The sequence below is a fragment of the Ornithodoros turicata genome, unplaced genomic scaffold (assembly GCF_037126465.1).
Source record: "Ornithodoros turicata isolate Travis unplaced genomic scaffold, ASM3712646v1 ctg00001006.1, whole genome shotgun sequence".
Classification (NCBI taxonomy): domain Eukaryota; kingdom Metazoa; phylum Arthropoda; class Arachnida; order Ixodida; family Argasidae; genus Ornithodoros; species Ornithodoros turicata.
Genome location: NW_026999437.1, coordinates 27,757 through 99,845, shown reverse-complemented (window position 1 = coordinate 99,845; position 72,089 = coordinate 27,757). Strand labels below are relative to the sequence as shown.

General features: G+C 44.9%; 1 protein-coding gene across 1 annotated transcript; it reads right to left on the bottom strand.

Moving 5' to 3' along the window:
• Positions 1 to 48,719: 48,719 nt before the first annotated feature.
• On the bottom strand, positions 48,720 to 56,708 carry LOC135376054 (uncharacterized). The gene is made up of 2 exons (XM_064608654.1): positions 56,448 to 56,708; positions 48,720 to 55,140 (listed from the first exon to the last, which is right to left on the bottom strand). The coding sequence occupies exon 2, from the start codon at positions 55,112 to 55,114 to the stop codon at positions 48,974 to 48,976; it is 6,141 nt and encodes a 2,046-aa protein (XP_064464724.1). The 5' UTR covers positions 55,115 to 55,140; positions 56,448 to 56,708; the 3' UTR covers positions 48,720 to 48,973.
• Between the last annotated feature and the right edge of the window lie 15,381 nt (positions 56,709 to 72,089).

The window sequence follows — 72,089 nt, the reverse complement described above, 5'->3', positions numbered from 1 at the left end:
TGGTACAGCCGTAACTGCAACAAGCCGGCCGTGCCCAGTGTTTGGCATACAGTAAGATGGCGGCAAGCGTAGACTTGCAGCGTAAGTGGGCCTGCGCTCGCGATCCTTATCCGCGATCCATCCTTTTACAGTCGAGCCTCGGAGGCGCGTTCAAGTTAACTCTGCCTTGAGATGTACTGCTTGCGACATGCTTGTTTGATATCTCCAGCCCCCGTAAAAGCGGGTCACCGAATCACGTTGCTGCGCTACCGTCGCCTTCGCCTCACTTCCGTTCCCCTGGTGACGGCGGGGCTGCGCAGTGCCACCAGACGGGAGAGATGGCGATCCGATAATCGCGCGTCGTCTGCTAGCTCCAAATGCGTCGCCGGGGCAGCGCTTTCCTCGGAATGCGGACTGCGAATGCATGGACGGATGAATGGTCAATACACCACAGGAATAACATATGGGGAACAATCGAGAAAGTGTTGATAAGCTTATCAACACTTTCTCGGTTGTTCCTAAGGTATTGTTCCCCCCTCTACGCTTCCCTGCCCAGGCGAATGAGCGCAGTGATTTAGAGTTGCGGGGCACCAACGCGTTACTGAGGCCCAGTGCTCCACAGCGTTTCTTTTCCTCATTTCGTGTAAATTTATTATTTATTTTTTATCCTAGCCAGCAAGCGAGCCTTGCTTGCTTGCTTCACATAACACCAGTAAATAAAATGGGGTAATCCATCGCTTGTGCCAGATTCACGGAGCAGCCGTGGTCCCTTGCATTACTGTGACACCTTTCACAAAAAGTCCTGACGACCCCAGGAACTGTTCAAATGTGGCCTAATCTTGGTGTACTTATATTTCAAAAAGAATAAACGGGAACAAAAAGAAACAGGTTACAATTTCCATTCCACTCCGCATTCCGAGGAAAGCGCTGCCCCGTCGACGCATTTGGAGCTAGCAGACGACGCGCGGTTATCGGATCGCCATCTCTCCCGTCTGGTGGCGCTGCGCAGCCCCGTCGCCACCAGGGGAACAGAAGTGAGGTGAAGGCGACGGTATCACAGCAACTTGGTTCGGTAACCCGCTTTTACGGGGGCTGGAGATATCAAACAAGTATGTCGCAAGCAGTACAAATGTGTGTATATAGTGTGCGGGTAAGCACGCTTATAACAGCATGCATACATGAAATTTAATGAATGAATGGAAATCCGCCCTCCATTAGGCTCAACTGGGCTTCTCTGCATGACAAACAACCTTGCCAAGTGATACTCTTGCTGGACCAGCAGACCCTCTTGCTGTACCGGCAGACCCTACATCTGGGCCAGCGGGCCATTGCACTGAACCAGCAGACTCTCGTGCTAGACCAGCAGGCCCTTTTGCTGGACGAGTAGAAGAACAAATAGACCAGCAGAACAGTGCTGGATTTTTCAATACTGCGCGATCGGGTTTGAAAATAAACGTTGCTGGAAAGCACTACTTCGAGAAGTTAGCATATTCCCTGTTGTCTACCCCAACAGAAGGTATAACAGTGTGGAACCACAATGAACACCCAATCACAGTCGTCCTTGGCATCATTGGATATAATAATATATAATAATTGGTCTTTAATATCTTTCTTGTTTTGCGATATGCCTATTCAACTGCCTGAACGTTTTGTCATTCCCTTATATTGGATCATATAAGGAGACGTGGACGTTTCTTGAAACGCTGTTGGCTCTTCTGGTGAATAACTTTCATGAGCAGCGTTGTCCACGTTATACCTTCTTTGTCTTGCAGCAGGTCCGCGATCCATCCATCACTTTCGTACAGCTCTCTTCTGGATCGCAGTACCCAACCCCTTGTAAAGTCTGTTGAAGGAAGCATCAACGTATTAAACACAATCATCCGAGCATTACTTGAGCAAATTCCACAGATGATAAAATTAGCCAACGGAGACTGCTCCAAAAATTGCTCGTCGCGCGAAGAATGATGTCCTTACCTAAATAGACCGGGACGCATACAGTATGTCCCAGAAAACGTGTCATTGCATTACATATAATGAAAACGCTACATTACCTAGAATCATGCGGCCAACGGCATTTCTTCTTACGAGGTTTTTGCCACCTCCTGATGTCAATATCGTGTAACGTAAATTTAATTATGTAATTTTTGCGAAGTGAACTCTGAAACTTGCCAAGTAAATGTCAGTTTTTTACCCCAGCAACGCGAAGGGCGTGCCGAATTTATTCAAATTAATTACAGTTGACAATGATATTGAGGAGCTATCCCATCGGAAAAAAAAAATAACCAAACATCATACTTTTCGGGGCACCAAGAGCTTAGCGCTCGACGACTTTTTGAGCTCAATCGTTTTCAGTCCGACGAAAGGAGGTTGCAAACCCAGCCCAGACACATGACGAGGAGATCTACCTTCATAGACGCTCGTATAACACCACTAATCAAAATTGTAAAGCGATACCAATGCCGCATCCAGAGTTGTTCTCGTCCACGCTTGATCCAATATGTGTGTGAACCCATAACCGAAACCCATTTTTCAGCTGCGGTTACTGTTACGGTTAACTGCCGATGGTGAATTGCGTTTACGCTCCGGTTCTGGTCCTTGAAAAAAATCGGGTTCCAACCGGTCTTCGGTTTCGTTCCGGCTTTAGTCCCTGGTCCCATGTGTGATATGTCGGAGGCATACTCCAATATACGTCGCACAGACAGTATTTTATCATGTTTTTCTTATCTAATTTATCAGGTTATTTAATACATGTTTCAATTTCCGTGTGATATATCCTACTTTACAGCTTTCAAGGCGAGGAACACTGTTAAAGTGCAGCTCCGCTGCTGTTCCGAAAGTATGAAGACGTTGTGATATTCAGAACCGTGGTCCCAACTTCATTCATAAACGCACATTGCTTTTCAAATTTCCATACTCCTTCGTGAGAAATTTGAGAAAAACTACCGGGCGGCGGTTCCACTTGTGACGTCATACTTGGAACTGCGCGGATTGGATAGCCACACCTAGCCAGCTCTGCCTGGCAACCAGTTTGTGTTTGCACTCCGTCATGACCGGTGTATCGTGCTGAAATAGCTGTCACGAGCTATCGGGAACCACCGCACCGTTTTATCATGTTTCTTATAAGAAATACTTCGTCTTCGAGCACGCGTACTCGTTCTCAATAGCTTTGGTGGTGCTTTCTGCACGCGCAGCAAGTCCGCGCATAGTGCGTTGCCAAAGCTATTGAGAATGTGTACGAGTACGTCACACGTTAGGTGTTAAATCTTGTTGGTAGCATGAAGCACAGTGCGGGCACAGAATGTCCGCTCACGACGGCCGTCGTTGCACAACGAGGCCATCCTGTAAGGCTTGTTAAAGAAGACCGGCAAAACTATCTTTGAGGCTATTAACGACAGCAATTATCACGGAACACACCCGAAACATTCACCTTCGCCGATAGATCTCCGCCATCGCATCGACGATTTGGCGTTAGCCAAGCCACGAGCGCGGCTAAGCCAGGACGAAGCCGGGATTGGTCAGGGTTTGCCGACCACAGGACCGCCGTGCCAGGGAAATTAAAAAAATTGTTTTCTTAAAAACTACAAACAAATGGGTGAAAATTTTTCACATGTATGCTTCCTGTGCGGAAACGAACGCACAGCCCAAGCATGGTTCCATTCTGTCGCAGTCGAAAATCGGCGGAGCTGAGCTTTAACATGGCTAGATCGTGATAAGTGAACTAGAAGGGGTATAGTGCAGCGAAAGGATGCGTGGGACGGCTGTCAGAGCAAGTGCCGAAACTATAGCGGCGGCGCTGCTATCGCCACCTACAGCGTGCGGGCATGCTTTGCAATGCGTGTTGTCTGCGTCTCAGCAGTTTTACGAATTCAGATCTATCTTCACTTCTGTTCCGTTGAGCAAAATGACATATAATTGTAATTGTTTGCAATTGCAATAATAACTGCATTTTTATTCTGCGTCTCCTCCTTACGAACTCTATGGCGTCTCCATAGCCGTCGACTTCAGCGCCCAGTTGGGTGTGGACGCCGCGATCGTCACGCGTGCAGCTCGGTTGTTCCACTGCCCTTTTCTAGTTCACTGTAACTACGAGAGAGCGATTTCCCTCGTGCGTAAGTCACGAACAATGCAACGGATGAAGCCCGTTCCTTTGGTATTGCTGTCAGGGTAACGGTATATTTTAACAGTGCGAGGAATATGTTTTTCACTTTAACTTCACCTGTTGGCGATGTGCAATATTTCAGCACTTCTTTGGGGAATCGATCAACGCTAACAGAGAATTCGGGAACTTGTGTCTGCGATATATTGTTCTATTTCGCACCCTACAACTCCTGATAGCAAAAAAAAAAAAAAAAAAAGAGAAGAACAATCCAGTGCATTACCACGAGCCTTTCAACCACATGTTAAAAAAGACAGCACATAGCACTCCACGTTTGAGTTTAAAGTTCTACTCCACTACAAGTTTTGTGTAGATGCCAAGTGTATAATGCAGTGTGTGTGCAGCCTTGCAGATCACCGCATTTTTTTTTTTTCACATTAAAGGGGCCGTAAACAGGTATACAAGGTGAGCATTTCTCTGCGTTATTTTAGTGCAACGTAGATAGTGAAATCTCCTTGCAATTACTAGCGCTGAAAACCAAAAGATGCTTGCATACGGATGAAATATTCACTGAACTCTTTCGCTTTTTAGCTCCGCCCTGCGCTCTAACTTTACGTCATTTTGACGTGGCGCTTTCCTCACCAATGACGATCAAGGGACCAACGTATGGTTTTATTTCACTTGCCAAAATGGACTAGATGAATGTGAGTCTCATTCCATTTAAACTCTCAACCTCAAACTGGAAAAGAAATGCGTTCGATTTAGATATTACACGCGCAACATCTTTTTCGCGCTGTAGTACGCAGAACACCGCAAGCGCGAATGAGTATCCGGCGCTACAGTTCCGATATCTCAGGTATACCTATACAGGTATACGTATACCTGTATAGGTATACCTGAGATATCGGAACTGTAGCGCCGGATACTGGTGCGGGTTGCGTCATCTTCGTCTCCTTCAACTGGTTCCGACGACTGGTAATAATGTTACCATGATGCTACACGTAATGTTTGTCTGTGCTGTGTGGCGACATGTTGCAAGTGCTTTGAGCCATAATGGTGAGCGTGCTGGCCATGTAACGTCGTGACTAGAAGGTACCCGGATTCGAGTCGCGTCATATGACAGCAGCCCAATTGTTGACGTTCGCGCCAGCCGAAGACGTTGGAAATGTCATGACGTTGAATTTCGCGCAAAATGTGGTTCCACACAAATGAAGCACTCCGCGTCAGAGCTGATAATGAAAGCCGTTTATTTGCTGGTAATTTGAAACGTCATGTTCGGAGCTGGGCCCCCCGATTGGACGGCAAAAGGCTATGTAGTCATGTGACGTATGCGTGGTGGAGAGAGGCGCACTGGTTACTCATCTTTGAAATCATTTATACGGGTCACTGAGCCGGCACGAGGCGAACGAAATGTATATCTGCGTATTATGACCTGCGTTCTTTCATGGGGTACCATTATTTGTGAAATGTTTTGCGACCGGTTTACGGCCCCATTAGCAAGCAGAATGACGTACAGCTCGAAGCAGAGTTAACTGGAACGCCGCTTCGACTGGCGGAGCAAGAGGGGAGCCACCCTGGCGGCCTTTAACAGAGATAAAGGGAGGGGGCGTTTCGACATTTCCATTCCAGTCGGAGGGTGTTCGCTGTGCTGTGCCGAACAGTGCCCAATCAAGCTGGCGTTATCAACGCTACGCCTGTTTGTGTTTTGGGCGATTGTGTCTTGGATAATGGGGATAAGATGTCATGGCATGTGCCTGGAAACAGGATGGCGCATGGGCGCGCGTCATCCGAAACGCTCATTGTGTGATCGAATGAAATGAATAACAACTTCTCTCTTTCGGAAAATTTACTGTGCTCAGAATAGAGGATGCGAAGAGGCTAACGATGGTAATCGCGAAACCATCGTAATGAGTTTTTAAATAATAACAAAACAATGCTTTCATGGTGTAGCATATCACGTTTCTCGGGAGTTTCTAGGGAGAACAGCCAGTTAGTACACACAAAAATTTTTTGTGTGCATGCTGGCACACAGTGCAGGGAGTCACCGTGAAGGTTTTCTATTATTGGTGTAGTGAATGATGATCAGAGCTCGACAAATTCACCATGACCTTTGTCCTCACTTCAATTTTCGTCAGCAGAGGTTCGCCCCTACCTCGACTGCATGTTCCCCAAATTTGCCTCTCCCACCTTTCGTAAATCGCATTTTGATTTTTTTTTTGCCCCACATCAATCCTTTTTCTGGAAATTTTCCTCATCTGGATCACTTCACCTTAATTTTAATTTTGGAAGTTAGGAGAGGAGAGAGATGACTGGTTCGCACGTGCTAACCTGCCGCGCGCCATCGGGATATCATCGATTCTTCGCAATCCCTCAGACACGGTCGCCCAAACCAAACGAGCGCAGCGTTGATAACGCCAGCATGATTGCGCACTCTTCGGCACGCCACAGCGAACACCCCTCCGACTAGAATGGAAATGTCAAAACCTCCTCGCCCTTTATTTCTACTAGACGCCGCCAGGGTGGCTCCCCCCTTGCTCCGCCGGTCGACGCGGCGTTCCAGTTAACTCTGCTTCGAGCTGTACAAGCAGTGACGCTTTCAACTGTTCATTGACACCAGCTTTCATGCATGAAAGCTTGGTGTTAAAAGCTTCACTACGCTTACTTTTATTGTGTTTGTGCATCTTGGACTCTGATCAGCCCACTACCCCATGCCCAAACCTGATTTGGTTTTGCAGTGATATAACCCTTACCAATCTCTTTGCGGATATCACGAGGATATGCGGTGATAAAAGGTGATGAATGACTGTTTTGAGATATAATTAAATGTGACCCGCAAGTTTTGTCACGCCACAGTGGCTTGATTTGCGGTGTTGAAAAATAAACAGGCGCTCCCCACAGTGTAGTCCCGGTATGCAACTCAACACATTATGGGCTGCGAATTTAAAAGAAATATTTTGAATGTGGACCTGGGCATCGTAGGAAAGTACACGAGATCATTTTTTGACATTTCTTTTGGTGCGGACTGTCACTTAAATATGTTGGAAATAAATGTGATGTTAATGGCATCTCACAGTGGTCTGGTGACTTAAAGCCGCAATTATTAGTTAATAAATGACAACTAAACGGACCAACATAGTCGTGCCAGATAAATGAAGGCTGGAATGTCGTACAAATCGGGAAAATTCCGGAGAGGTTTACGTGCAATGACTGCACGTTTGTCACTTAACAACTACTATCAAAAAAGTGTATTCCAATTTTTTAATCATGACTTTACACGTGGCGGACGCTCTAACGATTATTGACATCTTAAATAAGTTCGTACAGGAGTGAATATGAATGAATGGCTCGCTTTGTCAGCAGCCGCGTAATTATACTTTTATTATGCGAACTTCATCATGTAGGTTCATTGCCGTCATTGTACAGTGGCCACGCCACAGAGTGCGACGCTCCAGGGGCCCAAAGGCAGCTCGAGCGGCATCAAAGCCCTTGACTGCATCCGTCCACGCTTTTGAAACCTTGTTATTCTTTGTAGGGCAATTATTATGCTAGCTTACATAGTGAGCACGCAAACCACCACCATTATAACTGCTATGGTCACAAACAAACTTATGCGGCTTCAAGGAAAGTGCATGAAACATAACTTACGCCGTGGGATTCGCATCCGGGATCGTCGCACGGTGTGCACCATTTCCTACATCCACTGTTCGTTTTGGGAAGGAAAATAAAAAACGGAATATGCAAAATTAGCACATTCGTTGTGAATTTTACACGTGGTCATCATTATCATGAGTATCATTCCCGGAGTTCTCCGAATCAATCAATCGCAAGTAATGTCTATTTCTTGTACTTATCGTGAGAACATTAAAATAAGTCGCGGTAATATGTGTTCCCTGAGGTCTGTATGGTAGTCGAATGGCTCTTATGCAGTTGCGTAGCCAAGCGTATAAGGTAGGGGGCTTGATACGAAAATACGCCCCCCCCCCCCCGGCACATTCTCGGTACGCCCACATGAAATTAAAATACAGAACATATTAACTTTTAATACTGCGATTTCATGTGGGGTGCCATGACCGATGAGACCGCATAGATACGGTCTCATCGGTGGATTCTGTTGATTTCCTCTGTAGAATAATTAAGCAGGTTGAAAAGCTGATAGTTTCGATTTATTCAAGAAAGTCGCTTATATTCGCGACTCCAATGAACTATAGGTGACGCCCCAAACTTCCAAGACGGCGGACGAGTTCAGGTCACCCAAGCAAAGCGAGCGTAGAGACTGCGGTGTTGGCCAAATTCTGTTAATCTATTTCAGTTTTTCATATGCGCAAATTGGCATGCTTCGTGAAAAAGGAATTAATTTTGTCTGCTGGTCATCTCATACTGTACAGTTCAAGTCGATAGTGTGCAAAAAGTTTCCGTCGTCGGAGTTTGTTTACAAACATCGCGAGTGGAGTGAACGGAGGAGGCACTTTAACATCTAAGAAGGCAGAGCAGGGTTTGCTGAAGTAGAGTGTGTAACACAGCATGTGTTACGGAATGTGGATTAGTATAGTATGCAACTAATGCCGTCGTTGAGTGTCTCCTCCGATAGCCCCGTAGTATTTACATGCGAGAGTTGAAAGTGAACACCAGCTCCGTTGGAAGGGTTGTGTCTCTAGGATTTATATATCTTTTGTCGAGACGTTGAGACATAAGTAATTATAGAAAATTGCAATACACAAGCTAATGTTCACATGGGCATTTGCATGAGCTCGAGAGGACGATTTTTTGTTTGGTGTGGCGATGTCATCTGCTCATGTGCTCTAAACCGAGTTTGGGGCCAAGAGAAGGGGATGAACAAATTAACGTACAGCACAGGTCCCATGAATTCATTGGTTCACATATTAATTCGACGTTTTCTAGGAAATTCGACATACCAAAGTTAGAGCCTGGCATTGTTCAACCGCTCTCCATTTGAAATAAGGTCGAAATCGCGCCGTTTCTGCGCTAGAAAAGTGCATATTTCCGGTTTCGGGTCATTTAAATAGCAAAATTCGGGTATTGATATCTTAAGGTGCATTCGCTTCCCAGGGTGTTTAATAAAGACTGACTCCAATTCTGCTATCTCGCATTTATCAAGAGAACATCTAAATAAGTTAAATAAATGAATACACGCTAATTAGTCCTCCTGTAGTTGCACACGGTGTCCTAGAGGGTGTCCGCCTGGATGTATAGTCCACATGCGAAGACGAAATTGCAGTAGTAACAGCTTTTATAAAGAAAAATTGTGTGGAATAAAAATCACCCTGTTTCACCTAGCGAGATAAAAAATTCGCATTCAAATATAATTATATGAACAATATAGAGTCCACACTCTTAATCTCGGAGCAGAATCTCCAGTTGCTTCTGAGCACTTTGACAAAATTTAATGCGCACGAAATTGAATTGCCTAACTGATCTTCGAATGTCGGCATTTTTAGCATTTTTGGCATGTTGGCATGTTTCATTGGTTAAGAATTCTGCGGAGACGTATTTAGTGTTTTTCAGTATCATCGAGTTGAACGCAAGTTGATCAAATTCCGAAGTTGACGAGAGAGTTTGCATCTCCCTACCCAGTTGAAGATGTTGCTATCCTCGCCAGCTGATGTCCGACAACACAGGACCTCGACTGACTTCCACTTCTTCTCCAGTGAATAATAAAAAACAGCTGATTGTCACGGGGCACGCGATGACACACAGTCATTCTGCCCGCAGCCTCAAAACGGTAACGATGCCTTTTGTCCGACTCTAGTCCTGTCTCATCAGAAGACACCGTTTAAGTTGATTTGTACGTAAAGTGTCTGAGGGAGGTTGCCGGACAATGTATTAATGATGCGTGGAGTGCATTACTTTGAAGGCATTGCATTCATCAAGAAAGCAGTGGGATCAAATTATCATATACAAGCGGTCTATATCGCACGATTCGTTATGGATTTGTTGAAATGACGTGTAAATATTGACACGGAACGTACATAAAAAATCTTATCAAGTGATATGTTCCACTACGACGGCTACGCAATTATTTACTTCTACCACTTCTGGCAGCACAGAAGGTTGGCCCAATATTGGCTGCACATTGGGAATACCGATATCGGACCGGTATCCGAAGATTCCGCCAATGTTGACTCACCATTGGGCATATTTGTGTGGTGCTTAGAAATGATTGGTGTGGATTAATTACTGTTTTCTACTTTCTTTCAGGTGTTCACTCGATTGATATTCTGTGAGTTGGGAATTATGTATGCATGATGTATTAGTCATGTCTGTTGATTTCCTCTGTAGAAAACTTTTAAATATTTCTCGTTTGCTTAGAAAATGACTGCCTGAAATAATTATTGTCTTGTATTTGTTTCAGTTGTTCACTCGATTGGCATTAATAAAAATAATCTCTCCGTTGGGAACGCCTCACATTTCTGCGTTGCATTTCAAATATGTTGTTTCTGTGTGATTCATCTATGTAGAAAGTTCTGTTGCAAGATGTGACAAAAATTTGAAGTACACTAATTAAATTTGCAATGTTTCTAGTTTTGATTGAGCATTGTTTCGCTGATGTTAGCATAATATTTCTCGTTTGCTTAGAAAATGCTTGGCTAAAACCGGTTTGCTCTGATATTGGTGTCTGATTTTACTTCTTGGTGGCTCTTGATTGCTTTGATAGAATTTTTGTTGTGTTCTTCAAAATTGAATACTGCAATACTGCTAGCATATATTTGCAATAAATATAGAATGAAATATATCGCCTCTGTGGTATCTTGTCTGGCCTTGAGAGAATCCTGTTTGCTGAAAGAAACAATAGGGATGTGCCCCCACCATGGAGTGATAAAGCATGCCCAGTTGCTTCGCTTTGGTTGTATAGATAGAGAGATAAGGGCTCTACACTTTGAGGAAGATGATGAAAAACCGAGAGCCATTCTCATTGTATTATGTCTATTTTTTGTGTGTTGGATTCATAAAACAAAGTAAGGTTTGTAGCGTCGGTTGGAATGAAAATTGTATAGCATTCGAATTGATTAATTCACGAGGATGATTGTATCGTGGTTCAAATGATAGATTATTTTCCTGTGTTGTTTACGTGTTGGAGAATGCGCAACTTAGAGTGTTCCTCTCTCCTGCAGCGTTAAGTCTGTGCTAGTCACAGTTTCAAGTTGTTAAATTTGTAATGTTTCTCGTTTTGATAGATTGTTTTGCCATTACTTTCCTGCATGCATCTGTGTTTGTTTGCATATTGGATGATGCGCAGGTTTGGCTCTCTATTACTTCTAGCGGTCGATTGTGTTGTGTTGTGTTGTTTCTCATTATTTCCTTACATCTGTGCTATTCACTTAATAATGAATTGATTAATTAAAAGTTTTGTCATGTTAGAACAAAACATATGCAACTTATATCCCATGTTGTGTTCGAAATTCCTTACAGCGCTTAATAACAAACATGATAATGAGAAAATTAGTAGTGTTGCAATAATGGTGATGATGTCTCATACATTTTATAATAAGACAATTTTGATTGTAATCGTATATGATTAAGATTGTCTTCTTCAACTAGATGTGGTGTCCTTCGATATTGATTTTAATTCCTCATGTGTTCGTGTCGTTTAATTTCTCTGTGTTCCTATGGTCTTTCATGGTCTCTGTTGTGCACAATTAATTACTTACGTCTATCAGAACTTGTAATTGAAATTAAAACCCGCTATTGTTAGTGTCGCAATGATGGTGCTCACTCAGAGTCTTTATAATAAAACTTGTAATTTTGATTCTGATCGTATTGATTAAGAATGTCTTCTTTGATTGCACTATTACTTCCCTACGAGTAACTGTTGTTTGTGTGTTGGAGAATGCATCAGTTTTCTTTCTCGTTTAGTGCTAGCTGCTAAATTGTTGTGTTGATTCCAATTATTTCCTTACATCTATGCTATTCATTTGTGTCATGTTGGAATAAGGCTTATTCAACTTAGGTCCCTATTTCGCTCGAAATTACTTCCATGTATCCGAACTTGTAATTGAAATTAAAACCCCAGTATTGCAATGATGATGCTCACGTATAGGAATATTAGACTTTTTATAATAAAACTTCTAATTTTGATTGTAATTGTATTGATTAAGAATATATTCTTTGATTAAATGTGTTATACCATTTTAATTCTGATTCATTGAAAACTTTTGTGTATGATTGCAATTAAGAAAAATATTGTGTTTGATTCTTTCTGTGTGATACCTCTTTAATGCTATTGCATCGTACCTGTAATAAATAAGTATATTCTTTATTATGTGAATTGTATTGTATTGTGTTTCTTCTGTTTGAGGTTTTTTTCGACTGGATTTTTCCCATTAACGGATTGGCGTTACAACAACAACTTTATTTCTGGCTTTGGAGAGTGGGGAGGTTCATCGCCAAAGGCGATACTCCACACCATTGCCGGTGGCAATGTGGGGAATAAAATAACGAGGCCCTTCACAATAACGATCGAAGGCCGATGGTGCCCAGAAATGCCAGAAGAGCTTTGAGCGCAGAGCGTTGCTGGGCTGGATTAGGCTAGGGACCAAGCAATATTACAACGCGCATTACAACATTGGCATTAATAAATATATTTCAACTTTTACTTTTGTGTATGACACCTCTTTGCATGTATGTGCATGTTATAAGCGCACGAGCAGCCCTCTGCACCATGAAAAAAAAATGTGAGTGAAGTCATCCCAGGCGGAGAAATAGCAAAAGAAGTCGGTCCAGGCTGAAAAATGCGCGATGATAAGCGCACGCACAGCCCTCCGCCCACTGGTAAGCGCAGGGGCAGCCCTCCACCGACGAGCCACCCGTCGCGAACTGAAAAAAAGTCGCGAATGAAGTCGGCCCAGGGGTCAATAAACGTCCGTCTACTGGATAGGCCGTCAGGTGGACATGGCCCTATACCACTGATATGCAGCAAGACACCATCACCTCGACACAAGGACCACCATGTCGATTACAAGAGAATCCGGGTGGTAAGTACAGGTTATCAGTAACAGATGTGTTAAGCCATGTCTCAGCAAGAGCAGTGACAGCCTCACAATCAATTAGATGCTGCTGGGACACGCGTTTACTCGTGGACAATTGCTGACAGTTCCCTTAGAAGTCGGCCCAGGACGTACATTCCCCCAGGGCGACAGTCGTGACGTTGCCCACCTCTGTGAGGCCGACAACGGCGAGATCTTTCACCAGCACCAGCTACCAATTGCATGCGCGTAATTGCTCCTGGGCAGGCGTTGACGAAGCCCTAACGCTTTCAGACACATCATTCTCCGGAGCAACTGCTTTTGTTATATGCTTTGTGCCAATAATGTCAATTTCGTAACACTTCAGTAGCAGGAATTAACTACAGGCTTTCCCGCTCGTATTAATCCAAACGCAAAAAAGTTTGATCCAGGCGCCATCTATTTTGGTCCCATCGCCAAAACATTAATCCAAGTGCCATCAGATTTAATCCCTAGCGGTATAAAACATACCGCTATATGCCGTAAAACACGGTAATGTACCAACCACACCGCTATATGCCGTAAAACACGGTAATGTAGCCAACGAATTACTACTGTATGACGTAAAACACTGCAGTGTACCAAATGTACCATTATATGCTGTAGAACGCGATAATGTACCATGTACGCTGCTATACAGCGTAAAACACGATAATGTACGACGGTATACCGCTACATACCGTAAAACACGATAATGTACCAAATATACTACTACGTGGCTTAAGACACGGCAATGTACGGAATATACTGCCGCGTACCGCAAAACGACAGTGGGCCGCGGTGCACCACGATATTCCATAAAACACGATAATCTCTCACACTATGCCACTACATACCGTAAAATACTGTAATGTATTAAATATACCCGTATATGGCATAAAACACGGCAATGTACCAAATATACCACTATATGCCGTTGAGCACGGCGTTGTACAAAGTGTAGCATTTTATACTATTTCTGTGTGATTCATCTAATGTACCAAGCGTACCATTATATGCCGTAAAACACGATATTCTACCACGGTATACCACTATATACCTACAATGTGTACCTATAACACCGCCATGTCATACGACGAACTAGTCATTTCTATCCCTAACTGATTTTTCTTGATATTTCTCCTCTTAAATATACGTGAGCAAAGGTAAGAAATGATCGGATTAAATGAAATGGCACCCGGATTATTTTAGATAGCGCCCAGACTAATTTTTTTGCAATCCGATTAATTCAAATGGCGATCAGATAAAGTTTTTGCGTCTGGATTAAATCTGATGGCACTTGGATTAATGTTTTGGCGATGGGACTAAAATAGATGGCGCCTGAAGTGAATTAAACTTTTTGCGTTTGGATTAATATGAGCTGGAAAACATGTAGTATCGCCCATCTCGTGGCGGATGCGCGATCCACCATGTCAGAGTTTCAGTTCTTTTACTTTGCTGGTCTTACTAGGTTCCGTCCATATAGGATGCTGCGAAAAATGTAAGTTGACAAAATGCTTATTGCCATGTATGGAGACCCTGATTGTCCTATGGGGCTAAATTCGGCGACTCCAAACATAAGGCATACCTTCCCGGTATAATTTGAACCCGGTGCAAGTGATAATTTGAATTATCGAGGTTTGCGTATGATAAGCACGAGCGTGAGAATGATGGTCGTCGCTATTGGTCCAGGGGCCCGATCTTAGGCTTTTCGTTATCCCATAACGCTCACTAAACGCATCACTTCGGTCCGTGATTCGCTATACGAGCTCTTGCACGAGCCTACCACAGCGGCTTTTGGAGCGCGCGAAGTTGAAATATAACGATAATGATCGAAACATGAAAGTTCGAGATCGGTGTCCTGATGGGCCACCACAGCGCTAGGATAGCTGTTTACGTCATATACGTTTTGAAGGTGCAACACATTGGGGTCTGGTTGAAGGCTCTATCAGCATTAATGAGTACTACAGGTTTTCCCGTCTATTTTAGTCCAATTGCCATCTGATTTAATTCAGGTGCCATCTCAAATAATCCAGGCGCCATTCAGTTTAATCCGGGTGCCATCTGAAATAATCCACGTGCTCTTCAATTGAATCCAGGTGCCATTGAATTAATCCATGGCGGTTTTAAGCACTATAACCGTATTTTCACACGAGCATTCATAGTGCGCCTAGGCATTAGAAGTTCGAGCTGGAGTACAGCGAACGAACGAACGAACCATTGGTGTTGTCTTCTGCTACAGAATATCTTCCGACTGAGTTGCAGGATATTCCGCGCCGTTAGAATAGCGCGAAAAGGTGCGACTCACATAGCATGCGATAGCATTGAATCTGTCGTCTGCTGAGGAATATTTGGTAACTGAGCCGCAGGATATTCGCAGCGGGCAGAGGAGCACGCAAAGGGACATGACGCACATACGAGACGACACCATTGGTCCTGTCGTCTGCTACGGAATATCTTTTCACTCAGCTGCAGGTCATGTGTTTCCGTGCTCTTCTAACCGCATGAAATATACTATAGCTGAGTCACAAGATATACCACAGCAGATGACAGGAAATGCTGTCGTCTGCTACGTACGTCATGCCTTTCATGCTCTTCTAACAGCGGGTAATATCCTGCAGCTCAGTCACATAATATTTCGTCGCAGACGACAAGGCCAATGGTGTCGTGTGCTTCGTCCATCACGCGTTGTCGCGCTCTGCTAACCGCGGGGAACATCGTGCAGATCAGATACAAGATAGTCCGTAGCAGATGACATGACCAAGGGTGTAGACTGCTATACTTTCGCTCCAAGTCCCGATAACTCGGCGCCGTGCACATGCTCAACATAGGACGCAGTAGGACTTCAGTTTCGTTAGAAGTTTTCACTTTTCCTTCCACTACATGTATGTAGAATATTCCGCCGGGATGTCACTCACGTGAATACAGGGTTATATTGCTATAAAACACCATATATTAATTCAGATGGCACTCAGATTAAATGGAACAGCACCTGGATTATTTCAGATGGCACCCGGATTGAACTGAATGGTGCCTGGATTATTTCAGATGGCACCTGCGCTAATTTAGCTGACACTTGGACTAATATGGGTGCGAAAACCTGTAGAGTTGTTTTACAGAATACTTTTTTGCAAGGCTTTCATCCGCCCAAATGCCCACACTTACATACAGTGCATTCTTCGCTAACGCAAGTAAGCACCAGTAAGAAGTCATTTTCAAAGTGTAAAGAGATTGATTTTGCGTACGACGTACCTACTTCGCTGATTCACTGGGGCTGCTTCCAACATCGACTATTGCAGATCAGCACATCTACATCATGGAACTATGGAACACACATGTGCCCACCAGTCAAAACTGGAAATTGCTCGAGATTGGCCATCTCGCTTATATCTGCGGAGTCTTAAACGAATGTGTCGCCACATGAGCGGCAATGCGAACATCGCCGCTGACGCACTCAGTCCTATCCACGTACTAATATGCTCTTGAGTCTCCATGCTCTCTAAGTGCGTCGCTCTAACTCTACAGCGCCGAGAAGCAGTTTTCCAAGTCGCCAACAGTGCCCTTCTATGCCATGCCATCATCGGTCTCCCGTCTTGGTGACGGACCGTTGTTCGATAGCATTGTAGCAGGCTGTGTACAACGATGAAGACGGCCACGCGCCTGGAGCACCTGCCTCAGTTCCTCCGGCGCGGCCATGGAGATAGACCACCGTCACCGCCTCTCCGTGGCATACCATCATCGCCGGTCGCGGCTCATGCAGAGGAACTCCACCTCCTCTACATTTGGTGACCCGAACGATGAACATCAAGTTCGGAACAATTCGGCCCTTCTCCATCCCAAATTTTTGACAAAATCGACGAGCACTACCAAGGCAAGCTATCCCTGGAGGCCACCACCATTACCCGACGCATCACGACCGACACGCCGACCGCATCCGTCCCGCTTCCGTCCACGCTACCGATCCGACCGACCACGCAACGTCCGGACCCATCATCCCATGCGCCCACCGATCCGCTTCACGGCTTCCAGGGACCGACCTGCGCTATCCACGGCCACGCTTCATTTCATGCATCCTGCATCTCGACGCGCATTCGCTTCCGGCCGCGACACCTGAGTAACGTGCTCGCCTGCCGGTTTCGGCAGCCGCGGCAGCCGACGCCACGGCACGCATCAGCCGGCGTCTCGGCAGTCCTCACGGCTACGCAGCCTCACTTTCTGGGACCCTACGCGCTTCCGCTCCCGTGCAGGTTGCGGCACCCCAGGCCACGACTCCAACGCCAGACGGCGACTTCGACGACGTCAACGTTCATCTCTGGCAAACCTCATCTCGGCCACTAACGCCGCACTCATCGACCTCTGCCTGCAACGTGCGCTGTGCCGCCCGTGGACATGTTCATCAGTGCGCGTCATCCACGGTCACTCTTGCTCTCTCCCTTCGATATAGACGTGGCTCACCGTTCTTCTTTCTCGCCGCTCCGCGTCTGAGGGGGGAGCACTGTAGCAGGCCGTGGACAACGATGAAGATGGCCACGCGCCTGGAGCACCTGCCTCAGTTCCACCGGCGCGGCCATGGAGATAGGCCACCGTCATCACCTCTCCGTAGCATACCATCATCGCCGATCGGGGCTCATGTAGGGGGACACCACCTCTTCTACAGCACTCACGGCCTCACTCACCCCATCATACATGGTTCTGTCACGTTGATTACCGATCGCTACACCTGCCCTGACATTCGCCAGGATAGGCACACACAAGATATCGAGATGTCAGTAGCTGCGTCGGGAGGGAGTACCGACACGACGTGCTGGAATTTCGGACCTGTGGAATGATGCCTGCAAGCTAGAATTCTCATTCTGCCTGCATGAACCAACCATGAACCATGGGCTGGGCCCCCATCTCAAACTTTCACATAATGATCGTTTCCGTTAAGTTCGCGCGCTCCGCAGCCGCTGTGGTAGGCTCGCGCAAGAGCTCGTAGCGAATCGTGGGCCACAGTGATACATTTAACGCGCGCTATGGGATAACAACAAACTGACGGGACAGCTTCTGATCGGGTCTCTTTGTCGACGCCGGCGCACACCACATGCCATAGGAAGGACAACGCGAACATATACAGGGTGTTCCACCAACCATAATAGAAATTCATAGTAAAAAACGTAGGCTCCTGAGAGACATGCGGTCAATGGATTTTTTTGCCAATAACTTTTGCCACATATTGGTAACATTTTTATTTCATTTCAACATTTTTATTTCATTGACGGAAAGTTAATTTCTTGAATTGAACTCCGAAATTTCCCAAAGCAACCTAACGTTTTCTTTGCGGAAACGGGTTTCCCGTGGTCATTTTACTCAGTAGAGCACATAATCCCAATGCAGTGCAATGGCAATTGCCGAAATAAATTCGCCGAAGATCCGTGGAAATGGGCACTTGGCTCCGCTTCTTTTTTGACGGGTAGTTTGTGCGCAAAGCTGCGAAGAATGGAGGTTACATTGACATGCCACACGAGAGGGAAAGGGTCCCTAACTGTCAGCAGATCGGATGACCTCATTTTTGATAAGATAGCTCTGATTCCCGCACTCACCGCGCGTGTTTGTTTCGTGGGTAAGGCTTGCAACCCTTCGCCCCGTCGTGTGGCGTGTCAGTGTAACCTCCTGCCTTCGCAGCTTCGCGCTCAAACTACCCGTCAAAAAAGAGGCGGAGCCAAGGGCTCATTTCCACGGATTTTCGGCGAATTTATTTCGGCAATTGCCATTGCATTACGAGTGGGATTATGTGCTACACTGAGTAAAATGACCACGGGAAACCTGTTTCCGCAAAGAAAACGTTAGGTTGCTTTGGGAAATTTCGGAGTTCAATTCAAGAAATTAAGTTTCCGTAAATTGAAATGAAATAAAAAAATTACCAATATGTGGCAAAAGTTACCGGCAGAAAATAATCTCTTGTGCGACACTTGCGCTTAGCTAGATTTTCATTACGTATATGCTTGAACGCGGTATTATAAGGTCGTGTAGACTGCAGTCGAACAGCATGCGATATCTCGCTCTCAGCGAACCAGCTCATTTCGCAAGGAGGCCGACTGCTTTCAGCGCCGCCACACCCTGTTATTCCAGAACAGTCGCTGCTATACTGGCGGCTCACAGCAGAGTAGCCAGTTTCCAAGACCCCATAATTACATATCGCTAGATATGTTCCGAAAAATAGTTGATTTTATCCCCAACACTTGCGCGAGTAATAGGGATATCTATCAAAGCTATCGACCGATCTATCAAAGCTACAAATATTAAGCTACGTTCTTAGAAGCATTGCAGGATTAAGATAACATGTAAGCTTCGGCGAATCGTGCGCACAACAAGACAACCCCTGTACTTTGTGTGAAAGGCACACAAGTAGAAACGCATTATTAATGAACTGGTCCAAACGTGAAATGCACAATAATCCACTTGTAGTGTCATCATAAGTGAAATTAGAACGAAATTAGACAGATTCTGCGCAAACGTATGAAGGCGGGGTAGTTGGTACGATTCCATTGTGGTGCCGTGTCGTCGTTCTTCTGTCCGCGACATTTTGCTGCCTACACGCAATAGACAGATACTCTCTTACTCGCCATTAGCATAAGTTTGTGTTCAGTCCATCTTCAAATTGAAAGTTGGAGTACTCCTTCAATCATTTGACACAACATATACCTCATTCATATGTACTCGTATCTCATGGACACACTATGGAGAGACAACGGGCCACTCACATTGCGAAGTTGATACCAGAGGTCATGACAATGAAGGCTACAAATAAAATGATAGAGATCTTCATGATGTCTCCTTCTTGACTACCGTTTGGCCCGTACGACTGCCTGGGATTTATTACTATGCGGGTTAACCTTTTCGCCGACGAAGACAAGCGAGAAAAAAGGTTACTCATTGTGGCCTACGACAAGTTCGGCTGAATTGTCCTCCTGAAGTCAGTGACTCGCATCGTCGAGAAACCTTTTCATCGTGTTCCTTGGACTGGGCGTTTGCAACAGGAAGTGAATCATGAACGCTACATGGTTCTGAGAGCATACAGGGGATGTACATGCGGCCCGGAGACACCTCCTACGGTGCATATTTTAATATGTTACAAAGAAATAATAATGGCAATGATAACTTCCGCTTTTTTATGTATAATAATAACGGTATGGTAAAGCATTTGTATTTATTTTTTATTTACTGACAGAAAAATGTATATAAATTTTGTGTTAGTCGAGGATATATACAACTCAGTCAAGTGCATGAGACAAATATTCGAAATGAAGTTTAAACGTTTAGGTGAATATAACCTCATTTATCTGCATTCCTGTAGAGAATACGTTTTTTTTTTTTTTATCTGATCACACAACAATTCCTGTAGGTTACTGCCTGTTCAAATGGGCTTTCTCCTTTCTTGAAGCACATGCTACAAACGGACTTGTTTGTCGTGATGTCATACGTAAAGTACTTTCTTGCTGGGTTGGAGCGATCGCGTCCCATCCGAATGTCTGTTGCTACTATCTAGCCAGCAAGCACCATCGCATGAGTACGACGCACATCGAGGAACACCTTCACTCACAAACGCGCTCGACGGCTCCGTTCTATTTTCTTCGTGTCCTGTCCACAAAACAGTTGTCACTTCGCACGGGCTTGCCCTCGCGTATACGTAAATGTATTCAGCTCTCAGACAAGGGACGCGTTGCGCGACATTACCGATAAAGAAGCCGTTATGCAGCCCCCTTGAGTCGCTGTTTAGTTGAGGAGAGTTTGCGGGGATCAAATTAAAACGAACACTACGGAACATTGCTAGAGAGTCACATGTACCTCCAAGTCTGTGTGCGTGCGCGAACGATAAACCATTACAAAGGGATCCTAAGGGTCATAGTATACCGACATACATTCTACCGTAACCGTAACCCTCGTACAGTATCCATGGCATGACTTCAGAGCACACAACGTCTGTTTCATTCGCCTATCCGTAGTCCAACCGGCGAAGTTTTTTCTTGGACCGAAAACCGTTAAATATATTTTTCGGTTTCCCTCCTGAGCGAAAAAAACGTATACGGTTTCGATTCTGTTCCGGTTCGCACCAAAATAGCGTTTTTTTTTCGGTTTTCGGTTCCGGTTTTCGGTTCGCTCCGACACCATGGGCAGGGAGGTCCCATCGACCTCTTGGATTTCCGTTATTTTTATATATTGAGAAGCTCATCGTATACGATAATAACCAGTGGTAAAATGAATGACTTCTACAAAATAATTTTTCAGCGAAAAAAATATTTTCAAAATCTTGCCTTGAATTCGAGTGTTTCACTTTTGCCATAATTGCACGCACATGTATAATGAGTTTTAAAATGAATCCTTGCTACTTTTTTTAGGTTTTAGAATACCCCCAAGCAGCAAGCGAAACACACATTTTCGCACGCAGCTGCAACGCTCTGCGATATAAAAAATGGCGAGCATGCTTTAGCGCGCAATTTCCTTCCAATCATTTATCTGGCTGTTGGTGTCACCCGTTGCTGTAGTTCGCATCTGTTTGCTGATATTTGAACGCTGCTTGATTTGGATATAATTCGTACGTGTACTCTCTGTAGATGTCTGCTGAAACAAGCAAGAAGTTGGTTATTTAAAAAAAAATATTTTTCGTTACCGTTTTTCGAAAGGGCTCCTTTTGATTTCGTTTACTGTAGAAGTGGGTTTTTTTCGCGCGGAATTATTTTTTGCGTTTTTCGCGCACACCTCCAACATCGCGAATTTAAGTTCCCGCGAATAACTCTGGCCATATGAGGGCGAAAATCGTTCGGCGTTCAACGCTATACCGCGACTACCTGACACTTTCTACTCCATGTAGCATAGGCAGTTTAAGCAAGCGCAGAAGATTGTTTTATCCCATCAGGCAAGATGAAAAGAAATGAAAATTCATCATGCTTTTGTTACTCCTATAAACGCTTTGCACTATGCATGCAATATACCACTATACCACGAAGCCAGAACATGCCTTTCCCCGCATTCTCAAAACCAGCTTGAATGATAGTACCACATCTCAACCGAACTGGTCAGTGCCCCGAGTGATAATTAATAAGAACTGCTAAAATAAACTGGCTATCTTGCACACGGCCAGTACTATGGCCTCCTACAGGGTCCCTAAAGGCCATTTGACAGGACCTTTCCTCCTATCTCTGTGAGGAGAAGAAAGGAATAGACCTAGAATGCCGCAATCCACGTGAACAACGGATGTCTTAGTATACGTGCCGAAATATACCCGAGCATTGACGCCCGATATGCAAGAGCAAAGCACTCCCGGAAACCTGTGTCGCGAATTTAAGTTCTCGCGAATCAATCCTCAAAGCAGCTCTGCTCAAAAACGCGAAAATATTTTTCACGCGAAAAAAAAAAAACACTTCTACAGTATATTTTGCTGGGAAACGGTCCCATATTCACTTTGCTCTTAAAAAAAAAGAAGAAAAAAGAATCCGCTTCAAAAGGCGCACACTGGTGAGGACCGCGGCACCATTGCGCGTCCGTGTCGACCTACTCCCTCCTAGCGTGAACGAGGCTACTGTGTCCTACTTCTGTAAACGGGGCTGGTGGTACCTCGGAATGGCGGTTGTCTGGCTATGTCTTACAATAAAGAAAATGCCTGACTCTGTGTGACCAAAGGATATAGTTTATGGACGTGTATTTACACGGCTGCGAATGTGGAAGCGGTATTTCCGGTATGATCGGCAACAACGACATCATCGTGACGTGCGTCGGACCATGAAGCGACGGGCGAACGTCAGAGAAGTCGGAAGCTTTTCACGCGTAAAGAAGCACTGCAGACGAAGGTACTTTCGGGAAAAGGGTGCGACACATGCGCTTAGCTAGATTTTCATTATATGCTTGAACGCGGTATTATAAGCTCGTGGAGTTTGCAGTCGAACAGCGTCCGATATCGCGCTCTAGGCCAAGCTGCTCATTTCGCTAGGACGCCGACTGCTTCCAACGCCGCCACACCCTGTTACTCCAGAACAGTCGCTGCTATACTGGCGACACACAGCAGACTAGCCAGTTTCCAAGGGACCATAATTATATTTCGCTGGATACGTTCAGAAAAATAGTTCATTTTACCCCCAATACTCGCACGAGTAGTAGGGATATGCATCAAAGGTATCAACCAATCTATCAAAGCTACAAACTTTAAGCTACATTCTTACTAGCATTGCAGGTTTAAGATAGCGTATAAGCTTTGGCAAATCGTGCGCACAAGAAGATAGCCCCTGTACTTTGTGTGAAAGGCACACGAGTAGAAACGCAGCATTAATGAACTGGTCCAAACATGAAATGCACAATGATCCACTTGTAGTGTCATCATAAGTGGGATGAGTTGCCCGGATTTCTCGAAAGACACAACAACAACAACATAGATGAATGGATGGTGATGATGATGTGGGATGTTTCCCTGCGTTGAGTGCAGGACCCTACCCAATTCCAAAAAAGTTCACGTGAAAGGATGACGAGGGAAGGAAATCCCTACAGTTCGTGAAGGAGACGTGTGGCCCTCAGAAAGGAAAGAAAAGCGCCAAGTGCACGGCACTGATGTCCAGGGTTACTCCATGGGCCGAGAACTTTGCAGACGTTGAATGGCCTCTGATCCAGCATTTCAAGTTGACATTTAAAAGCCCGTCGCTCGCCTACGTACTGGCTGCACTCTTCTAGAATGTGCCGGATTGTTGCCGCGAAACCACAAGTTGTACACAGCGCCGTGTTGCTGTGGCCCTGCCTATACCGGAGTGCAGGGGTGAATGCGACGCTACGTCGTAAACGACGCACGAGAGACGTAAAGAGACGAGGGAAACCACCTGGCATTTTAAATAATAGAGGTGGGTCAACAGCATACACAAGCGACCACCGGGTGATGTCATGACACCATTCCTGACGGGCCCAAGGCGACGTCAACGTGGACAAGAATATCCCCATTCACCATTCGAAAGTATGATGGCGACTGCTGTGCGGCGATGGTGAGCCGCAGCAGCTGCCCGATCCGCTACTTCATTGCCTCTTTTTCCAATGTGGCTAGGGACCAATTGGAGGGTAAGCCGGTGGCCCCTGTCTTCTAAGACCTTGAGCGTCGTCAAGATGTTCACTACGAACGGGGCCAAGGAACCACGGATGCCCACAAACTAGAACCGCCGATCCACGAAATTAGACAGATACTCTCTTACTCCTCATTAGCATAAATTTGTGTTTAGTCATTCTTCAAATTGAAAGTTGGAGTACTTCTTCAATGGCTTCGGACAAGTTCAGCTGAATTATCCATCTCATTGCAATTAAGTCCGTAACTCACATCGTAGAGAAAGATTTTCACCATGTGCTTTAGACTGGACGTTTGCAACAGGAAGTGAATCATGAAAGGTAATTGTTTCTGAGAGCACACAAGGAATGTACAGGTGGCCCGGAGACACCTTCCTAGGGTGGATATTTCAATAGAAATAAAGACAATGATAACTTCAATGTTTTTATGCGCAAGAATAACGGTATGGTAAAGGACTTGCATCTCATTTTTATTTATTTTTTATTTACTGAGAGAAAAATGTATATACATTTCGTGTTAGTCGAGAATATACAGGGTGTCCACCGTATATATAGAAGTAGTTTTTAAAAATGGAAAAATCTCATTTTCCCCAGTTTTAACCAATGGCGATATACTCTACGCGTAATGCCCACCTTAAGAGGGCACAGGCAAACTTCTCTGTCGATGCATTAATTTACTTCTGTGAATTAACTTTTTCATTATCAACGATAGAAGATTGACCCAATGACAACATCGAATCCCTTGGAGTCACTTGTAACATTGCCGTTTTCACAATAACAATCGAGACAGTTATAGCGCGATGAAAGGGCCTGGAAATGAGGCGATCTAGTGGTCGTGTTTCGACGCTCAAGCAGAAGCGCTGCCGTTTTCCTTTCCTCTGTATGCGGGGGGGGGGGGGGGGGGAAACACTGTCGCAGGGTGGACAGATTGCATGGGGACAGATTGGTGCAACAGCTTTTTCCCACCCCCGTATACACAGGAAATGAAAACGGGAGTGCTTCTACTTCTACTACTACGTCGAAAAATCACCACCAGAGCACGTTATTTCGAGGCCCTCTCCTCGCGCTATAACTGCCCCAATTTTTGTTCTGAAAACGGTAACATTACCAGTGACCCCAAGGGATCCGATGTTCTCATTGGGTCAATCTTCTATCGCTGATAATTAAAAAGTTAATTAACTAATGCGTCGTCACATAAGCTTGCCTGAGCCATCCTAAGGTGGGCCTTTAGGCATAGAGTACATCGCCATTGGTTCAAACTGGGAAAGAGTGATTTTTCTATTTTTGAAAATTACTTCAATAGTTACGGGGGACACCCTGTATACAACTCAGTCATATGCATGAAACAAATATTCGAAATGAAGTTTAAACATTTTGGGTGAATATAACTTCATGTATATGCATTCCTGTAGAGGATACGCTTTTCGAATCTGATCACACAACAAAAAGTGTCCCTATTTCGAAACTGCGGCCGATGCAGAACAGCGGCGGCTGCAAAGACCTCCCATGCAGTCAACACAGCATTGCAAATTCAACGCTGGAAACACGTTGAAAATCAACCATGTGAATGCAGGATCAACGTTGACAACTAACGTTGATTCAGCCTGGCTAATGGCACAGCTAGAAACGGGTTAAATTAACAGCGACCAGAACGCATATTCCACGTACCCGAAACGTAGTTTACGCGTTAATTCAACGTATACCAATGTTGAAAAAGTGGAATAATTAAGAGCGAACTGACAATGTATAATTAACATGCTATGAAAATGCAAATTACACGTAACTACATTTTTAAATATTATTGAATGCATTTTATTTCTCCATTCTTTTACTTCATAAATAAGCATAATGTCCTAAAAACAATGACACAAGAATATGCATAATGTAAAACCCCGAGACTAGGGAACACGAAAAGACAGGCACAACACGAAGACTTTGTGTTGTGTCTATCTTTTCGTGTTCCCTTCAAGAAGAAACGGTGTCTGTCAAGTCAAATTCAGAAACGGTGTCTGTCCTTTCGTGTTCCCTATAGTCTCGGGGTTTTACATTATGCATCATCTTCACCAGCTCGCTTGCTTCGTAGCCATTTCTTCATTAACAAGAATTTGCTTGCCGTACAGTTTTATTTCCTTTACATTTTATTAGCAGTGATACATTTTTCTATACTCTCTCTCGTGAACGATGAGGACAGTTAACTGACCGTTCTAATTGTTCAAAGGCACTAGAATCTCGCGGGAAGCCATGTCGTTTCGGCATCCAGGCTGTCTTCTTCTGAACACAAACAACGCAAAACATCAATTCGAACAGCTAAGAGAAAACTTCGTTACATCTGTGTACGGGCCCGCCCTTTGCTCAACATCTGCCTTTAATTCAAGCATCGCCCTCTGTCCTGACAATAATTACCACATGAAAAAATTTGAAACGGCCAACAACGCAATAGTGGCACTATTTGCACACTCTACAAATGTAAACACAATTATGAACTCAGATCCAACGTGCACATACCTGCGCTTTCTACGAATCACTCATAAACCGCACACACTTGATTTGCCAGCAGGGACGATAATATGAGTCAGCTTCCTGGTAGTAGAGAGAGACCGTCGTAACCGTCATAACCAACTCGTATATCCCAGCAGTGTGAGCGAAACCCGTGCTTACCGATATCACAGTCACCAGCACAACCCGGTTCGAAACCAAAACAAGCCACGAAACAAGGGAGAAGGAGCCGCAAAAGCGAAATAAACTTGAAACGCCAGCATCAGTTAATGGCGGTTACGATCTGAGGGGAATCATGTCTGGTGCGGCTTCCCCGATCCTCGCTTTGAGAGGAACTAACATGTGCAGCTGTAGCCAGCTCTCACCAACTCCCCATAGAGCCCATAGTATAGGTAAGTTCACACAACACTGGGCACGCGACTAATGAGAATGCAGCGATTGCTCCCTCAATCTTCCAATCAGAAGCCTTTCCGTCCTGCTCGCAGCCCGACCGGTTCTGGCTGTTGCTGACTTCTGCTTTCCACACTGGCCTGTACCGGCTACCCCTGACTAGCTTTCATGCACGCCGTAAAGTTATTCCGTGATTCCCAAACAACTGTGAACAGTGTCGTATTGAACAGAAATTTATTTGAGTCATTATACTGAAACAATCGGCAGGTTGACGAATTTACATGCACTGAGCGTACTGAGTCCATTGCGTAGCGCTTCCTAGCACCCTGGAACAAAGTTCAAACTTGCAAAACACGCATACCGACACTGCTTATTCCCAGCAACAAACAACTATCACATACTTGCGCACAATCTCTTGATCATCATCCCTTTGCCTGCTACACGTCAAACATAAAATGCTGCTGCTTCATGAATCTTCTTGTCACCGCTATGCAGATCTGACGGTGCTCGAACATGTTCATCGAGCCAAAATTCACGACAACACTTCAGTTTCAAATCCAATTGGCTGTTCGTAGACCGATGCTTGTGTCGAGAAACAGTACAACACGATCAAGGACACCACAGTAACCATAATACACAGATGTATGGAGAACGCACTTGCCTCCCAACGAAAGACACCGCCGACCCGGTCTTCACCATAGAGGAAGGAAACACAAGGAGCGGCTCTTCCCTCCAGACTAGCGTAGCCACCCTCTAGCGGTCGCTCCAGTCAAAATCGCCATTGCTTCCTGTCCACCACGTGATCCCCTCTAAAGTTTCGGTTTTGTAAGGCTTTGTTTCTCGCGCTGCTCTCTGTATTATTTTGCTTTTTGAAAGTAATTTATTGTGAAAGTGTGAGCACCGTCGTAGAAACGATGTCGTAGAAACGAATCCACCGGTTAAATGAGCCTCATCCAATCATGATCGAGAATGGTCACGTGGGGGACCGGAGCCAATGAAAAATAAGTAGCGGGAATTTGGCGGCAAATGCCAGCGGCGACACTATTTTCGCGGCGGCGAAACCCGCTTAATGTGCCTCCTCTGGAACTAACTTGAATTGGATCGTGGATGGGATTGGACTGGATAATGCAGTTGTCTTACGTATGATAAATCAACGTGATTTCTGCGTGTACACTTTGCATACGAAACCCTGAAGTAAAACTTGTGCAGAAACAACGTTGTTCGTTCTACGTTTTCGGTTACGTTTAATTCCAGCGTAAGTGTCAACGCTGTCATAACGTGCTCCATTCCACTGCTGGTATATGAGTGTTGAATTCGAGTTGAATTCCTGCATTATAATTCACACGTTGAAATTTTACGTAAAATCTGCGTGAAATTCATGTTCGCAATTCACGTTTCACATTGTTCAACGGTATTCAACGTGGATGTTACATTCTATCAACCATGTGTGTTGCCAGGGCTGCGGAATGGGACCACCAATTCCATTTCCATTCCATTCCGAGAAGATTTGTGATAATTCCATTCTTTTCAATTCCTCGGAATGGAAAGGTATGGTCAATTCCCACTCCTGGAATGGCTTGGCAACCCCATTCCCTTCCTCGAATTCCACCAATAAAAGAATTAGGACCGGTAACCGTACTAGCTAGCCCAGCAGTGCTATAGAGGATATTGACGTTACCCAGCACGGAAAAGGCACAAAGAAAATGTTATTTCGCCCTCCTCCTCTTCCTCCTCCGCTTCATTGGCATCATCATTACAGGAGTGTTCCACTAAAGTAACTGCTGCAAATGATGTGGGGTTGCGGGCCTCACACTAGTGAAGCCAAAAAATCCATTTTATTTTTTTCTTGAAACCAAACCAAACCATCGCCCTTGACCGTGTGCCCCCCAGACCATTCCATTCCCATTCCATTCCGGGCTCTGATAAATCTGGAATGATTCCGGAATCATTCCAACCCCGGAGTGGCAACTCCGCAACCATGGTGTTGACTGGGCTAGAACTCCGATGCGTTGCTGTAAACGCGCGCGGCATAGCGGTCGGTGTAATCTGTGTTGGCCAATTTCACGTCAGATCACGCAGGGAGGTCCCATCGACCTCTTGGATTCTCATTATTTTTATATATTGAGAAGCTCATCGTATACAATAATAACCAGTGGTAAAACAAATGACTTCTACAAAATAGTTTTTTAGCAAACAATCTTTAAAAAAAATCTTGCCTTGAATTCGAGCGTTTCTCTTTTGCCGTTATTGCACGCACATGTCTAATGAGTTTTAAAATGAATCCTTGCTACCTTTTTTAGGGTTTAGTATACACCGAGGCAGCAGGCGAAGCGCAAATTTTGGCACGCAGATGCAACGCTCTCTGATATAAAAAATGGCGAGCATGCTTCAGCGCGCCAATTTCCTTCCAACAAACGAACCATTTATCTAGCTGTTGATGTCCCCCGTTGCTGTAGTTCGCATCTGTTTGCTGATATTTTAACGCTGCTTCATTTGAATATAATTCGTACCTGTACTCTTTGTAGTGATCTTTCGAAAAGAGGATTTTTCGTTACCATTATTCGAAAGGGCTCATTTGGATTTCGTTTATATTTTGCCGGGAAACGGTCCCATATTCACTTTGCTCCGAAAAAAAAAGAAGAAAGAAAAACAATCCTCTTCAAAAGGCGCACACTGGTGAGGACCGCAGCCCTATTGCGCGTGCGTGTCGACCTAGTCCCTGCTACCGTGAACCGGGCCAATGTGTCCCACTTCTGTAAACGGGGCTGGTGGTACCTCGGAACGGCGGTTGTCTGTCTATGTCTTACAATTAAAAAAAAATGCCTGACTCTGTGTGACCAAAGGATATAATTTATGGTCATGTATTTACACGGCTGCGAATGTAGAAGCGGTGTTTCCGGTATGACCGACATCATTGTGACGTGCGTCGGACCATGACGAATGACAGAGAAGTCGGTCACCGAGTTACCCCGCCGACGATAGTCTCCGGACCACTTCTCCTCCGCGGACCTCTTATTCTCGAAATAATAAAATATGCAATCTGTGGTACTTCCAATCTATGGTACAATAAAAAAAAGGGTACTTCCAGACAGGACGCACACACACTTCAATGTATTTACTGAAAGGGCGCGAGATACATGTATACAAAAAGCTAACAGTTGAAGAGGCCGCGTGTCCCATTCCCACGCAGTGTCCGCACATGTGTCATTTTACAGCCACCTCCTAAGGTCAAGCCTCCTTTTCCCTCTTTTTTATTGAAAATAATCCAAATGCCGGAGATTGACATCTTTAATGGGCATATACACCGGCAAACAACAATACAGCAAGGAAGATGTTTGACGTTTCGAAACCCATTCGAGTTTCTTCATCAGCTCAGTTTCATCCACAGGCTGCAGGTCCTTTTTTTTTTGTGTGTAACAAGGGTTAATGTCAAATGTCAAAACAAACGTCACATGTAACTCTTTTTTATTGCACGAACATCCCGTCTGTTAGAATGCTCCTTGTACCCTTCTGTTTCAAGTTGTTGAGCTGTAAGAATCTGTCGTGCTCCAGTGTGCGCATGCGTCTAACTTTTTCCGGCATCAGAGAATCGTCATTTTTGCAATTCCAAACGTGTATCTCCGATAACACGGTGCCAGTCAGCGCTTCTAGCGGGTCAATTCCACAGGTGATGTCACAGACCAGCAACAACTACAACAACAACAACAAGTACTATTTACATTTGATATGCACATTAGTACTAAATATATACACATACATACATGCCCGTGGACGGAATTTGGGAATGAAATGGGATTTAGCCCGGGTCGGACCGGGTTCAATCAGTCGGACCGAAAAACACACGGAGGAAGTCACCATGCATCTAGGATGTTCCACAACGTGATTTTCCCAAGTGCTTTTGCCGGAAGCGGCAAGATTTTATACGGAATTTGTAGTTTCTTTCGCTTTTCCAGATACGACACCAGTTCAACGCGGTACAGGTACGACTGCACGAGTACATCAGCGATGGCTGCATAAGTTCTAGCTATCGTTTGAAAGCGATAATCAATGCCATCTCAAAGGAATTGAAAAACCGCGTTACTGTACCTGTTGTCTTTTGGAGCCAGAAGTTGCAGCCGGTAGCACAGGTCGGGAAAAAAAAGAGGATTCTCCGTAATGCATTGCAATATGTGCTAGTCCAGAGCGTCGCTACCGGGCCGCGTATTTCCAAACCCGCTCCTGTACAACAGATCGCCGCCGCCGCCTCCAGTTAGCGCGCCGGCGGCGGTGTACTGCGTATTGCGGCGGCGACAGAAAACCCTGAAGTGTCATGGCGGCCGCTATATTTGTGTTCGGAGGTTCGGAGGTTCGGAGTGTGTTACTGGACGGCTAATGGGTGAAAAGTAAGTGATAGATGTGTTTAGGTGTCTTTGGATGACGATAAGGATTGTACAAGTTCTTCGAACATTTATGTGCCTTGCTTTTGAGAACGTGAGACGACGGATTGTCAACGTTTTCAGTGACATTGTGCTGCTGCTTCGTGTCTCCGGTTGGCGATGGCATGAATGCCCATTGTCGTTCAAAGTATTTTGAGAAACAAAGCGCGAACAGTGAAAGACCGAATTTAGGCAAAAGCTTTGTTGTGTTTAAGCACCTTCGATGGAGTGTGTAGCAGTAGAGAAATAGCGCTTGTCATTCGCGTCGTAACGTTCTTTACTGCAATTATTCATAGTGACAACTCTCTGTGGAGTTGTTGATGAGGAACGTTGGGATTCAGTTATTAAAGAAATAAACCGTCGTCGAATTATGACGTGGTCATGGCGTACCTGGAAAAACAGCAAGACGTAGTGCATGTACTGAAGTCTGTACGTATAATGATGTAAACACAACACTTAAGTGTGTACGGATACGTTTCGAACAGCCAGCGGATTTCTTTTAGTGCCCTGATATACACTAAACACATTAATTTGGTTACATGACAGTGGCTGACATTAGAAAACCCACTTGTTCAGAGGTTCCAGGAAGCGGGGCAAACGGTCGCAATCGTTGACGTTCATTAGATAAATCAGATGCAAATATTAAACAAACAAAAAATCAGCGTGTGCACCTCACTTTTGTAATGCAGCGTGCAACTTTTTCGTTTGCACATTGACATTGCACATCGGCAGCACAATATGTAAAATACCCAGTTACACTGAAGTGAAGTATGTACTAGACAAGTTAGAAGTTAGTGTTGGTAATCTGAGACGTGTACTTCTATTTGATTATCTCAACTTGGTAAATGCCTAACATTAGCATCGGACACTGGAAAACCTTTTATATTCACGCTTGCTCGTGCAAAAATGGCCTACTCTCATTAGATGTCCTGAAGCTCCCTGGCAGGAGAATTTGCTGAAAGCCATAATGCTGTACAAATTCATCACGGTCCCTTTGTGGCCTATTACAACAAGCCAATACATGACTTTGTGCTATTCAAAGTGTTCTGGCAGTTCGAATTTGGCGTTGTGGATCAGAATAGTCTCAATATTTTGTACAAATTTTCATATTAAAAATTACTGGTGGGTGTTTTCAGAGCTTATCGGATAAAACCAAAGCCGTATCACTAGTCATGCGATACTACCATAATTAATGTGCCGTATTGTGCCCATCAAACTGTACTGGCAAAATAGGGTGAAGGCTGTTCAAGCGTCGGAGGGTGTGTGCAATAAATGAAAAGGTTTCAGTACCTAAACAAATGTGCAGGCATGTATGCAAAAAAATAATGTGCAGGCAAATATGCATGTAGATCAAGCAAGTAATTCACTCTGCAACATATAGTGATTTCATGGAAATGACACAGCTGTGCAACATTATCAACAATATCAGTCTGCCAGCACATTGTGGAAGCTGGGATATGTTAGGAATCATGGTGAAGTGACGAAGGCAGGGAACATATGAAATGAACAAAGATGACACATCACTCATCTGACATGAATAACTTGTGCCTTTTTTCATAGCATGGTAGCGCATGCTATTTTTTACAGGGCTGCAGTGCTCTTCGAATTGCAAACACAGCATCCTGTGGCACTTAAACCTCAATTTACATGTATGCATGTATGTGATGTAAGGAAGTAGTGACATGATGGTTTGAGTATGATCAAGATGAGGTCAAGTGAGTGTGTGAGCACCGGTATTCGATATTTTTTTAGTTAACCCCTATGTCGTCTATATATTCGCCGTCGGTGCGCCATATGTGCTTGGCAGTTCCGGGCCGAAGCTACGACTACATTGTCAGCAGCACTTTCACCATAGGAACACCCTTCGTTGCCGTCTTCTCCAGATTGGCTGTAACGACTTTTCGTTGGCCGCTCTCCTTGGCCCCGTCTTGCACCCCAACCAGTGGGCTGTCACTGCTTCGGTTTTCTCAGAATCTGAGGACTCGTGAACTGCATGTGACCGTCGTTCTAGTGTCTCTTTTCTTCTTTCTTTCCTTCTTTTTCTTTCCGTTTCTTTTTTCTTTTTCTTTGTTGGAATAGCAAGCCGGCTCTTTGCCTGGCTAACTTTTCCTATCTATTTTCTTAATAAACATATACCCCCCTACGCCTTGACCAGTAAACGTGTGGACCTAGAGGTCTGTTTGCCCACTATATCACTTCTCTCCTGGATAATAATAACCTGAACACGGATTTACACGAACATAAACATGTGTTTGTGTTGCTCATGCTCAAGCTTGTTTCGTCATGGGTTTCGTCTAGCACCTAGACTGCATTTACGCTAGTTTATCAATCACAAACGCCTTAGCTCCATAATTTATATCTGTGGCGCAAGTACCATTTGCTGTGTTCTGCAGAACGAATGCGGCTTTATTTTACCGTATTAACCTTAACAAAATACTCACTTTAAAAAAAAAGGATTTTGGTGCATTACTTTTGTACCACAAACAATGCAAAACAGTGCACATATTAAGGATTTTTACTGCATATTTCAAAGATTTTCAGTGCATAGTTGCATGCATATTTTGGCAGTGTTTAGTGCACATTGATTCATGCTCTAATAATAACAACAGGGGTCAGTATTGGGGATAACTCATTACTGTAAAGCTACCTTTCTTTATTCAGACAGCTGACGAGAGGTTGACTACATTGGGGGTCCCCCTGTATACTTTTAAACTTAACTCGTCGCTTTTGAGCTCCGGTAACTTCTTGAGAACTTGTTCTTTTTTAAGGTTACTTTGTCAAAGTATCTTGGGGTAAGCTCCAAGTTCCTTTTGAGCCTTAACATTACCGCAGGAAGAAAATCCCAGCAAATCCCTGTCTTGTATTGTATTTCCTACATGATTCAGAACTGACAGCAGAAGGGATGCTGATAATTTGACAAAAACAACCAGCGAGACAAGGTACAACATGACATAATGCACTAAACGCAGGCACTCCTCATTGTTTGATGAATTCCTTGCTATTGAGAGTGGGATATCAGAAGGAAAATCAAGAGGGAAGCTCAGCAGAATTAATTTACGTGAAATGCATGCAAAGGGGCATGCAGGTTCACATGGAGTGGTGACAAAGGGCTGACTGTGGAGTGTGCAGTGGAAATCACGCTGCGAAGATATGCAGGCAAACCCCCGAAATTAAAGACACATGAGATACAGAGCGAAAATCTAATTGGCAGACTGTAGTTAACATCACAAATGGCCATTAAATTTAGCTTTGAATATTCCTTGTGGAATGTGCAGTGGGGACATGTGCTAAGGCAGAAAATCAAGTAATGTCTTATCTAATTACACAATAATGAATTGATAAAAAAAAACAATGAACATCTCTCTCCAAACAACACAAAGTGTGAATGGCATTCCTCATTGTGAGGTGAGTAATGCAGCATGCTTCATAATGTCATCATGATATGTACCTATAGTCTTGTGTTGTCCTCTTTGTATTGTGTGTTCCTCAAACTCAAGGGAATGTTACCTCTTTCTATGGTCTTTGTCTTTGCTGGTAGCAGCCTTTCATTCTGTTTTACGTTGTTGCTATTTGGTACACTTGCTGTATTTGAACATACGCATGTTTGTGCATATTATGCATGCTATTTCTCCTGTTCGTTGACACAGTTACCTGCGTGGATTCAGAAGTACTGAATAAAAAAACATCAGGAGAAAAGCTCAGTAGATTCTTTGTTGTAGTACACCGTACAGTTGTTCAAAGCTATTAGTTACATAAAGATAGGCCAACAAGTATCAGCAAAAAGTAAGCTGAAAGAAAAGGACATCATCTCTGAATGTATTAGCAAGACTCCATTTCACAGCTGTTTTTAAGGTGGAAAATACAACCCGAATCACACATCCCCCCGAAACCGAAAAGGTAGGACGCACAGGTGTCCTTACACACAGGAGTGTTATCTTTTGTGCATGCACTATGTACGGACCTAAGTACATGCAGTTACTTCTTGCTGTTTTTGCAGATGCGCCATGACCATGTCATAATTCGACGACAGTTTATTTCTTTAATGACTTAATTCCAATGTTCCTCGTAAACAGCTTCAGAGAGAGTGTTGCTATGGAGAATCGCAGCAAAGAACGTTACGACGGGATTGACAAGCGTTATTTCTCATACTGCTACACTTCAACGACGGTGCAGAAAACAAAGCTTTAGCTAGCTATATTGGTTTTTCACTCTTCAGGCTTTGTTTCTCAAAATAATTTGAACGACAATGGGCATTCATGCCAGCGCAAACCGGAGACACGAAGCAGCAGCACATCATCACTTTCACTGAAAACGTTTACTATCCGTGGTCTCACGTTCTCAAAAGCAAGGCACATAAATGTTCGAAGAACTTGTACATTGCTTATCGTCATCCAACGACACCTAAACATATCTATGGATTACTTTTCGCTCATTAGCCGTCCAGTAACACGCTCCGACCACAAACAGTGAAACATAGCAACACGGCACAGCGGCCGCCATGACATTTCAGGGTTTTCTGCCGCCACCGCCCGCGCTAGAGGCGGCGGCCGATCTGTTGTACAGGAGCGGGTTTGGAAATACGCTACCGGGCCCACTGCACGGCAGCACAATACACGTCCGCGGCTCCTCTGACTGCAAAACCCGCAGAGGCAGCTGTTGGGCTGTTGTTTTTGAAGTGGGCGTCTGCCAAGCACTGAGGGCCAGTTCTCACTTGGCGACGCCCGGCGCGGCGTCGTGAGCGGGCGGCGGAAATAGACGCGCATTTCCGGAGTCGGGAGAGGAGAGACATCGAGCCAAAAAAACAGCCATGCCAACCTTCTTTCACGACGTCGGCGAGAGCTGCCGAGAACGACAGGTGGCGACCAATTGGTGACACAGAAAGGCCACGCCTGCTGATTTTTCGTCTGCTTTGGACGATGGAATGCCACTGTGGTGGGAACATGAAAATCGTGCGCGCTGACGGGGCGGCGGAAATGCGCCTCTACTTTAGCCGCCCGCTCACGACGCCGGATCGGGCGTCGCCAAGTGAGAACTGGCCCTGAATCGAGAAGCTGCTCGTGTTTGACGAGCGGCGTGATCGTCGCGACCCGTTTCGTCTCAGGATCTCCAGTATACAGTGTCCTTGGAACGGTTCCGTGGAATAGGGATCATTGTACTCTATTACTGCATCAGTGCTGTCCTCGAGGAAATCTCTGGATAGCGACGATAGTTAACTTTCGCTCTCGTCGGACATGTTCACATCCCAATGCCTTGCACAGCTTGCAGACGACGGCGGATCGAAAGCGTCCCGGTCCAGATTCTGAAGGTCGCCCTGATTGGTTCTTAGATAAGTATGTTTTCACGCTTTTTCAGAGAGGGATTTCCGGAATACTCTCAACATCCGGCGTCTGCTCTTGTTATGTATTCCATCCAATAATAGCCGAACAACGCCACTATTTCGTGTGGGGTTTTCTATTGTGTGTTCAGCACGAATTGTGCGTTCAGCCGAAATCACCCGAAACCGATGCGACTGTCACTTTCAATGGTACCAACGCTAACCAATAGCGACACAATGAATAAGCAGTAGTTTGCACATGTAATTAATAAGTTACTATAATCAGCTATACTCAGAACGTAATTAGTTAGTGCACCTAAATACATTCAAGAATAAGAAACCGTTCATTATGTTCTCTTCGTACTCGAGAATCAGATACTTCTAATGTGCTTTGAACAATTCTAGTCGAATTTAAGCTTGCAGTCAGAGAGTTGAACCGAACCCGAACTGAAAACCGTTATTAACCGTTATTTTTAGCCGAACCGGAACTGAACCGTTAAGAAATACCGGTAACCGGTTCAAATAACTGTTCATACGGAACTAAGGGCGCAACTTTGCATGTTGTGCATCAACACAAAAACTTGTTTTCTCTGATTCCTTTTCTGGTCTATTTGGCCTTTCCTGATTCTTCCTCTTGCTTGCCCAAAAAGCTGTCCCTGCAGAATGCTCTGGATTTTCCAGAGTCGCGAAATAACAACAAGAAAGATGGTTACTGAAAAATGTTATGACTACTAATGTCTAACACATACACATGAATATATATATAATAAATTTATAGGTTGAGGTAAAAGGATGATCAAACGGCCACGAAGTTTTACAAAAGTTGCAAAAAAGGACGCGGAAACAGATTTTAGGGAAGACACACACAATAGATTATTGCATAGGTAGTCGTTAAAAAGTAAAATGGGCAAGGGGTTGACGTTTCGACAGTGCCACTTTTCTTTTATATATATATATATATATATATATATATATATAAGCGAAAGGAAAGGGGACACAGCGACGGATTTGAGGTGTTAATAGAATACAAACAAAGGTTTATTTTACATTATTAAAACATTATTTAGGAAAATGGGGAAGTGTCGACGTTTCGGAGGGAAGCTCCTCCTTCTTCGGGACAGAAGAGGCAACAAGACTATCCAAGGCCTTTATGGATTCAGCGTGCTGACGTAATCTCGTGTATTCGCGCCACCTGGCGTTCGTCGATGAGTCACGTTCTGCAAGGTCCGTTTGTCGCTGTCCGGTGTTTTAATTATGTAAAATAAACCTTTGTTTGTATTCAATTAACACCTCAAATCCGTCGCTGTGTCCCCTTTCGTTTCGCAATATATATATATATATTCTGCAATATATATATTCTGCAATATATATATATATATATATTAAATGAACTAGGGAGCAGCGACAGCATTGGTTAGTCTTTTTGAAGTGACGTATATTATAATAATATGCTAATCACAAGGTGTCTACCAACCTGGAAAACCTGGAAAAGTCGGCGAATTGTCAGGGAATTTGCAAAGTAGTCAGCTGAAGTCAGGGAAAATCGCAGACAAGTGCTGCTACGGTACGCAGTGAATCAGGAGTGCTGATGAGTGGTTGAGAAGCCGTGCCACAGAAATATTACGGGAAGTAGCAGTTCGCCAACATGACAAACTCAGAGGCGGAAAACTAGGTTAGTCTTACTAACTTCTCAATAAATCATCTGTTTTATGAGGGATCTGGTATCAAAACGTAGCAGCAGGCAACAAGTTCCCTTGTGTTTTGGTCAGGGAATTCGCTTGAAACAGTCAGTGAAAACCTGGAAAGGTCAGGGAATTTGAAGGCCACAGTTGAGAAGACACCCTGTAATCCGGCTTAGCTATACAGGGTGCTAACTGTTAACTAAATATCTATTTGGAACTAAAACCAATGGAAATAATAAACTGAGGCATTTCGGAGAAGTATTTTAATGTTTGGCTATTAAACGGGCTAAGCCTTGACCAAATGTCAAGCATCGGTCAAAAAGACGTCAAATATCACGTCTAACGTTACGCCATCTAGCCATCTAGCCTTAGACATCCAATGTCTATGCACGTAGCCGAGATATAGACATTTTTTTACCAAATGTCTGGAACTGGGACAAACACCTAACCATCCCAAGCAGAAATCTGGACTGGTCCCAGAATGGTTCCAGTTCAATGTGGATGGCACCAGCTGGGTTCCCAAATGGGGTGGCTGGTTCCACTTTGGTTTTCAAGTGGTCCCATCCTTCCCTTCCAGTGGTTTAAAAGGTCCCAGCTAGGTCCCAAACTGGGATGTCTGGTTCCAGTTTCACTCTCCTGTGGTACCATCCTGGCCCAGATGGTCCAACAGGTTCCAGTTGCAGCCTCAATTGTAGCATTTTTTTTCCAGAATGGTAATTTAATCTCTATATTGAATTTTTTTTTTTTTACATTTGAAAAGTGACAAGGAAGATAGAAAGGTTAGTTTAATTTCAGAAGAAGTCCGTCTTCGTCAAAAAATTACTTCTGCTTTTCCTTTTACCTTGTTTATTTTGTAATTTTGTTTTTGTCTTTATAAGTTCCCTCGAATTATAGTCCCACAACTTCTGTATCTGCCATTAATCAAGTCTGATCTTCAGTTTGAGAATCTTTTCCGTCCGTCTTTCAGTGTCTCGAGTATATCCGCTGTAAATTCTTCGCCAACACTTCAGCGAGTCAAACAGGCACTTTCCCTCTTCTTTCATAGTTCTGTCAGATAATTCTTCATTTGTGGTGCGTTCTTATGGCACCCTAAAGTAGTTGTCTATTTTTTCCATCTTCTTCTCCGTATTTGTTGTGTTGTAACGTCCACTCTGCTCTAATGCCCTACAATGGGCACTGAAAATTAAAAAAGCAAATAAATAAATAAATAACGGAGTAACGTAAGTTTGCGCATCTGCTGCAACACACAGACTATGTATGGGATAACATTTTTAAATTATAGCATGAAATTTACGTTTGCATGTCCCGTGCAAGGTGGCGTGGTGCGTTTCTCCCAAACGCCATCAAAACATGATGACAACAAGAATCACCCACTGAAATACTTGTCTAGGTCACATTGAACCATATTTTTTATTGAAGGTTCTACGCCCTGCACAAATACGCCAGCCACAAGAAATGATGAAGCAGCACAACACAGGCTTTCAACAATTCCAAGAAACAGTATGAGAAGCACAAACATGCAATTAGACTCGCAGCAGAAGCAGCACTCTCGTATCGAAAACGGACCGGTATTGTTCTGCTGAGAAGAGATTGCCGTTCCATTCTGCGAAGCCTCGTGACACCCCTGGCTTCCCGCCCATGGACAACCGACATCCCCCCCCCCCTCTATGTTGAGCAGAGTTGATCCAACGCTCGCTTTCCGCATGCCACGAAACACCTCTCGTCAAGATGCTACATTAATCCACCGAATGCGCCTCGATGTGGCCTTTATAGCTCAGCGGCATTACCGCATGAGACAAGTTGACTCTCCAACCTGCTGCCACTGTGGTGCTCTTGAGGATCTGGAGCACATTCTTCTTCATTGCCCCCACTACTAACCTTCCCGAACCGCACTCTCCGAGTCTCTTCGTCAGCTGGACTCTCGCCCCTTCTCCCTATCGAAATTGCTTCGCCCCTGGCCGAATCCAGCCCAGCAACGATCTGCGCTCAAAGCTCTTTTGACATTTCTGGACACCATCGAACTACGATCGTGATTGTGAAGGGCCTCGTTATTTTATTCCCCACATTCCCACCGCAATGGGGTAGAGTATCGCCTCTTGCGATGAAACTCCCCACTCTCCAAAGTCAAAATAAAGTTGTTGTTGCAATTAGACTGGCTTAGTAAATTTTGCAAAATTACGTTACGTTCTAGCTGTAGTACACTGAACTCCTAATATCCACTTACAGTAGTTTATAATAGAACCTCTGTATGCAATATGCTATGAAATTTGGAAGATAGATCCCGACGACGTACGACGACAGTACGTCTCTGCGTGTGAGAGAACAGAAATGTTGGAGAAAGCACGTGACAAAGCGTCCGTGCACTCAGAAGGCAGCAATAAGGGGGCATTTACAGACGGCCGCAACGCGACGCACTTTGTCATAACTGTCCACATCCTGCTTCTCACGTACCTGAGTTTCTTGTGTCTCATCTACACATATAGTGAATGCTCTCAAATTTGCTGTTTTCTACCATTGCATCGTATTATTCACAGCACTGAGATCGCCACCAAATCATGCGTGCCGAGTCATCACTACTGTATCTGCAACAGCTTCGCCTGGGTCTACTGGTGAGAGTATAGCAAAACATCCATTTGGGCTTGTTGGTTCATTTCCGTGACGATAAAAGCGCTAAAAGAGACATACACAGACGACACAACACATAGAGAACTGGTTAAAGTTTACCTGCGAGAATGTCAGAGCTGAGTTTAGGGATGCTTCTTATTCTGTGTAAGGCACGAACGTCTTATGGGGCTTGATATTGCAGTAAAAGAGAATAAGTAAGAAAAACGAACAACCCCATGGTACTGTTGACAGAGCATTAATACAACTAATCTTTTGTACCAGCAGCGGTTCAGTTCCAGCTAAAAATAACGGTCACTTGCGGTTTTCGGTTTTGGTTCCGGTTCCGTTCGACGCTCTGGTTTTTAGGTCGTCCTTTTGTCAGTTGTAGGCTTCCTTGTACGGGATATTTATCGGCCAGCACCTCCATGTTCCCATTTTGGGCTGTGAAAATAATGGCCAATCCCTAAGCGGGGGGCACGTTTTTATTAAGAAAAAAAAAAGAAAGGAATGAGCAGGATATAACAGGATATATACGATGAGTGAACATAGATGGTACAATATGCACCCTAACGTTGCACCCGAAATGCGGATCTGTGACACGCAGTGCTGTTGTGAACCACTGCTGTGTTCGCATCAACAAAAGTCATTTGTGTTATTTGAGAATTGTAAGGTGTGCTTGCTTTTAACCCTTGGCAATCTTTTGGTAATTAACTTTCCTGAACCGGTTCAAAGCGGTTTAAACCGGTTCGACCCAATACTATGCACTGCTGCGGAGCTGCACCCGAACCGAACCAATATGCCTGAACCCAAACCCAAACCGAACCGAAAAACAAAAAACAGTTCCGAGCCCTGCTCAAATGTTCAGAAGTTGCATTTTCAGAAAAAGAGATGTGTCGTTTTCTATTCTGTTTTGTGTAAGTATTTTACTATGATAATTTGCAAGGAGCGACCTCACTGGCAATTCACTAAGCAAGACACCAACAACAGACCGCCACCCACTGAACTGCATTGTCCTGTAGCAGTATGTACTGTGTTTGGAATATGCTGAATATACGTACCCATTTTTTGTGGTAAAGTGAGACATTCATATTCTCTACATTATGTGCTTTCATGAGATTGTAGTGGTGTTGGTAGTCACGGGTTCAGCTTTTACATCAGGGTGGCTCCGATGGGGTGACATCAAAGTTACTCCTGTTGAATTCACTTCGAAGCAGATTGTGAGCGCGCTGGAAGCCTATTATAGCTCTACAATCCATTTCCAAGTGGATTATGAAAACAGAAATTGATTTCTAGCTTAGAATCAATTTTCACTTTGGAAGTCGATCCACATGTGGTTCCAAAGTGCATAGTGATTCCTAGCTGGAAATCCATTTCTGGTTCCATAGTCCACTTGCAAGTAGATCCACTTCAATAATTTTTCTACCTGGAATATAATGTGCCTATGCTCCCAGTATCTTTTTGCGATGTTTCAGTAGGGGTGGGTTGAACTGAAATTCAGCAAAGCCTGTGTGTACTTACTACGTATTCGCGATTCCAATGAACTATAGGTGGCGCCGCGAACTTCCAAGATGGCGGACGGAAGGAGGTCTCCCGAGCGAAGCAAGCGTATTCGGCAAGGTGTCGGCCTAATTATGTTCATCTGTTTCAGTTTTTAATACCCACAAATGGGCACGTTTCTTGAAAAAGGAATTAACTTTATTATCTGGTCATCTCATACTGTGCAGTTCAACTCAGAGAAGTAGGCAAAAAGTTCCCGTCCTCGAAGTTTGTTTACAAACGTCGGGAGTCGAGTGAACAAAGGAGGCATTTTAGAAGGCAAAGCAGGGATATGTTTCCAAGAAGAGTGACATTTCATGTGTTTTCGAATGTGGATTACTAGTCTGCAAGCAATACCATGTTTGAGTTTCTCCTCCGATAGACCCTTGTTTTTACGTGTGAGTGTTGCAATCAAGGGAACAATAGCTGCGTTGGAAGTGTAGTGTCTCTTTTAATTGATACTTTTTGTGGGAACATCGAGAAGTAATCGTAAAATTGTAATGCACAAGTTAACGTTCACATGGACACTTGCAGCAGCTCAAGATAACACTTATTTTCTTTGTTTCGTGTGGTGAAGATAGCGTGCTCATATGACGTTAGCTCTGACCCTGATGTTTTCAGAACTCTGTGACTGTATGTCAAAGGTATACGTGAACAATACATATTTTGAAAACCCTTGGAGTACATGCGTATATCTGACACCTTGTCTTCACTTTACACCACACATGTGCAGCTATTTAGCATGCATTATGCTGTGCGGTAAACATCTGAGCGCTGGAAGAGACGCTCTGGCAAAGTGAAGTATTCGTTTTCTCTACCGCTCTTTGTATTTACGTACAACTTGGTGTGATATTTTTATCTTTGCGAGTCATTCGTTGATACGTGTGTGGCACTAGACAGAAGCTTTCAATCCCAGAGAACATCCATGTAGTGGATGCTTGTCTACGCCGCATTAGTACGGCGATATTCTTTACTTTGCCTGAGGTCTGAAAATGCATATATATATTAACACGAAAAAGAAATGCGGGTTCCTCGTTTGATACTACTAAGATTAATAATAAGATAGTATCGTGGTAACAGAGTTGGTTTGGAAACTCGGTCGACACACGGGACCTCCGTTCCGTTCTTCTTGATTAGGGAAACAATTAAAAAAAAAGCGTGGGGCATTTTCAGCAGGCTGAGAATAAATTAGTAGTGCAACATTCCTCTTTTCGATGTCGATACATTCTTTGCTGCCGGCATTCTGTCCATAAGCAAGATAAACGTGTATCGCCGTACCGCTTCCATGTCCGGACCCGCTGCTGGACCTCTACTCGCAGCTTTCCGAAATCGTCGCCAGGTGGCCACGGCTTCGCTGGAATCGCGAATACTATATCATCATTCACAGTGCTGAATACAAAAAGTGAGGTAGCCTTTGTAGAACCGTACGCTCGCAATAATGCTTATAATAGAATGATATATGTGCACAAAATCTAGCTTCCTTTCAGCACTAGTCTAATGGTCCCAGCAGCTATGTGGCTACTTTTCGTGACATTTAGCTGAGGGAACCACTGGATTGGGACCACGACGCTCCCAATCCAACACTAATTTGGGATCGGGGCCTACACTGGTCCCACTGAAATACCATCCGTCAAGTGGTCCCACTTCCCGACTGGTTCCAGATCCCATGCAGTCCCCATTCTAGAGTGGTTCCCTATGGGGACCACTTGGGAATAGGGACCAGCGTGAGACCTGTCTCAAAAACCGCTTTCAACTGGTCCCACTCTAGATTTTTGCCTGGGTTCTTATCTGTGTACCACATATTCTATCTACACATAAAAAATGTATTGCGGAACCTCCTGAAATGTAAAATTTCATTGTTCCTTTACCGCGCAAGCAGGTTCTGTCTGTTTTAGGCATTCTAACAATGGTAATTTCATGTCAGACTATGTCCAGGAGCTTATGGCGCTATGCTCGACCTCTGTGTACTGTGGCTGTTCATGAGATCCTGAGCAGAAGGAAGAGGCTACAAAAGCTCACCGCAAGGCATAGAGTGAATTAGTCACTAAAACATCGACAATTCTGCAAAGCATTAACTGCAAGTTGACAACAGGGACCCTATTCTCGTCAAAGTAATCGACCTCGATTACTTTGTGTTTCGCCTGTCATTGGTTGCAACGTGAAGAGGGCGTGAAGAACAGAAATAAATGTCACGCGCCCTCAACCGATAGTCGAGCTCTTGATCCTACAATCGTCGTGATAAAGCACACAAAGCACGTAGAATGCACGATAAGTGCTCACCTATTGGTTGAGGGCGCCTGGCATTCACCTCTGTTCTTCACGCCTTCTTCACGTAACGACCAATGACAGGCGAGACACAAAGTAATCGAGGTCGTTTACTCTAACGAGAATAGGGCTCCGGAAGGGCTTCAGTGAATGAGTACAAGCAGTCATCATACCTAGGATTGCTTTTTCGTGTCTTATTAGCCATCAATCGGTGGATTCTGTAGCAGTGTAGGGATGGGGAAACAAACACGAGTTTTATGTGCAGACAGTAAACGGTACCCCAGGTTCTTTAGCCATTTGAGCTATACATATTTGATATATAGCTATAGCATATAGCGGTGCATATATAGCTATATATATATATATATATATATATATATATATATATATATATATATATATATATATAGCCATTTGAGCTATATAGGTATCTATATAGATTGTGGAAAGATATGATATCATTTTGGGTCCTGATTTGTTCAAAACATGGGGGAGACGCTTATCTGGGACAAGATAATGTGTCCCAGATAGGCGCCTCCTCTCATTTTCAACAAATCAATACACAGAATGATATCATTCGGAATGATGGTTGGCTATGAGCGTGCTATGTGGTGAAGTCCTGTTTTAACAGTGTATGTAGTGCCAGGGAAAGATTAAAGGGGTTGGGACGCTTGCATAGATGTGGTTCGTTACATCATGGGCGCATGTATTCCACACCATAATACTGATAAAAATATAATTATTTTTTTACATGTCATACTTTGCGAGATAAAAGCCCTCGAAGCGCAGATGTCACAGACATCAGAGCTACAACCAATCTCATTCATAGCCGTAAGGGCTGTGACATCCCAGCTGCATGAGTTTCGGTATTCACGGTGCCCATTTTCTACACTTCTGTTGCAGTCTTGGTTGTAAACCCCCTTTCACTGATTTGTGGGAAATAACCTCATTTTAGCCATAAGACTGACCACAGACACCCCAACTGCACCGGGGATTTGTCCATCTTGTAGTGCACTCTTGTTCACCTGTGGTGAGTATTATGCGGGTCAGTCAGGCAGCTCTATGATCTTTGTGTATGCAACAAAGGTACGGTCTGTTCAATGTTACGCATGAAACTACAGTATCTGTAGAATGTGTGGAAGTGTGCGTTGATACTAACCTGGCTGCTGAAACCAACATCCAGATACAGATGTAATAATAACGTAGACAAACGATGGATGTAAGCAACTCATCTTCTGTATATATATTTTTTTTAGTGGATCATTAATGTGTTGACGCATGACTGCATTGCTCTTGTGAACCAGCGGGAGTGAGATGCAAACATATTCCTGATAATTACATTTTCACTGTGTACTTGTGCTGTGCAATGTATCATGCCTTTATTTTTTCCTTAATTCTTTTTGTCCTGCTCATGAGCTCTCATAAGCCATGTATGCCCTCATGTAAGTATCTTGCTTGTTCTTGTATCTGGTGCTTGGTCTCTCGACCTGCCAACTCTCCCGGATTATCCGGGAGACTCCCGAATTTCGTTCAGTCTCCCGATTGTACGGACACGCCCTCGGATCTCCCGGAAAATTGGGGCCTTGGGCGTTTCTTCTTCACTTTCCTTTAAAACCTTCGCAAACACATTCGTGAAGAATTGGACAGCCCGTAACACGTTTCGCGGCATGGCCATCAGAGGCTGGAGGTCGCGCAATATAGCATGTTTCATTGCGTCCGTATTTCTTGAGAAGATGTGCTATCATCCTGTCATCAGTCCAGTTACGTACGATAGTTTCGTCATCTCCGATGGTGCTCTCTAAACAGAAAAAATACCTGCAGGCGTTCCTGATACGTACCAAGTGCCTTTTCGCTGGTTTTCTGGTTGAGCACAACCAGCCGCGAACTGTACGTGTGACCGCCATTCCAGAAGATGTTCCTAAAATGTGACGAAGCGAAGCGCCACTGGTGTGGACGAACGAACCCACGAACGTTACCACTGCCATCATCGGTGAAATGTCTTCGGTCGTGCAAAATGCAATGTTGCAGAGCCTGAGACGAGGCGTCTTCATAATTGTGGGTGAGGGAAGGAACGATAGGAGGTCACAGCCCCTCCCGATAGTGGCTACCAATGACGTAGAGGAATCGCAATATGTGGCAATGCTATTTCGGGTGCGCATAATCATTGCGTCCCCCTCTCCCCGCCGTGCGGGGGCAGTCACCCAAATTTTTGGTTCATCAGGTTGGCAGATATGACAATGCATAACTTTGACAAATACTTTCATTAGGAATCTGCCGCTAGAGCTGTCATTCACGCCTTACTCGTACATACGTACCTACGGTTTCTCTACGGTACCCCGGCGTTCCCAAATGGTACTCTTTCACATGATTATAATGCCCTTAAAGCAGCTTAATTACTGTTCCTGGAACATCAAACGCCGAGTGATATGTGCACAGTGCGCGACCTTGCGACCAGCAGGTGGTGCAGCGGTGGTGAGCCGTAACGATACGAGAGTCAAGTCTTGTAATTAAGCAAGCAGTTGACTTACTTTATCAAAGAGAACAACAATTTCGACAAAAATATGTTTCGTGTGTCGGCGTAGCGCAGCTCTGTCGACAATACGTGACGTTCATGATGCTCTTCGCCAGTTAGCCGCAGGCCGGCTGCGCGACAGCATAGTTGCACGAATCCTAAGTGCGGAGGTGCTATCAACAACGTGTCTTGACATTGGCAAGCCATCCCCCCCCAAAAAAACAACAACAACAACACTGCAATGAAGAAGCCTACGTCGATTGACCAGACGCTTCCTGTCACCAACGACCGCCTTCCGACATTCCGGTATGCTCCGCAGTTAGAGAGAGCGATGTCTTGAAGAACACTAATATTACTAACGTCAGCTGTATAACCAGCCTAAACCACTCTCGTCATAAAGATGGCGGCCCCCGTGTCTGTTTTACGATGGTTAATTTACGATTATGTAAAATACGGGGCCATTTTCTGGAAATGAAGGGTGGTTTCATACATAGTTCCATATGGGCTTCCCGAATATGGTGAGAGTTTCAAAAAATCAAGGCACCCCCCGGAGCTGACCTTTAAGTGGGCTGGGGAATACGGGTTGGGGATGTTACCCCTCTGTTACCGTAGTGATGATAATTCGAGGACTGTGCTAGTTCTTGTAACAATGAAGAAACAAACACGGCATGGTGATTCTCATAATGCTAACTGTATGCTTTAAAGATAGTGCCCGAAAGCAAATTCCCTGAAGAGTGACATACGCGTATGTGTGTAACGTGCCATAGCACCACCTACCCCACAAAGCAGAAAAGCACAGCCGCCGTTTTCATTCTAATATTTTAATAAAGCTGCACATATACACGGCGATAGATGCCAAAATCCTATATGGGGATATATACACATGCAACGTGACGATCCAAATGCCTCTGAGGCTTAGCCGAACGTTCAAATATGTTAGTTGTGCACGGCTTGGTTACACTCAAAATCAGGGTTGCGGAGTTGCCATTCTGGGGTTGGAATGATTCCGGAATCATTCCAGATTTATCAGAGCCCGGAATGGAATTGGAATGGAATAGCGGAAACTGTCCTAGGAATTGAATGGGAATGGAAGTAGGCGGTTTTTCGCAGGAATGGAATTATTGGAATGGAATGGTATGGGTGCTCCGGGGGCTGCTGGGCTAGCCAGTATGGTTAGCGGTCCGTTTTCTTTTATTGAAGGCGGAATGGAATGGGGTTGCCGAGCCCATTCCAGGAGTGGGGATTGCCCATACCTTTAAGGAATTGAAAGGGATGGAATTATCACAAATCTCCGTTCCACGGAATGGAATTGGGGGCCCCATTCCGCAACCCTGCTCAAAACACACAGCTTCCAGGGGGAAGGACATCGCTTGCTATCCTGCCAGTCAACTAACATTTAGTCACTTACGTTACTTATGTGTATCAACGTACCGCCATACTTTGTTACAGGCCGACATAAATGTATCTCAATTTCGTAACTGCGCCAGGTCACTGGGATTCAGTCGCTGAATAACGGATCCGCTTCTGTACTGCTGCTGACCCTTTGTTATTGATCACCAGAGCAAATACCTGTGCAACAACGTAGCCCGAACAAAGTCAGGAATTGTTACAATTAACTTAGCGCCTCCACGGCATCCTCGTGTGTTGCTTGAATTCCAAGAGAGGTAACATCTAAGTGCGGAAGAAACAGTTTCTTTATATTGAACCATCTCAGAGAGGCAGCCAGTCGAAATGCAGTTCGTCCTTCATTGTCAACAACATTCGCATCTGCGTGGAGCATCAGCAGTTTGATCATTTTGATGTCTTTCTTTTCTGGCACTTCCATCTGTCTGTTCTCCTCGCCGTTTTCACGTTTCTTCTCACACTGCTGGACGTCTTTTTCGAAAATGTACGCGAGCGCTGTCATGCCAAATTTATTCGTGGCATTTGCTTCAGAATAAGGAAGTAACAATTGCAGCACATCGCAGTGGTGGTTGGCCGCGCTCAGATGCATAGAAGTGTCACCGTCGTCATTGCAAATAACAGTATCTGAGTGAGGGAGAATCACTTGTAATGCTTCTACGTGACCCTCACTTGCGGTGAGATGCAGCGTGGTGGAACCACGTTCCACACCCTTAGGATCAAATGAATGGGGAAGAAGAAATTCAACAACTTCAATGTAACCTTCGCTGGCAGAATAATGCAACGGAATTAATCCCGACGTGTCAGGGACATCGGCCGATATGACAGGAAGCAGAACCTTCACTATGTCGATATGGCCATAGAGAGCGCTGTAGATGAGTGGAGTAGCACCGTGGTCATCTCGTACATTGATACACATCCTGGGAAGAAAGAAATTGACAACGTCCAAGTGGCCCATGATGACAGCCCAGTGTAACGCGGACCGTCCACGTTTGTCGGTATCATTGGCTGGCAATTGAGGAAACATCAGCTTTACTACATCCAAGTTTCCTCCGCGAGCACTTAGATGAAGTGGAGTGCAGTTTCCTACATCGGTAGCATTGCCGACCGAATGGAGCAGCAGGAGTTTGATTATTTTGACGTTTCGTGTTCCAAGCATGCTGCTGCTTCCGCTGCACCCCGCGGGGCTCTCTTGTTGCCGTTGGTCGGAATCGCAACATGCTCGCAGAAATGATGTCTTCCCCAACTTATTCGAGGCATCTACTTCTGAATAAGGAAGTAATAGTTGCACCACGTCATAGTAGAGGCCGTACGTGCTCACATGGATAGCTGTATCACCGCCGTCGTCACAAATAACAGCATCTGAGTGAGGCAGGATCACTTTCAATGTTTCTACGCGACCCTCTCTCGCGCTAAGATGCAGCGTGGTGGAACCATGTTCCGCACACTTAGAAGCAAATGAATGGGGAAGAAGAAATTCAACAATGTCAGTGTGGCCTCGCCTGGCGGAATAATGCAACGGAAGTAATCCAGATGTGTCAGGGACGTCGGTCGATACGAGAGGAAGGAGAACCTTCACGATGTCGTTATGGCCATAGAGAGCGCTGTAGATGAGTGGAGTAGCACCGTGGTCATCTCGTACATTGATACACATCCTGGGAAGAAAGAAACTGACAACGTCCAAGTGGCCCATTATGACAGCCCAGTGGAACAAGGTTCGTCCATGTTTGTCTGTAGAATTGGCTGAAAAATGAGGAAACAAAAGCTTTACTACGTCCAGTTTTCCTCTACGAACACTCCGATCAAGTGCAGTGCGATCATCTTCATCGGCAGCATTCACGAGTGAATGGGGCAAAAGCAGCTTCGTGATTTTAATGTCTTCCTTTCCAAAGGTGTTGCTCTTTCGCGCGTTCTCAGTACTGCCGTCTTCACTGCCGAGTATATTGATCATATCCCTGTCAAAGGATAGTCCACTAACGCTGCTTAGAAGTGGCGTCTCGCCAGTGTTATTTTTCACATCTACATCGGAATAGGGTAGCAGAAGCATCACCGAACTCACGAAAACGCTGTTGGAACTCTCGTGCAAAGCAGTGTCACCATCGCAGTTACGAACGGTGGTAGCTACATGGGGAAGGATCTTCTCCATTACCTCTGTTTGCACTACTGAGGCATTTCCGTGCATCGACGTTGAGGACTCACTGCAGAACACGTCCCCAAGCAGCCAATTGCAGAGCGTCCCTCTTTCAGAAATGGAATCGGGAACAGCTGCCAGATGCAATGCTGTGTTTCTTCTTTTGTCACATGCATCTTTTGTTGCCGCATGAGGTATCAGGATATCCACAGTGTCCGCATTACCATGAATAATACTCATGTGCAGCGGCGTCTGACCATCTGCATTGGGTGCATCGCTCGGTAGACGATTTAGAACGTATTTGCAAGCATCGTGTGCTCCCACCGCCGCGTACACGTGTAAGAGTGTGGAGTCGTGTTTGGCGAGGGCTCTAATGTCCGAATGAGGTAACAGAACCTTGAAGACTTCATACGACGTCGCGTGGAATATAGGCGTGTGTTCGAAGTCGCACTTGATTGCATCAACGTCGATTACTGGTTCCTTCGTTACTTGCCCATGTCTCATTTCTTGGGTGTCCGAAACAAGGGGCCGTTCGGCTGTCTTCAGATCGGAACATGCTTTTAAAAGGCAATTGAAGAGTTCTGTACACTTCCATAACACGACATGAAGTATCACTGAATACGCGAAGTCTCTTTCTTCTCTAATGTTTTTAATGGAAACAGGTAGTTGTTTCGCCCAGTTCACGCTCTTTTCACTGCACATTGTGCAAAATACATTCACTCTTTGCCAATCGCGCTTGCTGTCCGCGTACATCAAAGGTGTCATTCCAAGTCCGTCTTCTTCTAGCAATTCCTCAGCTATTTGCTTACCGTGCTTTCTAGTAACCGCGACCAATATCACTTCACCTGCATGCAACGCTGCTATATGCACTGGCGACCTTAGAAACCCGTCGCGGCTGAAGGGCACCTCTGCAAGATTCTCAACACTACGCCAGTCATTGTTCATGACATGACAGTGAAGTGCGTGAGACTTTGCTCCCAATGCATCGAAGAAGTTGAGGATTCCGTCATAATCGATATTTCTGTACATGCTGGCAACTATCTTTGTGACGCGACCGGCCGCGTCTGCTTCCTCCGTAACCTCATTAGCAAGAAAACATGCTGCGAAAAACTCGGCAAATGTTCTGTGCACAAACACAGGAATTCCCTTGTTGTGTCCGTCTATCAATCCGTGCTTAAGGTAACCATCAACGACACGTTTCATTAGCGTTCCACCAGGTTCAATGTTCCGCAGCTCCTTTTTGCTTAGCAACATGGCCAGCAATTCCTGGTTGAAAACGACTTTGAGAGCGAGAAGACCGTGATCCTCGTACAGGGATGACCTTGTCTTTACCTTTTCGTCCTGTACAGCTATGAGGCTTTTGTTTGAATCTGTTCCGCCTGTCTGTTTCTTCTGATAGATTGTGAGCTTAGTTTCAACGAACTCCTCGTAGATGTTTAAGGTGCTGTATTTTTCTGCGTGTACAGGCTTCTCATCTTCGGGGTTTCCTTGTTCCAAGTGCTCGACTCGTGCTTCATCGATTTCTGCAATCATGTGAACAAGCAGGGGGTTCTTGGTGAGCTTGTCGTTCCACTGTGAAGAAAACCTTCCTAAGGATCTGCGGGCGCATGAATCCAGTTTCTCATCATCGATTTTGCGACCATTCCGTTTCCAAAACCGTTTCAAATATTGGACTTGTTCTTCATCTCTGAAACCAACGATTTCGAAAGCTATCGTGTTAAACTTGTTTTGCAATTCGGGCTTGAAGCAATTCCGGCCGAACAAAAATATTTTTGAAATCATAGTTTTTCGCAGGGCGACTACTAATTCCATCAAAAATTTACGGACTTGGGCGACTACTTCATCAAATGCGTCGAAGATGACGACAACTTTGAACGGCCAACCACTCGAAATACTCCTTTTGAGAAGGTTGAACTCGAAGGTATCCTGCTTTAAGCCGCAGAATTTAGCAAGCACCATATCTCCAACGGTGCTGCAATCCACAGACTGAATATCAATCTTTTGCAGGTCAACATGGAGCACCCATGCCATTTTATCCATAGTTTTTATATGCTGAGCCATGCGCAATGACATGACACTTTTTCCCATTCCTGGGTCGCCACAAATGACCATGACCTTACCAGGAACGTCACGGATCAATGCTTCCATGTCATGAACCTTGCATGTGCCGGAAACCGCTTCCCGTAGAGGTCCAAGAGGTCCGTTGGATCTGACCCAGTGGAATTCTGAGCTTTGTGAATCGTACTGAAGAAGGTGGACTGTCTTTTCTTCGTAGCAAGCGAATTGGGAAAGTGTGTCGTAATCGTCCGCATTATCCAGCAGCACACATCTTTCGAACCGTTTCACTTGGCTGTGACGGCTCGCATGACACCCGGGAGGAACCAATGCATCGAGGATTTTGCCGCAGGAACCCACGATGGCAAATGCTTCGTTCGTCAGAGTACGTAACGCCAGACTCAGGTCCACCTGAGTGACTCGTTCGCATGTGCGTTCAACGTAGTAGCTAGCTATATGTTTGTCCAGCGTCTTGAGTTTGGGTCCTACATCAACTGTTTTCTCTCGACACAACTTTAGAAACGTGTTTTCGTCCAGTACGTCCGAAAATCTGTCCCCAGTCAGTTCCTCTAGGTTCACGTGTCCTCTTTCGCCTCTAGATGCCATTAGCTCACAAATTGATAGCTCGCTGTCGTCTTGAAGCCGAACATAAGATAATTTCAACGAGTCCGCTTTGCATTTATCTGTCACGTCGGAAAGCGTACAATTTGACACGGCAAGGACGTGTGCCCTATTTCCTAAACGATCATTAATCTCTTCCACGAAGTTATCATGCTCAGCATTTTCAGTCAGCACAATCACTTTGGTGCCCCTAATTGTAGCCAAATCCTTTAACAGTTTTGTATTCGCATTTCGACGTTTCCCTTGCCGGTAATGTTTTCTGCCAGACGAAATAATGACATAGCTGCACTTGTTCTTCAACAACGCTTCTTCCAGAACACCGTCCCAGTTCTTTAACTCGAGGAATACATACGACTGTCTCTTCAATGTAACCGCGTCGTAGATCATTATTTCGAGGAATGACAAGTTAGGAGCCGTCAGAACGAGAAGTGGGTAATCTTGTAAATCAAGCTTGGTCTTAAACTCTATTCCGAGGCTTCGTATCTTGTCAGCCTTACCAAGTCGCTGGTTTTGTTCCCTTATTTGCTGTCTGTCTTTTTCTGGACGATTTTTGCTGATGAACTCTTCCATATCTGGAAGAATGATATCCCTAAAAAAACCGAACAATTTAGGAACTTGTTCCTGCAGAAGAGCTTCCCCTGATGGCATGTGTGCCTCGTGGGTGCCGTGCATTCGAAAACGCATCAGTGCGAGCAGGTGGGGAACTCGCACCACAAGTTCCTCTTCTTTAACAGATGTGTTATGGAATGCCTGCGCTATTACATCGTGCATTTTACATATACCAGGCTCGATCTCATTGAGAATGCGTTGGTAGTGGTTTCTGCGCGCCCCGTCATTTTGCTCGAATGGCTTTCCATTATTTTCGTACACCATGCCCAGGGCAGCATGACAAAACTCGTGAGCCATCGTTCCTAGAAGTTCATCGTCATTCATCTTTGCTGCAAGGTAGATTTGTTCCTCTCGGAGCATAGTAACGCCCAAGGTGGCTCTGTAATCGTTCCCCAGCATACAGACCAATCTGTTGCTGTGAAAGTCGAATGTGACCTCTAACCAGAGGGACGTGGCAACAACCCGGAGGATAGTGTCCACCATCGGGATCTCGTACAGTTTTTCGTACAGTTCTTTAACTTTGGTCTCGAACATGTCACTCGTTTTGCTTGACGATTTACATAGTAGTCGTTGAATGGGGTCGCATGTGTGTACGAGTAGGCGCAGTTGATAATGATATTCGCTTTTCTCCAAGGGAGTCAGCTTCATGAAGAGTTTTCCTTCTTTGTTTTTGTTCGCCTCGTTAAATCTGCAGCTACGAGACACTAGCAGTGCAGATATTTTAAGTTCTTTCTTCTTTAGCGCGTTACGCAAAGCCGATTTCTCAGTCTCCGGATCCAACCACTGCCTGAGATCTTTGTTCTCGTTGAGACATTTTTCCACGTCACCGAAGTTTCCTCTGTCGATGGCGTCATGCATCGCTTTCCGCATTGGTGCCGTCTCGTGGGACCTCTCCATGCTGACGCTAGAGCCAGACGACTTTCCTGCTTCGTCCATCGTATTCTCTCCAGGCCCTGTAAGTCCTGCAAGCATACGACAGAATGTATATCTTTGAAAATAAATTAGTAAGAAACAGTATATGCTATATGTCTGTCAAAAATGGTTAGTCCCCTCCTCAGATGTCTGACATGAACATCCTGGTTGAGTTTTCAATCAGCACTAGCGGCAATAAATAATCCATCTATCGTTACTTGTAATTCCAGACTTTCCCCCAAAGCGATAGCCGCACTTGTCAAGCCATTTCCACCTCACAAAGTACGAACCCGGAAAGAGGTACACTTCCTTGTACAGGGACTCAGTCGCCTGTAGAAGGAACCATCCTACAAGACAGCAGGCTGCGCCCTGACTGGCTGATAGCGATACGGAGGGCGGTCACAGTTCGCTAAAACCCTACCTCACAAGAGTAGTCTTCTCCAAAGAGGGGTAGCACTTTTCCAATAGGACATATGGAGTGTAATGTTGCTAAAACGCACGCTTAGATGTGTGCGGTTGCCGACGATTTCAGTACCCCTTTAGGCCTTACCAAGGGCTATAGCAATCATTCCATGCATGCAGGCAGTTAACTGAAATGTCGAACAGCCACCTTTGGTTTGACATTAAACCATCGTTCTCTGGGGGCTTAATCACTTGCACGTCTAACGAGCTAACGCGTGGCGGGAAATGAAAAAGGAGAGGCACGTAGGAAGAGCTGCCGTGCACGTGTTTTGTCACGTGCCCTTCTTGACGAGTGACCTGCCCTTCGTAAGGCGTGAGTCCTGCAAGCACATGACAGAACATACATCTCTAGATCAGTAAGAGTAAGTCCGTGCTATTCATCTGGTAAAGTGATTAGACCCCTCCTCAGATGTCCGACACGAACTTTCTCGTCGAAGTCTAAGCACCAGCAACAACAAATAATCCTTCCATCTCCCAAGGCCTGTTGGAAATTCCAGACCGTCCCCAAATGATAGCCGCACTTGTCGACGTCGACCGGCTTTGGTGGCCCAGTTGGCGCAGCATGTGCGTCGTCTTTTTGTGTGTTCGAATGTGGCCGAGGACGCCAGCAACTCAGTGGCAGCGTACAAGTTCCTTTAACACGCTAACTTCCGCGAGGAAGCCTAAATACAGTGTGCCGTATGCTGAACACTGCTTCCAGCACCGCGTGGCGGAGATTTCAAGCGCACGTCGAAAGAGCCCCAGGCTGTCGAAATTGCACCCTACGGCACATGCAGCATGATCACTTTACGTGTAAATCTACTCCCATTTATTATCTTTGCTATGTCACTTTTTCAGTTAAAACATTTCAGTACAGCTACGCAATGCGGAACATTTAGGCAGCAAGGTAAATTACCTCTTAGTTGCGTGCTTTTATTTCAAGGGCACATTCCCTTGAGACGTGCGACGGGATGAACCAGGTATCAGAAGCTTCTGTTGGACGGGTTGCACACGGGGGCTGCGCATCAGTGGAGCGTCGCAGACTGGAGGAACGACTGGTTGGCGCCAAAGTGGCTGTCCTCCGGAACAGAACTTCACAAACTATCCGGCGAGAAGATCCTCTTCGAAGGTAACGGTTCTGAGACTGAAACACACAACGGATGAACACAAAACAATCTTCAAGATGCACAAGAACATGAGCAATTGAAATATTTGCACTCGACCGGCAATCAGCAGGTACGTGGTTAGGTTCCCGTGCTGTCGCGATGACTGCTATATTTTAACTGTTCAAGACTTCCCTTGTTCCCCCGTCTTGTTTTGACAGTTGGCTTATGAAACCGACGGTGAACTCATCGGCTGATCCACTTTCCCTTATGGCCTTCAGGGTTCCAGGAAGGCCAATAGAAGGAACCTAAAACGGAGACTCAACCTGCCAATCAAACGTGGCCGCATTTCATTGGTTGCTGTCTTCTATGGGGGCCGCTATGACACGAACATTTCCCCATCATGGAGGTGCTTCTTGGAAAGGCGAAACGGAGATTTCGTGCAACAAATTTCTTCACAGTCTACTTTAATTTCATTCCGATAGCATACATCTTCGTATAAGTATCTGCGAGACCAGCTTGTATATGCGCTCTGCCATATGTTCCGTCAATAACGTAATGCCCAGTGAAGGGCGCGGTCCCAAGAAAATAGCGGGAAAGACGCCACTGCATGCGTAAAATTTTTCATTGTATCATTGACTTTTACCTATACACACATATTTGCCAACTGCTGATTTCGTCTGCATGTTACGCGATTAGAGGTAATACCGGAACCCATCTGTGTACGAAGAAGCGGTTCTGCCTTTTTCCTGGCCCATCAGTTCTGCGAGCAACCATTTCTGCCGTTCTGCGTCTTCCCAACATGCCTCTCTCCATGCAGATGCCGTTGATAAAAGTGGGGTCAAAATCCGTCGTTTCGGCATGTAGCTAGGGGTATCCGATTCAATCCAAACCAATGCAGTTACCCCAACATAGTGACGCCCAGTAAATAAGGCCAAAGTATAACTTCACCGTCACTTCGACCGGCAATGAGGCTGGTGCAGCGACGTCACGTTTGGTCATGTGACTCAGGAAAACATATTGTCGCAACGCAGTCACAGTAGGAGGGCATGCCGTGCGTTGTTGCCGTATATGTGCAATTACGACAGGTAATTGTAAAAACAAACGCTGATGCCTCATTCGGCCCGCAGTATAACGGCTGTGACGCATCCCCATGTTTTCCCAAGTCACGTGGCTCAAAGACGCTCAAAGGGCGCGCGTGACGTCCTGTGCACGAGCTCCATTGGCCAGGCACCTGGTACTAGGCAGGTCTCATTAATGGGCAGACGCCCTTTTGTTATACACTGCTCTGACTCAGGTCGTCCGACGGCTAGTGATGCAGAACTATCGCGACACTTACTATGGATACTATCGCTAGTTATTTGTTTCTTTCAAAAACTATCAATAGTGGACAACGGATACCACTATCGATAGTGTAAAAGCTATCCATTGTTGACTATCGACAGCACTCTAAATAGTGTTTAAAAACTATACATAGTTTTACAATAACTCACAATCAATAGTACTAGTGAGTACCGCTAGAGTGCAGGCAAGCTGGTACTTCATCATGGTACATCATACTCTTCCTTTGTTCTTTCTTTGCTATCGATTGCTTGATTGGTTCTCACTATAAGGATGCTTTCGTTCCCGTCTTCGTTTTCGCACTAGCACTGTGACAACGAAAACGGAATCACGTAGTGACACGACTTCCCTTTAGCTGTAATGTATGAATAACCCACTGCAAGCGGCGACAGAACACGCTGCTGACATAGTTGCACGCTACGCGTTTTTTTTTTAGTTATGTGTTAGCGCCGCGAAGCAACTGTGGCCATGAGCAGGGTACGACGTGGGCAGATGGAGAGAGGATAGCAGGGAGGAGTGGCGGACAGGGGGTAAGTATGCATCCTGGGCCGACTTCAGGGGGAACTGTGCCGACATTCGTCTGGAAAGTCTTCGGGTAACCCAGGGAAAGCATCGGACAGCACAGCCGGTGACAGGATTCGAACCCGTGTCACCTCCCAGTCATGGCGTGGAAAGCGATCATCCTAACCACTATGCCACGGGAGCTAGTATGCTACTCGTGAGACCGCAATGCCAATGAATCCAGTGCAGAGTATCACGACATTGCGACATTGCGTGACAAGCTCAGGGTCAACGTCGGAGGGAAAGCTGCTCTGAGTTGTAATCTTTAACGTGTAGGAGTGAGACATGCTCTTTTTAATTTTTATCTCCTCTCCGATAGTTTTCTGACAGTCAACTACTGATACTATCATCGATAGTCTGTCGACGATCGACTATCGATAGTATACTCTCGATGGTTTTTCGTACTGTCGATAGTATCGATAGCACTCCGGTAGTTTTACATCACTACCGACAGCTCCCTCAAGTGGCGCACAGGACAGCTCCTCCCACTTGCCACACCTTCGATATGCACTGCCCGCGCCCCAACACTATAGTCACGCACTGAATACGTTTTCCCCGGCTGTGTGCCCTGTATTCTGAATATGCGGCCGCGCTTTCGAACCGACAACAGGCAGGACAAAAGGCGTATCCAGCGTTAAACGACACGCGGGGAGTCCCACCCATACAGAAGTCTACTCAAATGTGCAGAAACAGCGGACGAGCATATGAATTGTAACTGCTCAGAAAAAAGAGATGCAGGTGACCTTCCCTGTTCTGTTTTATTCGGTTCTTTTTTTACAACCATAATATGAAAGGATGAACTTCACTGAGTAACTTGTTTCCCAGACTTATACAAATACAATTGGAAAGAAGTCGATCATTCTGAGGTCATGACTTCTCTTCACAGTGTCCATTTATGCCAGGGTCAACGAACAGGACGTATGCCACGGAACGTCTATATTCCTTGAAGCATACCTAATTCGAGGTTCCTTTACGTGCAGCCCTTGGATAAATAGCTTGGATAGTTTCGAATAGCAATATAAATGGTGTTAGAAAAGGGAAAAAAAGGAAAGACTGGAGGATTGAATGCGCATGTACTTTTCTTACCCTGGGACATTCACGGCTGTTAATTGAATCTCTGCTAGTCGAAAAATCGCAAACCAAAAAAAACTTCATCAAAACTTATTGCATAAGTTTTAGCCTTTATTGCCTTTATAAGTATAAGCCTTTATTGCATGCAGAGGCTCAATTATTATCGACGAACCCCAAGCCATAATTTTCTTTAATTGCGTAACACCCGAAACCAGACAAGGTCAACCGCTTACCTTAAACGTGTTCAGCTGTGATGTACGCTCCAAAAGCTGACCGGGCTTTTGCTCACTTCAGAAAACAGTCGTGTTTCTCGCTGCCTTGCCACTGCGCAACTGAATAGACAGGGTTGCAACAGGAAAGCATCAAATAGAGGATATGGCACGGCGTGCAGATAATGCGCGCTTATCTGTCCGCTCTGTGCACTTGTACCTTGTACCCCGTCTGTCGCATTTTCAGAGATGAGAAATCCGAGGGGCGACGTCTTTTCTTGCGATAAGGGTTGGGTCTTCATGCGTATAATACGCGTTCCTGCCTGTACGCAACATATTTTATGTATGACATTTCAAAAGGCTTAGGTAGGTTCTAATGGGAAGGTAATGCCTCGCTTTCGGACCGATAACACATCAGGCAAAATACATGTCATCCGTTAAAAATACGCGAGGATTCCAAACGCAGAGACGTCCTCTCAAGTGTGCGGAAGCTGGGGACAAGCAAATGGTTTGTACCTGCTCAGAAAAATAGATGAATGTGAGTCACCAGGGGCGGACCTAGAGGGGGGGGGAGGGGTCAGGATATCCTGACCCCACCCCTCAGTTTTTGTCTAAACATAGTGTTTACTTGACCTCGAGTTCGTATCTACGGCGCTGGGCAAGGCTGGACCCCCCTCTCAGAAAAATCCTGGATCCGTCCCTGAATGTGACCTTTCGTATTGCGTTGTGTGTGGTTCGTTCACAATGACGATTTGAAAGGAGCGACTTCACTAAGCTATTTGCTTCTGAAACTTGCATAAATGCTGGTTCAAAGAAGTCGATCATTCTAAGGTCGCGATTGCTCTTTAGGCTCTTCATCTATGCTAGTGTCAATCAACAGGACGTGCGCTACGAAAGGTTTATATTCTCTGAAGGATAAAGCTGTTTGCACGAGAGGACGACGTTACCAAATTCCTAAAAATTGGGTTTACGACATAGTCAATAGCTGTCCCACCCGTTTATCCATGCACCTTTAATACCCCGGGACATGGCTTGAACACTCAATTATCAATTATACTTCTTGAGTCCGGATTTGAAAATGAGATCAAATGAAAAAATCGTAAATCCTACTTCAACCACATTGGCTAAGCATACACGCTGGCCTTTTACATTTGTTAAATTTTTCATTTTCCGTGTAAGTCGTCTCCCAACAACAACAATAAATGCAGGAAAAGTGATGATGACATGGAATGTTTCCCCGTGGTAGCCACGGGACCCTACCCCACTTCACAGAGGTTAATATGAGAGGATGAATTATGGTGAACGCGAAGCGCCGACGGGTCGGGGTGTCGTTTAGATCTCTTCGAGGAGTCCAGTCGCTTGCATGAAAGCTAAAAGGGAGCGAAGTGCCCGGCACTGATGCTCACGGGAGCTCCATGAGCCAAGTGCGAGTGCTTTGGACAAGCTGAATGGTCTATGCTCAAGGAGTTCAAGTTGGCATCGAAACACACAGCGTTCACACGTGTACCGCTCACAGTCCTGGGTGACATGAAGTCGTCTCCCAGATGGTATCCTTTCCTCTCCTTTCTTATGCGTTTCCTTATTCTTTTCGCAACCCATGGGCGATTTCCAATAATGCCATAATGCAGCAGGAGGTGTTTGTTCTTTGTTAGTTGATTCCCGGCGCGCATTAAGCCTGCTTCCCTAGTGTCTTCATTCGGAACTTTTAGCCCTAATCCCCATTTCACTTCCCAACAACACACCCGCTCATCCCACACAATGTATTACACGATTTATTGTTACCTCTTCCCTATGTTCAGACTCGGCATTTCGATATCTTCTTTGAATTGTATGTGTGCATTTTTATGCTTTAATGCGTGAGCATTAGAAGCCGCATTTCGAAGAGAAGCCGGCGTTGTAGCGGGGTGAGACCGTGGCGTACGTCTACAGCGCGGCACGTGACGCAGAATAGCAAATTGGGCTGCGCTCCGCACGCTGATATGCTGTTCTCCGTCACGTAGAAGCGTGGGAACGTGGAGCGACGGCGATGGCAGCTCGGAGAGCCGCCGTCAGTTGCGCCTCGTATGTGCAAATGTTCGGAGGTGTCTCGTACATTCTTCGAGGTTTCGCGAGCGGCTGAGTCTGTGTACTAACCATGTCGTATGGCGTATGCCATGTGTGTCATGTCTGCATGTGCGTGGTGTGGTGTCTCTCGTGTGGTATCTGTGGTGTGGTGGAATCTAGGTATGCATTGTGTATGAGAAGCAATTATAAATAAGACGAATGTCTAATGCTAACGCACTGTCATCGCATCAATTACATTAATCGCCCTCATTTTTGTTGTCTTTTTAACTGTATATTGCACTCTCGCCCTCTATTGGTGTATATATGCGAGCAGCATGTTTATTTCAGTAACCTCATGAAGTGCAGCCTCTGCACCAAACTCTTGTTCATTTTAATTTCAGTTGTAATAGTGTTACTACCCGTTTACCTTCCCTTAGTGCAATCACAGTTCGTAAGACTTCGACATTGCTTTTTATTATTGGAAACTGTCATGCAGTTCACACAATCATGCGTACAGTTCATAGGATCTGTCATACTTGTCGAGATATAACATAAGATAAGATAAGAGATAGATGGACTGGATGGACTAATGCACTGTTCGCCTTCACACAATACAGACTCACAATATCACAGCTTTGAAGAAATAATAAAGTATCAACGGTACATAGAATTGTCGACACAGCAAGAAAGGTTACCAAGTCGTTTATAAATAAAAAAATGGCCAAACCAATGAATCCTGGCCTTGGATGAAATGGTTGTGCACCGTAAGCAGTGTTACTCATCTACGGACTAAATTGAGCAACCGACAACCCTTGTTCCTAAGTCACCACTGCTCCTAACCCGACGGGACTTCAGTGGGCGCCCACAATCAACGTGTCTTAGCGTTCTTGCTTCCCGTAGAAACTGACCAGAACCACGAACCCTCGCAGTTCCATGACGTTCTCTGGAGCCCAGGCATCACTGATGGCTTTGATTCCTTGTCCGACAGAATGTGTCCCAGAAGCCTGACCCTGTTGTTGGCGAAGATGCATATGTACTTCCGCACTATGCACATATATTTCCGCTATTACGATACCCCAAATAGAAGACGCTTGTATCTGCATACCATACAGGTACAGCCCTTGGTGTGTGCTGAAAGTTGTGATCTCCCGTGATCTTTCGTTATGCTCGACCTGGTGATATCCCATGGTCAAATCCAGTTTAGAAATTACTTTGGCGTTGTGCATCTCGTGGATGGCCTCCTCAGTCGTTGGAGTCAGGAATCTCCTGTTGAATTCCAATGGCAGAGTCGGAGCAATTAGAGGACTCCGCAGTGGAGCGTCTTGCTCTGGCCTAGAGCAAGTTATCCGAATCTGCGACTGGAACACTTGCGCCCAACTGGGAATTTAGCAATGGCCAATCTCCCTTGATGGATGACGGCCCGAGACGGAGGAAGAAGAAGAAGAGGTACTCGGTGTTCCACTACAACCCCATGTGTTGCAGCATGAGGAACCTACTAATCTCCCAATGTTGCCCTGGTAATGTCTGAATCATCGCTTCTTCAAGAAGCAAAATCGCTAGCGTACGACGCGAAATACCAGTGACGGCGGAGACGCATTGCGAAGCGGCCATGTTAGGAAAGAAGAGACAGGAAATGGGAAGCGCAAGCGACTAGTGATCAGTCATGGAGAGTTCCGGTTCAGTCTGCCTATGTTGGTGCAGCAGTCGGGGTTGCTCCTTGGAGCGACCTTGGCATGATGGCCGCTCCAAAGCTCCCACTGGAAGACTCCGGCACTGTTACCAATCTGCCAATGGAACAGACTTGCTCCCGGTGGAGCAGCAAAACTTGTTCCTGAAGCGTTCCCAATCTGCTATTGGAATTCAACATCTGTCTCATGATTGCTCTGTTTCTCGTCTCATGTTGACACAGAGGCGAACGATGTCCTGCTCTGGAACTACCACGGTGTACGATAAACCAAGGTGTCGGACCACAAACAGGTTCAATAATGTCCCGTATACAAGCAGCCGCTGAATTTCCGCCTTCAGCGAGCTGCGTACACTCTCAAAACAGAGCTTCACCGCTGAGCACGCTCTGCGTCAACCACTGTCGCGAATGATAGGGTTGTCTGATTCGAAGACAGATGGGGGCGTACGCCTTTTCCACTTGGTAGTTTCAACTTCGATATGATCCGTCTGCATGTGATCCCAGTCGGATATCGTCAACGTATGAATGAGAAATTGAGGCCTTGTATGTATCTGTCCCTTCTATGTTGTTCCAGCCTCAGAACATCAATTCTTTCACGTTCAACAGTTGCCGCCTGCGGTCGACCCCGTCGTATGAACGTGTGTATGAGTGAGCATAAATGTAAGAGTGAAAGCAGGATGAGTGAGAGAGTGCGGCTGGTTCGTCACTTCAGATGACGCACCCTGGAAGTCGCTGAGAAGGCGTGTTAGCTTAGCTCAATTGGTAGAGCCCTGGACCGGCAATCCAGAAGATGTGGGTTCGAGTCCTACAGCTGGCTAACCTTTTCAGTGACTTTCATCTTTCATAGTATAACAAAGGTTACGCTGCGTTTGAGAGAAATGTTATAACCAATAGACTGAGATAAATTTTAGCTGTGAAGCTGTGGCATGGCGAACTTACGCAGAAACTTCGGCTCATTTGCGAAGCTGGCGTCTAAAACGAATGTACGCGGGTATGGCTGAAAGGGCGGCTTATAGTTCTTTCCACTTACATATTTGAATGTTTCTGTTTACTGACATGTGATGAGATAATGTGTATAAACTCCTCGTCCATACAGTGTGCCCTAAACATGCCAGGAACATATAGATTGAAAAAGTTTTACGATTTTCTGCAATAAAGGTATAAGTGGCGTTGGGAAACGATACTTTCATGCATGATCGCCGAAGAAGTTACTGACGGAACCACTGCAGTTACTGAAAGGGAGGATTTGAGTATCGTTTTCATTAGACTAACTCGAGATTCAATACTTACTCCATGACGAAAAGCCATTGGTTCATCCACCCCCTGGCCTGCAAGTATGCCATCAGGGTGTCTACCAATCTAGAGTCACTAAATAAGCTACGCTTCAGAGTAGCGACACTGTGCCGCCATGTTGTTTCGGATGACCTCCAGCGCCATCCATTTAGCGCTTTTCGAAGTGTCGTCTTCTTCCACTGCTGAACTTCACCTTCATCTATTTCTACTGCCAAAATAGAGGTGGGGCTGGAGGTCATCCGAAACAACATGGCGGCTCAGTGTCGCTACTCTGAAGCGTAGCTTATTTAGTGACTCTATACCAATCCATTCCATTCCCAGGACAGATTCTGCCATATTCCATTCCAATTCCATTCCGGGCTCTGATAAATCTGGAATGATTCCAGAATCATTCCAACTCCGGAGGGGCAACTCCGCTACCCTGGTATTGACTGGGCTGGAACCCCGATGCGTTGCTGTAAACGCGCGCGCCATAGCGGTCGGTGTAATCTGTGTTGGCCAATTTCACGTCACATCACGCAGGGAGGTCCCATCGACCACTTGGATTCTCATTATTTTTATATATTGAGAAGCTCATCGTATACGATAATAACCAGTGGTAAAATGAATGACTTCTACAAAATAATTTTTTAGCAATCAATCTTTTAAAAAAATCTTGCCTTGAATTCGAGTGTTTCTCTTTTGCCGTTATTGCACGCACATGTCTAATGAGTTTTAAAATGAATCCGTGCTACCTTTTTTAGGTTTTAGTATCCACCCAGGCAGCAGGCAGGCGAAGCGCAAATTTTGGCACGCAGGTGCAACGCTCTCTGATATAAAAAATGGCGAGCATGCTTCAGCGCGCAATTTCCTTCCAACATCAACGAATCATTTATCTAGTTGTTGATGTCCCCCGTTGCTGCAGTTCGAATCTGTTTGCTGATATTTTAACGCTGCTTCATTTGGATATAATTCCTACCTGTACTCTCTGTAGATGTCTGCTGAAACAAGCAAGAAGTTGGTTATCTTTCGAAAAGAGCATTTTTCGTTACCAATATTCGAAAGGGCTCATTTGGATTTCGTTTATATTTTGCCGGGCAACGGTCCCATATTCACTTTGCTCCGAAAGAAAAAAAAAAAGAAAAAAGAATCCTCTTCAAAAGGCGCACACTGGTGAGGACCGCGGCCCTATTGCGACAGTTAAGTTTTCCTCTCGTCGGACATCCCAATGCCTTGCACAGCTTGCAGACGACGGCGGATCGAAAGCGTCCCGGTCCAGATTCTGGAGGCCGCCCTGATTGGTTCTTAGATAAGTATGTTTTCACGCTTTTTCAGAGAGGGATTTCCGTAATACTCTCAACATCCGGCGTCTGCTCTTGTGATGTATTCCATCCAATAATAGCCCAACAAAGCCACTATTTCGTGTGGGGTTTTCTATTGTGTGTTCAGCACGAATTATGCGTTCAGCCGAAATCACCCGAAACCGATGCGACTGTCACTTTCAATGGTGCCAACGCTTCCAATAGCGACACAATGAATAAGGAGTAGTACATGCAATTTTTTGCATATGTAATTAATAAGTTACTATAATCAGCTATACTCAGAATGTAATTAGTTAGTGCACCTAAATGCATTCAAGAATAAGAAACCGTTCATTATGCTCTCTTCGTACTCGAGAATCAGTTACTTCTAATGTGCTTTGAACAATGCTAGTCGAATTTAAGCTTGCAGTCGGAGAGTTGAACCGAACCCGAACTGAAAACCGCTATTAACCGTTATTTTTAGCCGAACCGGAACTGAACCGTTAAAAAATACCGGTAACCGGTTCAAATAACTGTTCATACGGAACTAAGGGTGCAACTTTGCATGTTGTGCATCAACATAAAAACTTCTTTTCTCTTATTCCTTTTCTGGCCTATTTGGTCTTTTCTGATTCTCTGGATTTTCCAGAGTCGCGAAATAACAACAACAAAGATGGTTACTGAAAACTGTTATGATTACTAATGTCTAACACATACACATGAATATATATATATATATATATATATATATATATACGCGTTTGTAACTCAAACGTCGCCATGCCAGTACTGGACAGCTGTTTGGCATGGCTGTCTGGCACAGCTGGCATGGCGACGTTTGAGTTACAAACGCATGCTATACGTGCAGCCAAAGAGCTCGGCTATTGTTTCCTTTTATATATATATATATAGGTTGAGGTAAAGGGGGTATATGTTTATTCACACAAAAGGAGATGTCAGCCAGGCAAGTGCCGGCTTGCTACTCCTTAAAAAAATTTAAAAAAAAACAGGTGCGGGAGAAGCCGCGATGGCAACGACGTGCTGCGGGCGGTGAGGCTTGCCGCCTCTGCTTCAGAGGGTGGTCATCATTTCGGTGTCCTTGAGGTACTCCAAGAGTGCCTTGGTAACATCCCGTTGCCCAGGCCGCGGGACAGGCCCGAGGAGTGTAGCGAGCGAGAGGGGGTGGTGGCCCAAGGCTTGGAGGCGTCGGGCGAGGGCGGCACGGGGCGCCGAGAACGTCGGGCACGTTAGCAGGAGGTTTTTCCCCGTGAAAATTACGGTGCCTTACAAAAAATGCAGCCGTAAAATTTACTGGGATTTTAATGGCAACTATGTTGCCGGATCTTTCCCGTAATTTTCACGGCCACCTGAGAGAGTCGGCTTTTGGTTGAAGTCCGGAGTGCATTAATTCCCACAAATGCAAAACAAAACAAAACAGCACTGTAGGATGTGTAATTATGTATGTCTTCCTTTAATGGAATTGCAAGTCATGCAGTAATGTGTGACACAGGTCATAGAGTACAGGATCGAGCATTTATTGAACATACAGAGAAAGGGTGGAAAAATCTGTGAAATCTCTTGAATCCGCAGCGATCAAAACAACATCTTAGAGTTGCAAAGTACATTAAGTGTACCTGGTTACCAAGTAAAACGTTCCCTTAGGCTTCTGCTGTTTTCGAAACAATCCCCGGAACTTCTTCATAGGTTGTGGCTCTGTTCTTCAGCTTGCTGCGCCTGCAGGGCTGATACACGGTACACTCCTGTAAGAAAGAAAATGCAGGATATGTAGTACAACAGTTGCTACTATTGGAATGCAGCTCCACATGCACACACCTCTGCACATTACACATTCAGTATGGTGGCACTAGTACAGACACCTTTATGGTGCTGGCTGAGTACTTTCAAATACAAGCGAATAAATATCTTAAGGTCTTATACTGGTCATAAAGACCTTAAATCACTTATATTTGGATAGTACATATATTGATTTAAATCTTGTTAGATATTGATGATTTTGTGTGGAGTGACTGTGTGAAGATGCAATGATGTTAGAGTGTTTGTCATTATAGATGTGGTCTAAAATTGTTGTAAAAAAGAATATGTTTGGTTACAAAATAACCACGCTTCAGTCATATAATCACAAATGTCACTGAGATTATTCCAGGAAATACATGCCAAGCAATTCAACAGGTAGTTCCAATCACAAGATATTTGTTAAATGAAAGAATCAGCAACGCTGTCGGTGAAGCAAGTATATATTTTTACTTTTGATGACTAGTGCCACGGGTAATGTATGCAGGAATGAGATGGTTAGTTTATAGCAAATCACTACACTAATCTCACCATGCACCAGAGAATTGTGCGCCTGTGTCTTTTCCATAAAATATGTACCACATAAATTTGCTGCACCCTAATGTCCTTCATACTGACACATACACGTCCCGCACCTGTACTACTCATCACCGAAAAAAGGGAGAGAAAGCACACAGTCTCCATGTTGAATCTAACACTGAGTTCTTTGTTCCGCTAACAAATCATGTTTGGAACCACCTCCCCATTTGCCTCGCATCCATTTTACCCACTAATCATTTTAAAACAGCATACTGCAATTACGTTGCACCAGTATAACATTTTGTGACAAAAGTGGACTTTCTTTACTACTCAGTTTTTAGACTATAGTCATAACAAAGAAACAACACTGTAATGCTTATTGCATTCTGGATGAATAAATACTATGGAGAACTGAGCACAGCATCGCGGTGCACCAGCCTTACAGAGGGTACCACACTTTCTTACTGCTAGGGAGAAACAGAAGCTCTCAATATATTAAGATAAGCAGCTACATGTACTAGCCAGCGACCAGTAGCTTTACTCAACGACTTTGTTTCCTACAAAAAATAAGGAGAGGGACACCGAACATTATCCGCTATGCTATGCACGTATTGCAGCAAAACTGGGCAAAAAGGCGCGATTTCAATCGCAAGGGAATGCTAATGTTCAAGGGTGGACAAGCAGCACGCCAACCCAACAAAGTACCCTAATTTTATGTGAAGTTATAAGGGACACCAGCTCCTTAGGTTCTACCTTTCTCGCCATAGGTGTGACGTTTAAGTTATGAAAACTACAAGCATGTGTTACAGTCACTAAAGAACGGCGGTACAAACGGCTAAATAAAATAAGCCGGAATAATATCAGTTCTAAGTTGAAATGTGCTGCTGCAGAGTGAAGGAGTGAAACGATAAAGCGATGCAAGACTGATTGATGATACAAATTGAAATACTCACTCAGTGTCACGAGAAACCATGCAAAAGAGATACCCCCTCCATCTCTGCTGGAACAGATTGGAACCGAACAAATTAGGCAGGGGTCAAGAACACGTAAAACATGTTCAACAATCACGACATTGACATCGTATAAGTAACACCACATCGAGAAGCAAGCACATACGCACATGAAGCACATGATATGTCCTATACGCATGTTCTTAAATCTTTTCACCTAGAATACAAAATTTGCAGCAGAACGGTTTAGCATTCAGTATCTTGAAGCACTGAAGTGGGACAAAGAAGTAAATCTAACACATCAGCAAGACAATATGTACCTCCAAGCTACATCAGTGGGCATATGTGCACGGAGCTTGCTCAGTTTCTTCTAGGCGGCAGCAGCTTCAAGTAACGGTGCCCGGAAATAATACACGGGACCATTTTCCTTTTCGCGTGCAATAAGGCGAAATTACGCGTCTTCTGGGAGTACAGTACGTTTATTTTTGCTCGGCCAGCGGGATTTGAACTTCTAATCTGCTCCGTGAGGTGCCACTGTTGTGCCTAGTAAAGAAGACGTATCGTGCAATAATTAAACGTACGCTGCGGATACACCTTTCGGCAATGCGACCAAGGGAACACATGGTAGTCAACTAGACGTCCAGACCTGTTCTAGCCCTAGACTTTAGGGATAGTGCCCAAACTAGACGTTGACTAGACGTCTAAAAGTCTTTCCGTTATTTAGACGTCTAAAATTAGTGATTTACTAGACATCTTGTAGACATTTAGTAATTGACGTCTAATTGTAGACGTCTTGTAGCTGGCCTTGTATGTACCACATATTAGAAATCATCAAGATTTTTGTTTTATTAGCTTTTTAAGAGGTGTGAACACATTCACACATCAAATACAGTCACTAGATTATAAGAGGTGGTTCTAAGCTTAGCTTTCAGGCTTACAAAACTGAAGTTCAATTGTTACAAAACATATGCAGGAAACTGAATTACTTGATGGCAGAGTTAACATAATTGTGGTGTTCAAGTTGTCCGTGAACCGGCCCTGGTGAGTGAGTCTGTTCGCCTTCTGATCCCGAGATCGCTGGTTCGAACCCGGCCAAAAACAGCAGCAACTTAGTGCCAGGATACAGGTTGCTTAGACATGCCATCTTCCACAAGGGACATTAAATACGGTGTGTTGTGTGGTGAGCTTTCATTGCACATTTAAGGACACTCAGGTGGGCAATCCACAGACCGACTGCTGTGGCGTCGCTCATGATCTCAGTTGTCTCGCAATGTAAACCCCAATTGTTATTAAGTCTTCCATGCTGGTATTTGTCCACAAGAGTCGTCACAAGAAATCTAAAAAATGTAGCCAAATGCAGAAAGAGAACTGGAATTAGGAGGGCCATCCAAAAATAAGTTTCCCGATATTTGTTATTCAAAGGAAACACCACTAGGACAAACTGAATGGTGTAGTAGTTGGGTGTGACATCCCGGCACTGCAGATGTTGGTTAATGGAGTGCCGTTCACCTAATGTGTCAGGCATTCAAGCATGGATGTAATATTTCCGAGTACGCCTGACTATCCTAGTACGGAAGAGTTATCCTACTTTTCCTTAAAGAATAAAAGAGTGAAAGAGTACTTTAGAGAATATCCACTGACAGTTAACACCTGTTTATACAAAACACTTTACAGGCATTGAAATGGTGTGTCCTCTATACAGGGTCGTGAAAATCTGCACAATGAACAGTACAGTGGGAGATCAGCTATAACACCACGAAACGACGTTTCTTTTCTGAAATTCCGAGAATTGTTAACGGAGACTGGCGGGTCACTGGTACTGCACTCTGATACTAATGGGAACAAATTTCCTTCAGCATGGTCAACAAAAGTTACGCGAGATGGGGGCCACATTTGCTCGGTAACATTTGTAAAGAGCAACGAATGAATGTAGCTTGCATTTTCCTTCAATGGTATCAAGACGGTCAAGATGAATTTCTTGGAACAATTTTTATTAATGAAACCTGGATGCATTATGCAAGTGCTGAGACAAAATACCATAGGAAGTCATGGTGGGTGCCCGGTGAAAGCATTCTGAAGGAGGTCAAACTCGCGTTTTCGTCTGGAAAGGCTATGCCGACAATGTTTTAGGACTATCATTGTGTGCAACTTGTAGATTATCTCACATGCACAATGACAGTAAATGCAGATGTACTGCGAGATCCTGGGTAAGCTTCAAACTACAATGAAACAAAAACGCACAGGACTTGGAAGGGTGTAGTACAACCACGTCAACGCTGTCTGCACTTGTCTTGAAATACTCGGGATTCGTTTCAGAAATTCATCTGGAAATTTGCCAAAGAGAGAAAAAGTACACAAGCGAGCTGGTACAACGTTGAAATAGGAAGCATCACCTTGAGCATGAGGAGAATGAAGTATACAGGAGACACACAAACGTGAGTTTCCTTTTCGTGGGCTTCCTGTATACTTCGTTCTCCTCGTGCTCAAGGTGATGATTCCTACTTCAATGAAAATTTGCCCAATCTGCTGTTCCATCTTCCTCTCAAAGCACCCCTCGGCAGTCACCAATTCGCAAGTGATCATGAAACACAAATTGATCAGGTGAAATGCAAAGTGAATGCCTCACAGTTTCAAAAATGTACAGCTAAATAAGGTGACTGTGTTAGGGAGTAACGTTGAGCTCTAATCTGTA

What these genes read in the sequence shown, in the direction of transcription:
- LOC135376054 (XM_064608654.1), bottom strand. Translation starts at nt 55,114, where the DNA reads ATGGACGAAGCAGGAAAGTCGTCTGGCTCTAGCGTCAGCATGGAGAGG.